This window comes from Sturnira hondurensis, unplaced genomic scaffold (genome assembly GCF_014824575.4).
Source record: "Sturnira hondurensis isolate 20B ecotype Veracruz unplaced genomic scaffold, ASM1482457v3 Scaffold0022908, whole genome shotgun sequence".
NCBI lineage: Eukaryota > Metazoa > Chordata > Mammalia > Chiroptera > Phyllostomidae > Sturnira > Sturnira hondurensis.
Genome location: NW_028095539.1, coordinates 8,308,470 through 8,374,052, shown reverse-complemented (window position 1 = coordinate 8,374,052; position 65,583 = coordinate 8,308,470). Strand labels below are relative to the sequence as shown.

General features: G+C 64.3%; 5 protein-coding genes and 2 non-coding genes across 16 annotated transcripts in view; 4 read left to right on the top strand and 3 right to left on the bottom strand.

The window, feature by feature from the left end:
* The window catches only part of PIERCE1 (piercer of microtubule wall 1), a 3,575-nt gene extending 3,494 nt beyond the window's left edge, over positions 1 to 81 (bottom strand). The window contains exon 1 of the mRNA XM_037036673.1: positions 1 to 81. This exon is cut by the window's left edge and continues 736 nt beyond it. The gene's annotated coding sequence lies outside the window, so the exon portion shown is untranslated.
* Positions 82 to 418: 337 nt separating this feature from the next.
* On the top strand, positions 419 to 3,061 carry MRPS2 (mitochondrial ribosomal protein S2). Of its 2 annotated transcripts, none has more exons than XM_037036672.1 (4): positions 419 to 520; positions 739 to 864; positions 1,175 to 1,304; positions 2,407 to 3,061. In XM_037036672.1, exons 1-4 carry the CDS (start codon positions 481 to 483, stop codon positions 2,984 to 2,986), a joined length of 876 nt encoding a protein of 291 aa, XP_036892567.1. In that variant the 5' UTR covers positions 419 to 480; the 3' UTR covers positions 2,987 to 3,061. The 2 variants fall into 2 exon arrangements, with proteins under 2 accessions (XP_036892567.1, XP_036892566.1); XM_037036671.1 differs by having other exon boundaries at positions 739 to 873.
* Positions 3,062 to 13,794: 10,733 nt separating this feature from the next.
* LOC118980410 (small nucleolar RNA SNORA17) lies at positions 13,795 to 13,923 on the top strand. The gene has a single exon (XR_005065099.1). It is a non-coding gene; the product is annotated as a small nucleolar RNA SNORA17 (small nucleolar RNA).
* Positions 13,924 to 14,432: 509 nt separating this feature from the next.
* LOC118980407 (small nucleolar RNA SNORA43) lies at positions 14,433 to 14,576 on the top strand. Its single transcript, XR_005065097.1, has one exon. It is a non-coding gene; the product is annotated as a small nucleolar RNA SNORA43 (small nucleolar RNA).
* A 5,557-nt stretch (positions 14,577 to 20,133) lies between these two features.
* Positions 20,134 to 27,873, bottom strand: DIPK1B (divergent protein kinase domain 1B). The gene is made up of 5 exons (XM_037036666.1): positions 27,698 to 27,873; positions 24,263 to 24,397; positions 21,984 to 22,091; positions 21,693 to 21,869; positions 20,134 to 21,291 (listed from the first exon to the last, which is right to left on the bottom strand). The coding sequence occupies exons 1-5, from the start codon at positions 27,758 to 27,760 to the stop codon at positions 20,479 to 20,481; spliced, it is 1,296 nt and encodes a 431-aa protein (XP_036892561.1). The 5' UTR covers positions 27,761 to 27,873; the 3' UTR covers positions 20,134 to 20,478.
* An 11,249-nt stretch (positions 27,874 to 39,122) lies between these two features.
* Positions 39,123 to 51,472, top strand: AGPAT2 (1-acylglycerol-3-phosphate O-acyltransferase 2). Its single transcript, XM_037036650.1, has 6 exons — positions 39,123 to 39,518; positions 47,602 to 47,735; positions 48,021 to 48,196; positions 48,469 to 48,564; positions 50,137 to 50,209; positions 50,917 to 51,472. Exons 1-6 carry the CDS (start codon positions 39,337 to 39,339, stop codon positions 51,090 to 51,092), a joined length of 837 nt encoding a protein of 278 aa, XP_036892545.1. The 5' UTR covers positions 39,123 to 39,336; the 3' UTR covers positions 51,093 to 51,472.
* A 494-nt stretch (positions 51,473 to 51,966) lies between these two features.
* Positions 51,967 to 63,669, bottom strand: EGFL7 (EGF like domain multiple 7). Of its 9 annotated transcripts, XM_037036636.1 has the most exons (10): positions 63,486 to 63,669; positions 59,380 to 59,470; positions 55,773 to 55,891; positions 55,442 to 55,581; positions 54,265 to 54,380; positions 53,986 to 54,098; positions 53,734 to 53,898; positions 53,122 to 53,186; positions 52,421 to 52,583; positions 51,967 to 52,219 (listed from the first exon to the last, which is right to left on the bottom strand). In XM_037036636.1, the coding sequence occupies exons 1-10, from the start codon at positions 63,619 to 63,621 to the stop codon at positions 52,197 to 52,199; spliced, it is 1,131 nt and encodes a 376-aa protein (XP_036892531.1). In that variant the 5' UTR covers positions 63,622 to 63,669; the 3' UTR covers positions 51,967 to 52,196. The 9 variants fall into 9 exon arrangements, with proteins under 9 accessions (XP_036892531.1, XP_036892532.1, XP_036892538.1 ...); XM_037036637.1 differs by lacking the exon at positions 55,773 to 55,891 and having other exon boundaries at positions 53,986 to 54,081; positions 55,465 to 55,581; positions 63,486 to 63,665; XM_037036643.1 differs by lacking the exon at positions 55,773 to 55,891 and having other exon boundaries at positions 63,486 to 63,574.
* Positions 63,670 to 65,583: the final 1,914 nt, after the last annotated feature.

Below are 65,583 nucleotides of genomic sequence, written 5' to 3'. Positions count from 1 at the left end.
CCAAGCATTGTTTAAAAATTAAAAACAATTTTGGAGTGCAAGAGGTTGGGTTAGACTGGCCGGAGGTGAGGAGGGTGCCCAGGCCCGGGGAGTTCCCACGGGGACGGCTCGTAGGGCAGTCGGCCGCGAGCATTGCAGGAAGTGGGCAAGCGAGAGGGCGAGGGGCGGTCCCCAACGCCGCTCCGGAGTGCTGTCGGGGTCTAGGGGAAAGGGGGCAGGACGAGGGGACGCACCCCCCGACCCCGCACTCTCCCGGACCCCGGTGCGGCCCTCCGGCCTACCACGTCTGCAGGCGGCGAGCTCGAGTCCGACTCAGCCCGTCGCGGCCGGCACTGCCCGCGAGGCCCCTGGCTAGCGGGGCGGCAGGGCGGCGCGGACCCCGCAGTGACACCTCCAGGCCTGCAGGGGGCGGTGCTGCGGCGGCGCGGGCCGCGGCGGAAGAAGAAGCCACTCTGGCACCGCGCCCGCCTCCCCCTCACCATGGCGCCCGCGCGCGCCCTACCCCGGCTGCTGAGCGCTGGTGAGAGCGCCCCTGGACCTCAGGGGCCTGTAGGGGCCTGTAGGGTCGTATCCCCAGGATCCCCGCCCCGGGCTTGCAGGGTCGCTTCACCGGGATCCTCATCCCGGGGCTGCAGGGTCGCGCCCCGGGGCTGCAACGTCACCACCGCACGGGACCCCAGAGGCGGGAGGGAAACCAGAGGACGCGCGCCGTGACTCCGCTGTCCGCTCTCTCCACAGGTGTCTGGCCCAGGTCGCTGCGTCTACGTGTCCTCAAGGCGGCGCCCCCCAGCGCTGCCCGACCGAGCAGCAGGACGCTGGGAAGCGCCGCGGCCCCCGCCCCGAGCGAGCCCGAGGGCAGCGGCGGTAAAGCAGGTCCCTGGGCAGAGGGGCGGGTGGGGAGCAGGGGGTAGCCGCCAGGCCTCACTGTTTCGGATTGAAGTGGTCTGTCGCCAGGAGTCCTGAGTGCCCCTTGGTTTAATTGTGAAACCCTGGAAGGGTCCGCGTCAAGTGGGGAGAAGGGGCGGCCTGTACCCCAGCAGCCCCACGGACTAGGTGCTGCGCACTGAAAACGGGCTTTAGAGTGACCCCCACCCACCCCTAAACGGGGCTAGGGGCCAGCGCCTCCCTCCCTGTGCATCTCTGGGGCTCAGACCCAGCCTCCTGTCCTGGCCAGATCTCCAGGTCAGGGTCCTCAGCGAGCCGCTCAAGCACTCCGACTTCTTCAACGTCAAGGAGCTGTTCTCCGTGAGGAGCCTCTTCGACGCCCGGGTGCACCTGGGACACAAAGCCGGCTGTCGGCACAGGCAGGTGTGGGGCCCTGGGGGGCGGGGCCCCTCTGTACTGGCACGGGTCGGTTTGTCGGAGCACAGCCCCCTTCTCCAGATAGACTCACAGCCCTTGGGGGACGGAAGGTCTGGGGAGGGTGGGAGGGGCAGGCCCCAAGGCCCTACAGAGGAGTGGTGACTGGCCGGTCCTCTCAGGTGGTCAGCATGCTGGCTGCTTGGAGAACGGACCAGACCAGGGCTGGAGGGGCAGGTAGGAGGCCAGGGAGGACAGTGGCCTGACCCTGGGGGCAGAAGAGCTGGAACAGCAGGTAGATGGGAGATGGTGGGGGGCAGAGCTGGGGTCTGGGGTTCGGGGTTGGAGGTGGAGGGTGGCAGGCAGGTGACAGGAATGAGGGGAGACCTGAGGGACATCAGGAGCTGGGGTCCTGTGAGGGGTGACACCTTGGCCACCCCAGCATGGTGTCACATGGGTGCTGAGAGGGAGCAGCTTGGGCCACATCAGTGAGGCATCTGGAGAGGAGGGGCTGTCCTGGCCGGAGCAGAGGCAGCAGGAGGCGGGGTTTCATTGTGGGGAGGGCAAGCTGGGGGCTGGGATGCTCCAGCATTTTGCTGGAGGAGGGGATGAGAGCTGGGTGGGAGTGCCCTGAAGGGGAGATGAGGGCAAGGGATGCTCCAGAGCAGACCTCTGTGTCCTCGGGGTTCCCCCTGGCCCCCGGGCCTGGCTGCCCCCTGACCTGACCTCTCACACTTGCAGTCTGGGGCTCCCCCTGCTCCACTGCTCCCTCAACCCAGCCCCCAGGTGGCCTCAATAAAGCCTCCAAAACGACAGTGTGACAAAAGAGGCCGTGATGTTATGTTGAAATACCCAGACACCCCTGTGAGGTGGACTGTGTTAGGGTCCCCGCATGACGAGACGCAGGTTCCGAGGCTGAGCCATATGTCTGAGACCTGGAGGCGGCCTGTAAGCCAGACCAGCCCCTCTCACTCCCTGCCACCCCCCAGCTGCCCCAGCCGTCACTCACAGGACAAGGTCCTCCCTCCTGTCATCCTGGGGAAGGGGTGCCCCCCACGGAGGACGAGGAGGGGCCCTGTTCACACTCCTGGGCGGGGTCTCGAGCAGGTTCATGGAGCCTTACATCTTTGGGTGCCGCCTGGACCAAGACATCATCGACCTGGAACAGACTGCTGCGCACTTGCAGCTGGCCTTGAACTTCACGGCCCACGTGGCCTATCGAAAGGGCATCATCTTGTTCGTGAGCCGCAATCGGCAGTTCTCGCACCTGATTGAGAACACGGCCCGGGACTGTGGCGAATACGCCCACACCCGCTACTTCAAGGGCGGCCTGCTGACCAACGCGCCGCTCCTGCTGGGCCACGGGGTGCGCCTGCCAGACCTCATCATCTTCCTGAACACACTCAACAACGTCTTCGAGCCCCACGTGGCCGTGAGGGACGCAGCCAAGATGAACATCCCCACGGTGGGCATCGTGGACACCAACTGCAACCCCTGCCTCATCACCTACCCTGTTCCTGGCAATGATGACTCGCCCCCGTCCATTCAGCTCTTCTGCCGGCTCTTCCGGACCACCATCACCCGGGCCAAGGCGAAGCGCCAGCAGGTCGAGGCCTTGTACCGGCTGCAGAGCCAGGGGGGCACTGAGGGCCGGGGCCCCGCAGACCCTTTGACCCCAGGGACGTAGGCCGTTCCCCTGACCTGTCTGCCCTCCCAAATAAAAGCAGCACCCAAGCCCGTCCCCGGCTGCGGCCTTTAGTGCATGTGGGTCTCCCTGGCCTCTCGTCCGCTGCTGGCCAATGTCCTGGGCAGCTGCCCGCAGAGCGCAAGCAGCCTGTCCAGGAAGGACCTGCTGGGAAACACACTTGTCCCCGAATCTCACAGCAGCGTCTGGGGCAGGGTGGACCTCGTGTGGCTGGACACGTGCCGGCCCGGGTCCTGCACACACATTGGGGGCGGGAAGACGGGTCCCAAGTGTCCCGTCAAACACCTGTTGGGTGTTGAGAGGGCAGCTCTGAAACGCTGAGGTGCCTTCATGGCAATGTGCAAACCTGTGAAAATGACAGTGTCCAGCAGGGGGCCCTCCCTGCTTCTGAGCTGAGTTGTGATGGAGGGAGCGCCAGAGGCCGTGGTGGGACCAGGACGCTGAGGCCAGATAAGACTCGCTGGACAGAGTCCTGGCCTCCGAGGCCTGAGGGTGGCAGAGGGCCCAGGCTGCCCTCAGGGGCTGGCCCTTAGGGAGGGCATCACAGGCGGGGCAGGCCGGGGAGTGACATGCAGAGGCCCAAAGGCCCTGGTGGTCTGCGGTTGGCCCTGACCTGTCATCCAGAGGCAGAGGACCCTGATACCCAGACCCTGCTCCTCAGGGACCACACACTGGCCTCCTGCCATCCTGTCCCTTGAAGACCAGCAGGGAGGGGCCCAGCAGTTTACTTCTCTGCTCCAGTGCCTGGGGTGCTGGGGACAGGTGGGCGGGCCCGCAAGGTGGGGGGCTGGGTGAGGGCAATAGGACCTGGAGGGGAGACTTGGAGTGGGCCTGGGCCTCTCAGAATGGGCCCAGTGATGAGAGGCCAGCTGGGGAGGCTTCCAGAGGGTCTCAGGTGAAGGGGGACCCTGACCCTGGAAAAAGGGGCCTTCGAGCTTGCCACCCTGGAGGTGAACCCCAGCAAATTCCCAAAAGAGTGAGCAGGCCCGGGAGGGGCTGGCCCCCAGAGTCCCCCCTTCTGTGACCAGCGTGTCTGACCCGCCCTGTTAGGCCTGGCCTCCTCTGAACCCTGACCCGTGGGCGTCCTGGCACGGAGGCACTGCGGTCGGTTGAGCCACCAGAGCGGAGGCCAGGGCCGGAGGGACCCACCCCATGAGGGCAAGGGAGCTGTCAGGGTGCAGCCGCCGGGGTCTCAGAACCAGTCCCAGAGACGGCCGTGGGGAGGTTTCTTGCCCAGCCAGCACCAGGGCCCGACCTGGGGCTTTGCCTCCTGAGTGGCCACAGCCCCAACCCATGGAGTTGGGTCCCCCTCCTCCCTTGCCACCAAGCCGCAGCTTCATCAGGTCCCAAGTTGATTATTTGTGAGGTTATCCAAATCCATTTCTTCTGTTGCCCTTCAGGCCCCGGGCGTAAGTGCTTTTGTCCCTCCTTCAAAAAGTAGTCCCAGTGTGAGCATGGGTTGGCCCTGATCCTGGCCGAGCCCCACAGCGTGGGCCCAGGGAGAAGCTGCCGAGGCCCTGGGGTCCGCCTGTGAGGGCAGCGGCCCTCTGACAACACCATCTCCCTGCGCACCTACTGGACCTTCGCCACCACCTAGCAGGTCCCGGACCTGCTGTTCAACCCCACCAGCTTGCTGTCCCTGTCCTCGAGCCTCTTGACACTTCCTGTCAACAGGGCCTTGCGGCAGGTGCCCCTGTGTCTGCTGCACGTGTGTGCTTCGTGTGTTCCTGTGACGTAGCACTTGTCATTTGAAAGGAAAACCCAAAGTGGCCTGATGATTCACCAGCCCTGCTAGTGAGCCTGTGCACAGCCGAGGGGTGGGGCGGCCGTGCCCCCTGCGACCCCAGAGCCAGGCCAGCCCCGGGGAAACCACTGGGGCTCACAGAGGGCTCACCGCAGTGGCAGAGCGCAGGATCGGCACGGGAGGGTCGACTGCGTGGCATTGTCCATCAGCACAGCTGTCGCAGGAAACGAGAGGAGCCTCAAAAAAATAAAAATGGAACCACGATGTGATCAAGCGACTCAGCTTCTGGGTGGTTATCTGAAGGAAACAGACGCTAACTCGGAGAGGTGTCTGCACCCCCACATTCCCTGCAGCTTTACTCGCAACGGCCAGGAAATGGGAACAACCCGAGTGTGACCAAGGCCATGGGTGCGCACCAGACCTGTGCTGGTCATTCGGCAAAACGCGCCCGTATGGAACCATTACGTTATTCACCAGAAACTCTCATGTGTTCATTTTTTAGAAATCAGTGGTGGCCCTGGCTGGTGCGGCTCAGTGGATTGGGCTCTAGCTTGTGAACCAAGAGGTCGCTGGTTCAATTCCCAGTCAGGGCACATGCCTGGGGTGCAGGCCAGGTTCCCAGGTGGGGTGCACGAGAGGCAACCGATTGATGTCTCTCCTGCACATCAATGTTTCTCTCCCTCCCTTCCTCTCTTTCTATAAATAAATAAATAAAATCTTTAAAAAAATAAAAAGTGAAAATCAGTGGTATTTCTGTAAACTAGCAATGAAAAATCTGACAGCGAGTCAACAGGTTAATTTACAACAGCATCCAAAACAAAAAAGTCCTTACAAACAAATTCAGCATCACAAGTACAATGAAGGCTACAAAACATTAATGAAAGCAATGAAGGAAAACCAAAATAGTTGAAAATAGCCCCACACTCATGGGTCATTAGGCTTTGTTCTGTGGAGCTGGTAATGCCCCGCAAAATGGAATTCCGCAGTCAGCTTGAATCCCAGCAAATTCCCAGCCGCCTTTCCTTTCTTTTCCTTTTCCACAACCACTGACCGCCGGCTGCTAAAACTCCCATGGAGAGGCAGGGGGCCCAAACTGAAGGGCAAGGATGGAGGAGTCGCACTCTCCGGTCTCAAAACAGACTAGGAGCCGCAGCGGCGAGGCGGGACCCTCAGAGCGACGGCCTGGCATGGCGAGTCCGAAACGAACCTCCAGGCCGGCCGTCGGACGGGCCGAGGGGCGGGGGGGCGGGGCGAGAGGAGCTTCTCGCCGCGGCTCCGCTGAGAAGGCTGGGCGTCTGCGCGGACAGAGAGCCGCCCACCCCTTCCTCCCCGCTCCCACGCCGGTGAGCGCGACCCAGACCCCTCGGCGCCGCGTAAGACACGCAGCTCTGAGCAGAACACGTAAGGGAGTAAGACTTTCTGACCTCGAGTTAGCCAGCGGTTTTTAATGGGACACCAAAACACGAATACAAACAGTAAATAAATTGGACTTCATGAAAATTTTTAAATGTGTATCAGAAGACAATGTCAAGGAAGTGAGAAGGCAGCCTACTGAATGGGACAAAATATCAGCTCATTGTGTGTGTAAGAAGAGACTTGGTGCCCCGGCTGCTGCGGCTCAGTGGACTGGGCACAGGCCTAGGAGCCGAAAGGTCGCCGGTTCAATTCCCAGTCAGGGCACAACACGCCGGCGTTGCAGGCCAGCCCCCAGTTGGGAGCACGCAAGAGGCAACCACACACTGATGTTTCTCTCCTCCTCCTCCTCCCTCCCTCCCGTCTATCTAAAAATAACTAAAATCTTTAAATAATAAATGAATATGGAGTTTCCGTGGGACTCAGCCATTCCACTCCCAGGCATGTTCCTCCCCCTCCCAGGCATGTTCCTGAGAGAAAGGACGGCAGGTGAGCCACTGGTGCAGGTTGTCCTCGGCGGCGTTCGTCCTAACAGCCGAAAGGGGGCGCGAACCCCACGCCCACCAACAGGATGGATGTTGGATAGACGAAACACGAGCGACCTGCTCTCGGTGAGACTCACACAGCATAATAAAACAGAGTGAATTGGGGGTATGGGCTATGAACACGGGGGGACCTCATGAGCACTGGGCTCATTAAGTCCACAAAGTCCACACGCTGTGTCATCCTGCGTGCCTATGACAGGCCCAAGGGGACCCGGAGAGGGATGAGAGGGCCACGGGATGTGGGACGGGGCCGCTCCGCAGTGCTGCACGGCCCCCCATGTGCCGTGCCCCGGGGCACCTTGCGTGCAGGGCAGGTGGGGGAGGGCAGCGTGCCACGCGGGGTGGAGCTCAATAAGCCTCTTTCGTTTATTTTTTACAGGTTTTATTTATTTATTTAGGGAGGGGAAGGGAGGGAGAAAGGGAGAGAAACATTGATGTATGAGAAATACATCCACCTGTCACCTCTCACACACCCCCAGCTGGGGACTCCACCTGCAGCCCAGGCCTGTGCTCTGACTGAGAATCGAACCAGCAGCCTTTCAGTTCGCAGGCCGGTGCTTGGTCCCCTGAGCCACAACACCCAGGGCTCCCCTCTGGCTCCTCCAGTCCCTGCATCACCTGTCACGGTGTGAAGGACGTTTGGTAACTGAAGGTCCTCCGCTGTCAGAGCCACAAGGACTTTCGGGAGTAAACCAGGTAATCCTGTCACCCTAGAGATGACAGGATCTCATCAGTTTCCTCACTTTACAGGTGAGGAAACTGAGGCCCAGGGGGGTGGGCCCAAGGGTGCACTGGGCGACAGTCAGACCCAGGGCCTTCTCCCAGGGAACAAAAGCTTCACGTCTCTCCTCAGGGGACGCTGGGCTTTAGCGACGTTTTCGAAGGAGGCTGCCTTTGGAACCATGAAGTGGTCCTCAGGCAAAATGTGAAGGATGAAACGACTTTTCTTATTGTTTCAAAGAAAAGCCAAGGCTTGGTGTTTTATTTTCACCAAAGGGGAAAATACAGGGTCATTTAGGACTTGCCTGACCCCAAAACCGGCTGCTGGAGGGAACTCTGGGCCCCCCCGCCACTTTCCCTCCACCCCCAAACCGGACCCTCCCGAACCGGCTGAGCGCTGCCGCTGCCACCCTCACAGCCACCCGGCAAAGGCGGCATCTCCTAGCCCCCAGGGCACAAGTGAGCCCAGCACGCGCAGCTCCCAGCCATGCAGCATCGCTGCCAGCTGCCCGTGTGCTCCCGCCACGGGTCGTCCCAGGGGCCGGGGCCGCAGGTGTGCGCGTACCGCAGCGCCATCAGGGGAATCGGCCATGGCTGTGCCTCCACGGGCCGCCGTGGGGGACGGGCCGCAGCTGGGCACCTGCCCACAGGTGTCCGGACAGGGGCAGGGCAGTGACCGAAATGTGGCGCCCCCTTTGGAGACAGGGATCAGCTCTCTCCCCTACAGGGTAACTGGGGTGAGGGTCCTCGTCCCTTTGCAGAGGGGACACATACCTCCTCCATCTGGAAACGAGCATGCAGGCCTCTGACAAAGGCCCAGACACAGGCAGAGGCCCCACGGACCTGGAGCCCAGCTCAGAGGCTGGGTAGAAGGTGGGTCGCCCTTGGGCCTGCAGGTCAGCCTCTGCCGGTTCTCCACACTGGCGGTGCTGAGACGGGAGGGCCGCCCTCGGGACAGCGGTCACCCCACAGCCCACGTGCCAAGGCCCCCGTGGATCCAGGAATTCTTCAAACGCCCCAGCAGACAAGGGGGTCACAGTGCAGTTGGCCTGGGCGGGGACACTTGGGACCAGCCTGTTGGATGCTGCCATTGAGGGAGCCCATGCAGTCGGTGAAGCGGGGTCATGCGTGTTCCTGACCATGGACACAAGGCTTCACTTTCCTTCAAGGGTCCACCTGTGTCCACGAGGGAGACCGGTGCCACCCACCTCGGGGAAAAGCCCTGGCGTGCTCACACTGAGCCGAGCCTGTTCCCTAGGCAACCCTCATGGGACCATTGAGAAACTGAGGCAGAGCCTGCCCCTCCCCCGGGTCTCACCCCTCCCATGTGGTTGGCTTTGGGAATGAGAGTCCCTGGGGTCCCCTCCAGCCCTCCCGTTCTCTGGAGTGACACAGAGACCCAAGCTCAGCAGCGGGCAGAACTCGCCTTGCAGAGCAGGGCCTGGCCCCTGCCAACGACGCGGCCTCCTCACCTCTAGCTCGCGGGACCCCGGCTGGAGTTGTGTGACCACGCAAAGGACGCTTTTCCCACGTCGATTTGGGGGCGTCGCACGTGAGAGCTCCTGCTGACCTGGACCCCCAAGTTCTAGCGTCCACGGTGTGTACTGCCGAGTGGACTGAAGACCAGGTGACCTAGGGAGGTGGCTGAGGGGACTGTTGTTCTCCCTCAGTGCCAGCTGGCACTGCTGGGGTGCCAGCTCAGACCAGCCAGCGCTTTCTTCCAAAAGCTATCAGGAATCCTGACTTCTGTGTGAAATCGCCCCATTTTAAAGTCGCTACGTGGCACAAAAGAAAAGTTGTTGTAAAGACTGGGCCTCCCTGTTTCCAAGCCTAATGTCAGAGGTCCGGTGTGTGGGGTCCCCAAGTCGCGTGGTGTCATCTCGTCTGAGACGTGTTCGCCGCTCGTGGCCGTCTGAGCAGGAGAGTCTGGGGCCACCTCCGTGAGGACTTGGGGAGCTGCTCGCTGGCGGGCAGGCAGGTGTTGTCTCCCTACTCCTGCGAGAAGGGGACAGACTCGAGGGGCTGGTCCCCACCCTCCAGCCTGCGCTGCTGGGGACAACATGGCCAGCCAGCACCCGGGGCCAGAACCCCAGGTCGATCCAGGCTGGTTTCAGAAACTTAAAACAGCCAGGCAGGAAACCTTTTGGTTTTTATTCTCATTTCTTTGACCTGGGTGTTACTAATAAGGTGAAACATTGTAACAAAACCCTGTATTGCCCTGGCTGGTGTGGCTCAGCCGTTGGGCGTGGTACAGCAAAGGTTCCGTTCCTGGCCAGGGCGCACCTCTGGGTTGGGGACGTGTGAGAGGCAGCCCACCAATGTTTCTCTCCTCTCCCTCCCTCCCTCCCTTCCCGTGTTTCTAAAGAACAAACAAGTGAAATCTTAAAAAAAGGAAAGGAAGGAAAACCACTGTGTCCATTTCAGCTGGAAAAAAAAGAACTGGAGACACCCCCGGCTGGTGTAGCTCAGTGGGTGGAACGCTGGCCTGTGAAACAAATGGCCACGGGTTCGATTCCCAGTCAGGACACAGGCCTGGGTTGTGGGCCAGGTCCCCAGTAGGGGGCGTGTGAGAGGCAACCACACATTGATGTTTCTCTCTTTCTCCCTCCCTTTGCCTCTGTTAAATCCTAATTGGGGAAATTCGAGAAACAGAGCGGAGCGGTGTCTGTTGTGGACGTCCCAGCAGAGCCGGGACAGAAACAGCGCCTTCCTGACCGTGCTGTTTTCCCTTCCGGTTCCGCTTCCTGGCACAGGTCTAACTTGAATGACCAGGTTCTCTGCCTGTTTTAGGAAATGTGCAGACACGTCACAACGAGACTGTGCATGGAGCTCAGTCTGAGTCAGGGGCACATTCACTGCAAGGTATTCGGAAATTTTCAAACTGCCATGAAACACAGAAATGACCCGTCAGCCCAGCACCGATGTCCCCCCGCCCCATGCCCAGGTGTGGTACTTTGTGTCGGAGTTGGGATCAAACTGGAAAAGTGTGTTCGGCTTTTGATGACCTCACCCTCTGGCCCTCAGACGTGGCCGTAGCTACAACAGCCAACTGGCTAGAGATGACAGGTTCGCTCACCGGGGTTTACAGATGGGCAGGTTTGAGACGGGGGTGGGGGGAGGGCCCAGGCATTGGACGCCCCCCTGCTCTGGCCATCAGCTGGGCTCTGGCCCTTCTCCCCAACCTGGAGAGCTGCTAGCCTGCTCCTCCTGCCGGCAGAGGGAAGGACCACGACCCCCAGAGGTCCGGCCTTGGGCTAGTGAGGAGCCAGTCTGCCCACTAACTACCCATTTCACAGATGAGGAGACTGACGCCCAGGGGGTTGGTCACATGGCCCAGGGTCCTTGAGAAGGGACGAGGTCAGAGGCAGGACACGAAGCCCAGAGTCTGTCACCAGCCACTGCTATCTAGCCTCTGACTAACCGGAAGAAAAGATTATCATCGTCTGGCTCCACCTGCAAGTTGCACAACACAACATATTTACAAGGCACCTGAACTGTCTGGGGGAGTCGGCGGCCACCAGCACCCACAGGACACAGCACGGGGTCCCCCTTGGGGCACCCCTGGTGCACACATGTCAGTCACTGACCTCTGGCCCCCACGGGGAACCCACATTCTTGCTTCTGAGTTAGTTTTCCTCATTTCTGAGCTGTATCTAAATGAAGTCACACGGTGTATTTTTTGGTATCTGGCTTCTTTCAATCTGCTTGTAAGAACCGCACACAGTCACCATAGCTGTTTCATTTCTGTATAATATTGTTATAAAAATACACACCCTGTACAAAAATTAACTCAAAATGAATTAAAGAGTAAATGTGAGACCAAACACTACGAAACTCCTAGAGAAAGCATGGGGAGCGCGGGGAGGTCTCCGGCCTTGAGTGGAGCAAGGATTTCCTGGGAAGGGCGCCCAAAGCTCCGGCGACACGGAGGGAAAATATGCCAACCGGAGCTGGTGGACATCTGGGCTCCTGAGCCGCAGGATGCAATGGGGGGCAGAAGTGGAGGGAGAACATATCTAGAGGTCACCCGTCCGAAGGGAGTGAACATCCGAATGTGCCAGCGACTCCAGCGACGCAGCAGCAGCTGCAAACCAGCCCGACCCAAAACGGGGCACAGGCCTGCACCGCACGGTCTCCGAAGACGGACGGGACCAGCCAGCAAGCCCCGAAGGCGGGCCCCGCAGCGCTGATCGCTGGGAAAACGCACATCGAAGGCGCGATGCAAGACCGAGCTACACACATAAGAATGACAAGCGTCGAAAACCAAAAACCAAAACAACCTGTGCGGGCGAGGACGGGGAGTGTGCCGTCGGTGGGGGGTGGGGTGACGCCGCGGGTGGACGCAGTTCTCGGTTCCCTCAGCTCCGCCCCACGGAAAATGTCTGGAGGCTGGGAGTGTCCACTTGGACCCTAAGACGCGACAATCTTGATGAGATGCACGCTAAAAAGAAACTAAAGCCCTGGCTGGTGTAGCTCAGTGGATTGAGCAGGGGCCTGCGAACCACACGATCGCGGTTCGATTCCCATTCAGGGCACATGCCTGGGCTGCAGGCCAGTTCCCAGCAGGGGATTCATGAGAGGCAAACATACGTTGATATTTCTCTCCTTCTCTCCTTCCCTTCCCCTCTAAAGATAAATAAATAAAATCTTTAAAAAATATAAAAAAATAAACTAAAAAATACAGGGCCTGGCAGAAGTAAGAGCACTGCTTGAGTGTGGTTAGCAGGGTAATAACGCGGCTGTAATTTACAGTTTTAATTCGATATTCCACCTGAAGTGTCACATGGCATGCTTGGGTGTGAGGTTATGTTACAGAATGACATGCTTATGATTTTGTAATTAAAAAGGGGCGTTACTTGTGTGGAACCCTGCACATAACGCAGCTGACTTCTCCATCCACCACCCACGGGTGTCAGACAGGCGGACTCACTGTGCCAAGGCCGGGGAGCTCGCCGTGCGGGGTGCACGTCCCCAGGGGGAGGGGGTCCTGGAGGTGCGTGTCTGCCTCCCAGAGACGCGACCACGGCTTTCAAAGGCGACCCCACAGCCCTGCGTGAGAGTCTCGTGGCTCCTCCTCCTCACAGCGCGTGGTGCTGTCAGGGGTTCTATTTGGCCCATTGTCGTGTGTGTACAGGTGTCTCATTCTGGGTATTTTTGTTTCTTTGTTTTTATTTAGAGAGAGAGGAAGCGAGAGGGCCTGGGCCGGGGAGAAGGAGAGAGCACCACGGACCCGTTATTCTCCTCACTGCCGCATTCGGTGGTCGATCCTGGCCCACGCCCTGACCGGGATGGAAGCTGGGGCAGCGCGCGGAGAAAGGGCCCCAGCTCAGGGCGCACCGCGGGGCGCGGGGCGGTGACCCGTCAGACACCGCGGAGAGCTAGCACCGCTCCAAGTGCTTTGCACAGGCCGGCGGGCCCGCGCCGTCCCGCTACCCACGGCAGGCAGGCCCCACCCTGCGGGAGGAGGGCCAGGGGTGCGCCGGACTCGCTGGCCGCATGCGCCTGCGGGAGTGGCGGAGGCCCGGCCGGCGGGACGGGATGGGGCGGGCCCGCTAGAGGGCGCTGCGGCGAGGCCTCGGGCGGGCGGAGACTGGCCCTCGCGGGCCGCCGTCCGCCATATAAAGAGCGCGGCTTGGGGCCGTGCGCTCTTTCCGGCGGCGGAGCTAGGGGTATCCATGGCGTCGCTGGGTGGCCTCTATGGTCGTGGCCCGGGGGCGCCCACCCTCCACACCGCCACGCCGTGCCCGGGCCTTGCTGGGCGGACGGGCGGAGGCGCCTGTGGACTCGGAGCCTCCGGGGGGGCGCGCCCGGTGGAGAAGAGGCGGGAACGGCAAGGGAGCCGTCGTCCCCGTCCATCCACGTCCATCCACGCGGCGCAAGGTGGGCTGACTCCCTGCGTGCTAGGCGACTTCCGAATGGCCGTCGGTGTGACTGCTGCAGGCCGGCGCGGTGCCTGGTGCCCGGGTCACCGGGTGTCCGCGGTGGATCGCAAGCCGGGCGTCGCCTTGTCTTCCGTGCGATCCCGCTGCGTCGTAACCTTTATCTCCACGCTGGGGCTAAGCGGGGAGCCTCGGGGGGGTAGCGGTCTGCTGTGCTCTAGAGGCCCGGTGGCAGACGCAGCAAAGCCCTGGCTGGGCGACGTGCTTTCCTGGGTTTATAAGAATCTCCCAGGCTGGGTGTTTCCTTTCCCTGGGGAGTTTGCCTGCTGGAAGCTAAGCTCCCGGGAGGGCACCCTGGAGCCGGGGTGAGTTGACAGGTTGGTGCTGGAGCAGGTGGGCCCCTGAAGTGTAGCGTGCAAATAGAGGCCTTTCTGGGTGCCGTCCTTAGTGACTGTGGGGACCGAGACCGGGAGTTGGTCGTCCCTGCACACTGCCCCTAGAGGCGTTGCAGATGTGGCTGCTGTGTCACATTTGTGTCATTAGGTGGCAGAGAGCAGAGAGGCCTGTCTACGCCCAGCGTTCTGACGTGAGCGCCTGGATGATTGATGGTCTTACACTTGGTGCAGAGCGCGCCCGGCCCCTGGTGGTGCCGGCGCCCCGAACCTGTCCAGTGAAGCTCTTGATTCTTTCCCAGCTCATCTGACAGCAGGAGGCAGGAGCCAGCTGCCAGCGAGGGGATGAGCGGGACAGGTGAGTGGGCTTGGGGTGGACTTGGCGAGGACCTGAGCGATCCTTACTGTCAGAAAGCATTCTCAGGTAGCTGTTCAGACTGCAGCGCGGACCACCAGAGAGCCTGGCGGAGAGTGTAAGATAGGCGCCGGTGGCATGGGAGGTTTGAGGGAGTGGCAAGCGCAGCTTGGTTCCTGTGTTGCCACCTTCCCCCCTGGTCTTGGGCACTTCCACGTGACCATCCTCACCACCAGGAGGAAGGTGTGGAAATCTCTGGGCAGGGCCCTCCTGGCTGCACCATGGTGCTCATGGCAGCTGTGGCCGTTTTAGGCACTGAGTGGAGACAGTGGGTACAGGCCTGGGGCCCTGGCCCTGGGCGGTTGGGAGGGGGACAGACAGCTGCCCTGCAGGTGCGGGACCGCCAGCACCACAGACGCGGCTGCTGTGCTGCACCTGTGACGCCAGGGCAGAGAGGAAGTGGCTATTTCTACGCTCAGTGCTCAGAACCGTGGGCACTAAGAATGGTTTGTAGCCTGACAGCCCTGAGGGCGCCTGGCCAGCGGGCAGTGCAACGTCAGGGGCGCTCGCAGGTGGGCCTGTGTTCCAGCTGCAGCTGGGACCCCCAGGCAAGACCCACAGCACTCAGGTCTCCGTCCTCTTCCCGAGTCAGATGAGGCTGTTCTGAAGACTGAGGAGAGTGTGCTCGAGGGGACGCACACGGCAAACTCGGGGGCCCTTTGGTGGTTGTCTCGGGCAGGTGTGCCACATGTCCTGGGCTGAGAACCTGTATACTAGTGTGTGTTCCTCTTGGGCTGCGGGGCCCTGGGTGGGCTGGCAGGAGCACCTCGCACACAAATGCCCCTGCTGTGGGGACTGTTGAGACCAGCAGAGCCCAAAGAAGCAGGAGAGGTTGGGGCTGAGGGGGGCAGGCCAGCGGTTCGCTCCCAGCACCTGCCTGTTAAGGAGTCGAAAGTCAGGGCCCACAGGGAACCCCTCAGTAGGCGGACTGACTGCACGTGCACGGTGGTCCCAACCAGGGTACTTGGTGGGGGTCACTCTCGGTAACCCTGCTGGGATGGTGGCTGTCACCGGGCTGTCCTTGTCCCCTGCAGGTGGAGAGCACAGTGCTGCTGCAGCTGCACGAGACCTTGGGCCACGTGCTCAAGGTAAGAGACCCCGTGCTGTTTTTCATTTTGACGTCAGAGAGAGACATCAATTTTTTGTTCCACTTCAGGATGCATTCACTGGTTGCTTCATGTATGAGCCCGGACCGGGGAGTGAGCCCACAACCTTGGCATGTTGGGGTGATGCTCCAGCCAACAGGGCTTCCTTCTCTTTAAGTTTAAAATCGGAGGGAATCTTGCGCCTGTTTCCTGAAATGAGTAGGTGTGAGAGTTGAACAAACTCTGTTCATCGGTGGCTCTCCACCAGAGGCGACTTGGGGACCCTCCCAGGACTTAGCACCGTCTGAGGCTCCCTCCTGGGCAGGGTCCGGGAGCTGCAGGGGTGGGGTGCAAATGTCCGCAGCACTGAGGCCGGCTTGCCGGCTGCAGAACCACATCGGAAACCAGTGTGTGTGGTCTGGGTCTGAGGGTCGGTTCCCTGGGGCTCGTTCGGGTGTTGGGCCAGCGCAGGTGCCAGGCCAGTCTCGCGTCCTCATCCCTTTCTCAGATCCAGGGGCCTGCCCTGGGGCCCGCCAAGCAGTGGGGTGCATGCGGGCGTGGGCTCTGTCACCCCAGGGCTCCTTTAGGGCAGGTGGTTGGGTGGGGGCTGGGGTCAGACGTCTCACACTCTCACAGGGGAGGCTGGGGTGCCAGAATCTGGGGGTGGGTGGCAAGTGTAGAATTGCCTTTTTTTTTTTAAAGATTTTATTTTTGACAAAGAGGGGAAGGGAGGGAGGCAGAGGAAGAATAGCATTGATCAGCTAGTTGCCTCTGGCACGACCCCACCAGGGATCCAGCCCACAGCCCAGGCCTGTGCCCTGAACTTGAACCAGACCGCCAGCTTTTCGATTCGTGGGATGACTCCCAGCCCGCCCAGCCACACCTGCCAGGGTGGGGTTGTCCTGGTTTGGGGGAGGGGTTGTGGTCACCAGGAAGCAGCGCCGGGCGGCCTCTGGCTGGGAGAGGGGCCGCCCCCAGAGGAGCACTCTCGCTGGGGCGCACTCTGCTGCACCGGCAGCGTCTCTCCCAGAACCCAGGCCTGGCAGGGCGGGGCTCTTAAAAGCTCAATGTAAACAGTCGGCGCTTCTGGGTGCCCAGCCGGTGCTGTGTGTCGGGAACTCACAGGTGGCCCTGTGACGAAAGCCCGCCGACATGCTAGGCCTGGGAGGAGGGGCCGGGTGAGAGCCCACCCCCTCGGCAGCGGAGTTGGGTGTGGAGGCACGGTGACTGTTGGCTGACCTCTGTCACCTCACCGGTCCGGGGTGTGTTAGTTACCGATCACTGTGTGATAAGCGGCCCAGGAACTCCGTGCTTGGGGACAGCAGAGGCTTGTCACCTAGCCGTTCTGGGGGGTTCAGAGCGGCCTGGCTGGGTTTGTCATGGGGCCAGGGTAGCTGCTTCCGAGATGGCACACCAGAGGTCCTCCCAACACGGCTGCTGGCCGGCCCTGCTCTGCCCTGTGGGAGGGCCATGCCCACTGCTGCGTCCCAGGGACGAGTGTCCTTCGGGTTTGGGGAGGGAACAGCTGTGTTAGGAGAAGGGACGCCTGGAACTTGGGGCCATTCTTGATGCTACTGGGCAGCTGCCGGGTTTTGCCCACCTTCCCTCCAGTTAGGCGCTGGGTTTTCCGTGGCTTATCTCCAGGGTGACGTGGAGTGACAGGACTTCGGGGGCCTGCTGACCAGAGAGGGGTCGAGGGGGCTGCTCATATGCGCCCGTGAGCCCAGGGGCCAGCTCGGGGCTGGAACCGTGGGGTGCAGAATGCAGAAGGGGCCCGTCCCTGTGGGTGACGGATTAGAACCCCCGGACGGAAGCTGTGAGGCGTGGTGTTTTCTTAGAGCCAGAGCTGCTCTCTGGTTTTGAACTTTCACGAGGCTAAGTGCGTTGCTTTTGCCGTGAATCTCACCAGAAATTGGGCGGCAAGGGGAGGGTTCAGAGGAGGGAGCTGGGCTCGGGGGGAGGCTGGGGAGTGGGGCAGCTTCAGCAGCCCTGGCTTTGCATTCCAGGAACCGCATTCCAGGAAGCGGTCTGCTCCCGTGGGAGCTGAGAGGGTCTGGCGCCGGGGCGGCCCGGGAAGCGGCTGGCGTTCTGTCTACTGATGGGGCTCCACTGCACCCGCCGGGCACGCTCCCTGGTGGAGGGGAGCACGGAGAGCTGGGAAGACGCTGCCTGGCGCACATCACGACAGCCGACGTGACGCAGTGCGGCCGGTCCAGACGTGTTGGAGAGCAGGGGTGGCAGCGACCTCGAAACGCGGCCTTTGGTGCAGGTCGCTGGGAGTGGCCTGTGCCCAGCTGGGCCCCTGCAGTCCTGTGTGTGGGATCCATACAATAAAGTGGCACCTCTTGTTGACAGCATACAAACGACAAGCCTCTGGTGAATGGACGTCACAGAACTCTGCACACCGTGTCAGCCATCTGTAATGCAAGTTTGGAAAAATTGTTACTGTGTGTGTGTGTGAGTGAGAGTGAGAAACTTACCTGTGATGATAGGCTGTCCCCGGGTCACGAGGGGGCTGCTCCTGAGTGGTGACGTGGCTCGTTTTAATTTCACGTACTTAACGCTTGTGGAAGGACAGGCTGCCCATGCCCGTCCTGCACATGGCGCCTCCCTGGGCGGGGGGGGTGGTGGTGTCGTGCGGTTCTCACCATACATGCAGACAACACACACACACACACACACACACACATACCCCCAAGCCAGCAGGCTCACCGCATGGACCCTCGCTGAGGCGGGTGCTGGGGGTGGGGGACGGGCAGGGGACATGACACCGAAGCTCGGTTGATCCTGACTCACATCTGTTTTTCTGACAATGTTTCTGGAAAGTTCCTTGCGTCTGACAACAGTGTGTGTTTCTCCCAGATTCCACGCCGTCTGGTCCAGATTCCTTTCCTCGGAGACCTCACAGGTCCTTGTGACCCCCAGTCCAGAGGCTTAGTGACACATTTCGGGCAGGTCAGCCTCTGGTGCCTGCACCGTGGCGCCCAGGGTTCCGGGTGGCTAGGGCACTGTCCCATGCTGGACTTTGGAAGGCAGCCTTGTGCCATCCAGACCCCTTGTCCCACCTGAGACTGGTGGCCGGCATCAGTCTTCCTGGGTGAGCTTTGTGAGAAGGCAGCCCTGCTTGGAAACCCAGCAGCACCCGCCCCAAATGCCTGTCCCTTCCTGCCTTCTGTCCCCAGTTCTGCCACCAAGTTACGTTACCAGTAAATGTCCTTTGCGTCACTGGCGGGGTGGCTTGATCACATCAAAAGCCTGTGCACGCACACACCCTTTCTCGGGTTTTCCCAGTGGTGTCTGGGAACGTGCTCTCTTGGCATCTCTCTCAACCTCTTTCCAAATTTCCAGGCCACCCTTTGCTGGCGTTCGGTTCTTCGGCTTCGGACCCTGCTGCTCTGAGTTGTCACGTGACAACCTGGCTGTTCCTCCGAGCGTGGGTCCATGGGTGCCCCTCTTGGCAGTGCCATTCCCCCTAGGGAGCCGTGCTTTCAATTCGGGGTAAAGGGCTCCCCCAAAGGTGCAAGGTTTCCATGCCGCTGGTGCGGCTGCAGCGGCCGGGGTTTCTCGAAATTCCCTGTGGCCAGTCCACTGGGTTGACCGACCGTGGAGAGGTGGGTGAGTGTCAGGCAGTCCCGGTCGTCCAAGCGTCCTGGCTCCTCGACTGCGCAGCAGCCCCCGTGGCACCACTAGTGACGCTGTGTGCGGGTCCAGCGTTGCCCGAATGCGCAGGGTCACCCTAACCGCCGTGTGGCGGCTGCACACCTGCCACCGGAGAGCCCTTCCAAGTAGAAAGACATGCTCACATTTTGTGCATCTGTGACGTGTCTTTCTCTTAATTTTTTTGACGTTACTAGGATATATGGTTTGTGAGTTTCTTTGAATTGTTGCAGATCAAAAACATCCCAATGTTATTTACCGAAAAGCCACATCTAAGTGGACCCGCACAGTTCAAGTTCGTGTCCAGCAAGTCAGCCCTGACCTTGGCGGGTGGAGGTGGCTGCCTGCCCATAGCCTGCCATCCAAAACTATTTGAATTCTCTCCCTCCCAGGGTGGGGAATCTGGATGGAAGAGATAGGTATTTTGATCTATAATGGGTACGTAATTGAAATTTTGGAACATGTTTTATTCAAAATGTGTTAAAATGAAGAATTGTGATGCCTTCTTCAGGGAAAATGTTTCTGTGTTGGCAAAACTTGAGACTAAATTGGTCTTGAAACAACTATTTTCTTCCTTCAGATTTTATTTCTCTGGAGAAGGGGAGGGAGGGAAACATCAATCAGTTGCCTCTCACTGGCCCCCCAACTGGGGACCTGGCCCCGCAGCCCAGGTAGTGATTCACCCCAGCCACAACACGCACACCCCCACCGATCTGGGCATCGAACCTGTGCTGTGCATTTCCCCTGCCTGACAGGCTGAGTCTGGAGCTTGAGAAAGCTGTGTTCTGGCTTGTGGGGCCCCCTGTGGGGAAGGGGTGTCAGAGGCTCTGGGGTGCACGGCCTCCTGCTGGAGTTCACACCTGGCGGTTCACCGAAACCAGTTAAAGGGCCCCTGGAGGGCCTGCGTTCTGAGCAGCAAGCTTGACAGGAGGAGCCGGACCCACAGTTCACCACCAGCTGCTAGAACACCCTTCCTGTGGGTCCAGGCCTGCCCGCTGCCCCCACCGCTGGTCCCTGGGACTTCAGGAACCAGAAAAGAGGGTCAGCTTCCAGCATCCTGTCACCCACCAGCCCCTCGTCCCTGTTCATCACCCCAGGCGGCCCCGGGAGTCTGAGCATCACGCAGGGCTCTAGGTTGGCCCCCTGCAGCCCCCCGCAGCCGTGCCCCAGAGCCCACACTACTGTGCGCGGGAGGCGAGGGCAGCCCCCACCCCGCACCCAAGCTGCTGCAGGTGTGGGGCTCGGGGGCCGGGGAACGGGGTGAACGGAACTCCAGAGGACTCACAGAAGAGCTGTTTATTCACATCAAATGTTCTTGAAAGTAACAAAACTGAACTTGGCCTGGGTCAGTCCCCTTGGCCAGCCCTTGGTCAAGCTCCTGGTCCTCAGTCCTGCCTTCCCCCTTCCAGCCTCTTGTGCAGCTACCCGGACTGTCCACCCGACTGCTGGACCCTGGGGGAAGGGAGAGGTGCCGTAGGGCAGCCTCCGATCACTGGTCCCACTCCTGCAGCCCCATCCCTTGTCCGGTGGTGACAGGATGAACAGGCCAAGGGCCACTGCAGGGCCCCAGTTCGAGTGGCCCTGGCCCAGGCCCAGGCCGGGGACGTGAGTCCTGGCCGATCCGTCAGGAGTACTTGCTGTCGGAGATCTTCTTCCACAGCAGCGTCTTGAGGTGGCTCAGCACCAGCGAGTGGTGCGCCTCCACCTGGCTGGCCAGGCCGCTCAGCGTGGTGCAGGCGCGCAGCTGCTTGCCCAGCTCCTCGCGCAGGTCGGGGGGCGCGCCGGGCAGCAGGTAGTCCCGCAACAACTCGCACACCTTGGCCAGGTTGGGCTGGAGGAGGTCACCTTTGCACTGGCGCATGAGCTTGTCGCAGGGCGCCCGGCAGTCGCGCCCATATGTGCAGTCGGAGCTGTGATCGCAGCGGCGGCCACGCAGGAAGCGGCGCACAGCGGCCTCGGGCGCCACCTGCTGGAGGTCGGCCATCCGGAAGTCGTGCTGGGCCGTGTAGCCCACGTTGGCCAGCGTGGTGTCGCACATGTAGAAGTTCCCGTGGGCGCCGTGGAAGAGCTCCTCCACGAACTCCAGCAGGCCGATGGCGATCTTCGCCCGCCAGGGCCACGCGGGCCCCAGCCACTGCTGCAAGGCCCGGTGCACGGCGGCTGGCAGCAGCGGGCGCAGCAGGGGCGGGAGTGCGGCACTGCGCCGGGCGCCGTGTGGCACACCCTCGGTGACATAGAGGTCCCCGCAGTAGCCCAGCAGCCGGGCGGCGTGCCCCTGCCCCCCGAGGGACAGCAGCAGCAGGAACTCGTTCTGCTGCAGCAGGGCCCACACAGACTTGGCCTCAGCCAGCGACACCCTGCCGTCCTTGTTGAAGTCTGCCATGAGCAGGACCTGGCTGGCCAATGCGGGCAGGGAGGGCAGGTCTCCCAGGTTCGCCTGACATGTGGGACCAAAAGAAAGGGAGACAGTGGCCTTAGAGCTGGCCCTGGTGTGGCCCTGCTGAACCCTTGGGTGCCGGCTGGGAGGGCTGCCCATGGGACCACCAGACAGTTCAGGGAAGCCTGGGATCCAACCCCACCTCCTGGAAGCCCACCCTGATGGCCCACCCAGCCGAATCTCTCCTGGAGCTGCTCTGAGGGACTGTCCCTGTGGGCCTAGGGTGGGGGGACACATCAGCACAGAGGTGAGAGCCTGCTGGGTGGGGCCAGTCACTGCTCCCCTGCTCTCACCCACTCCTGCGGCACCCCCTGTCCACGCACACGGGGCCCCCACCTGGCCCACCACTGCCCTGTGCACTGGGTGTGAACTGGGCACAGCTCCAGGCAGAGCCGGCTGACCTTGAGGAAGCTGAGGGTCATCTCCCGGAACTCCTTGATTGAGGTGCCCCGAGTGGGCTTGTCGAACAGCACCAGCTCCCGCCGGGGCGCCACCTCTGGACTGGCCTTGGGGTCCAGGCCGTCCTCGATGCCACACTTGATGGTCACCTCCTTGCCCTGCCACAGACCGCTGTACACCTGGATGGGCCACAGAGGCCGTCTGTGTAGGGGACCCTCCCACTACGCAGGGCCCCTGAGCCCCTGGACACCCCTGGGTGGGGGCAGCCCGCCCCACCGAGCCTGCTGACTCACCTGCCGGCCTGGGGCAGCAGAGAGGCAGGTCCTCCACTCCAGTGTGCGCAGGCTGCACAGGTCCCGGCAGAGGGGGCCAGAGATGATGCCCTTCTGGTACTGGTCACACTGGGGAGAGGGGCACTCCAGGAAGGGGCCTGGGGTCGTGGGCCACTCGAGCCCTCCCCCCACCCTGTACATGCTGCACCCCCAGGCTGGCAGGCAGAGGCCCTCATCCCATCTGCAGGTGGCTCCCTGGCTCTTGGGCCACAGCACCTGTGAGAGGGGCCCCAGGACCCTGCAGCCAGTGACCAGGCGGCCCCTGCCACACAGCCCAGGGTGTGAAAGCCGCCAGCCTCTCAGAAAGAGTGTCCACCCCCACCCTCCCTGGTGTGGCCCGTCCCTGGTGGCTGCCACAGGAGCAGCAGAGCCTGTGGTCTGCGATGCAATCGTGGTGCGGGCGAAACGTCTGTCCCCTGTGGCTTGCCCCCCGCCCCCGCCCCGGAAGGAGCTCTCAGCGGTACTCCTGTCCGCCCCTTCCGGCAGGCAGGAAGGCAACGGGGCCAGCCTTCCCCTCCGGAGGGAAGCCCCTCTGAAAGAACCCCAGAGGAGCTCAATGTTGCCATGGAGGCCAGGCCCCGGTGAGCCAGGCCCGCAGGCAGGAGAGGGGAGGAAGTTAGAGAACACAGCGCCACCGGAGAGGAGAGCGGAGGAGGGAGGGCAGGGCTCAGAAACAAGACCAAGCCTTGGACTCAGAGGTGGGAACTGGGAGAAGGCGTCTGTGCTGTGGTGGCCGGTCCTCAGGACAGAAAGGCAAACAGAAAACCACTCACTTCCTCCGTCCCACCCCCTGCAGGGAGCTTCTCCCCTCAGGGGAGCCGTTCTGACCCCCAGGCCCTGGGTGGCCTCTTCGGCTTACCATGCTCAGAGCAAGTCACATCCCCTCCTAGCCTGTCCGATGTCTGCAGACTGAGCTGTGGTGGGGACCCAGTGATCGGCACCCGCCCAGCACCCAGAGGCCTGTGAGCACCTCATCCCTGACCCCAGGCCCCACCCTCAACACCTGGCCTGGAACAAGCTGTGGAACCCTTGTGAGGCAGCTGGTAGCCCCCGCACAGGGCAGGCTGGTCTCCTCTGGAAAAGGAGGTGTCCCCAGAGACCCAGGGTCAGGCCCCAGGAGGGCCCGCTGACCTGGCCAGGGTACTTGAGAAAATGGGGGCTGCTGTTTCCCTCTGGCAAGAGAGCACGCCCCCCCACTGCCCAGCGTCCCCCTTGGCACTCTGCATGACTCGGGGGTAGGAAGGTGGTACAGGGGAGGGGTGGTCTGCTGGCACCCCGGAAGTGCTCGGAAACATCCGTAACACTGACCATGTGCTCGCTGCACCCTGATGGCCAGACCCCAGGCCTCACCCCACCCAGGTGTGCCCCCCTCACTCCAGATGGTGCACCTGCTCCCCACAGACCTCGGGCTGGCCGCCGGTGTTGCCCGAGGCCCCATCTCCGTCTCCAGCCCCCTAGACAGTGAGGGCAGAGCCACGTGTCTGTGCCCAGCTCTGGCCTGGCCCCTGAGGGCCACCAGGGAGCTCACCTAGAGTGAAAGCACACGTCCAAGAACAGAGGGCCACCCGAAGGCCCTGCCCCAATCCCAGAACCAGGGCAGCATGCTCAGTGCCTGGTGCTCGCTGGGCCCCTGGGAGGTGCTCAGCTAGCAATCTAAGAACCCAGTGTTGCCGCAAGTCCCGTTGGGAGGGCTCGCCCCGTGTGGACCCCCAGGCCCCTCCCACCACCATCTCTAGACTTTCCCGAATTCAGCCCCAAAGGACTCTGGCCAGAGCAGGCCAGCCCGAGGCTTTCTGGGCTGGCTTCGGTCATCACCCAGAACCCAGGACAGGGCCCCCCACTCCTTCCAGCACCGCAGGGACCCTGGGCCGCCCAGCCCGTGTGGGGCAGGTGCAAAGCCCAGGTCTCCCCTTGGCCACGGACCAGGGCTTCACCCTGCTGCCTCCTCTGAGGGCTCCCTGTCTCCAGGGGGGCCCAGCATCTGCCCACTGCTGTCTCCCACTTGAATATCTGGAGTCTGCCCCTCTGTCCATCCCTGGGGGCCGGCCAGCTGGCCGGGCTCTCCTGGGTGCCCACGGCGGCCGCCCCACAGTCCCCCCGCCTCCCACTGAGGCGGCCCCAGTCCCCACCCGCCAGGGGGCTGCCTGAAAGCCCATCTGCGGGGCCTCTGAGGAAGGACCGAGCCTGCCTGGGGGCCGGCAATGGGGGGCTCCCCACACCTGGCCCCGGGGGACACTTACGATGACTCCCTGGCAGACGTGCCCACGGCAGAGCTCTGCGTAGGACGAGTAGTTCACGTACACCAGCCAGCTGCCTGCACAGATGCCCAGCCAGACCAGGAAGACGTACTTGACCCTGAGGCCCGGGAGTCGGCCCTGCCGGGGCAGGCAGCACATGAGGGTAGCGCCACATTCCGGGTGCACTGGCCCCCAGGCTTTGCATCGGCCCTGCCCTGTCCCAGAGCCCAGGGCCGCCCACCCCCCAGGAACACTGTGGGGTCTCTTCCGGTCTCCCTCCCCGCTCAGTGCACCCATTCTGGTGGAGGTGGGGCACAGGTGCCCAGACTTTTAAATACACAGGTGGGCAAAGTCAATTTCAAAATAGGGTTCCAGGGTAGTCACCTCTATATGACGCTGAACAAAGACACTTTCTACAAATCACTCTCCTGTCTTGCCCTCATTTCAGGACAGGTAACATCCGCAGAGGGCAGCCCTGGCCCCGGGCCAGGCCAGCAGGGAGGACGGACCCGGGAGCCCACCGGGGCAGAGGGCAGGGTCCACCAGCCATGGAGATCTGTGGCCCCAAGAGCCAAAGATGGGACACAACCCAGTGCCACGGACACAGGCCTGGACAAACACCATGGCCCCTCCGGGCAGTGGGACATCACCCTGCCCTGACCAGGCAGGGACCCCTGACCCCTGCTACAAGGGAGAGGGGCCTGGGGTCCGGGTGCCTTGTGGAATAGGCCAGTCACAGAGGGACAGACCCAGTGGGGTCCCACTCACACGAGGTCCCTGGAGACAGTCAGAGATAGACAGTGGGGCCGGGGCTGGGGGAGGGGTGGGCCTGAGTGTCCGTGTGGGAAGACAGGCCGTCCTGGAGAGGACGGTGGTGGCGGCAGCTGCACAGCAGCGGGACTGTCCCTGAGGCCACTGAGCTGTGCCCTGAGCCGTGAGCAAGGCCAGAGGATCGACTTTGTGTTGTGTGTAATCTGCCACAACAAAAAGTTAGTAAGACACACAGCCCTGGCCTCGCCGCCACAGGCTTGGTCCCAGGGTCTGGGTAGCCAGGAACTGCGTCCATGCAGGGCTCGGCCCCACTGGCAGCTTCCCCGGGTGACAAGTGGAAGCACAGGCCCCCAGAGCCACAGCTGGTGGGCAGGGGACGTGTCTCCCACACAGCCCCCTACGATTCAGGGGATTCAGGGGCACCACCTCCCGTCCCCACCCTGTCCTGGCAACTCGCAGGCCTCGCAGGCTGCTGCCTGGGAACAGTGGCTGAGCCCCAGGGCCCGGGAGAGCAGGGGCCTGAGGCTCCAGGACAGCCAGTCCCCACAGGAGACACCACTGCCACGCCACGCCACACCCTCCATGGGCCGGGCAGCAGCCCTTCCTGCGTTCTGGTTAGCAAGGATGGAGGGCTGGGGGCGGCCACCACTCCCCACCAGGGACAGCGGCAGCTGTGTTTATGGTGCATCCAGGAGAGGCAGGGCTCACCTCCCGTCACCCACTCACACGGCGGGCCACCCCGGGAGGGGCTGCAGGGGAAGGACCTGAGGACCCGGGGGGCTGGCTCAGCACCTCAGCGACCACAGGAGCCGTGGGGACCGGAGGGGCCCTGGAGCAGAGCGAGGGGGCAGAGCCTCAGGCCCATCTGTCCCTGCCACCACGCCTGCTTCCGGCAGATCCGACAAAAGGAAAAACAGGAAAGCAGGGAAACANCCACTCACACGGCGGGCCACCCCGGGAGGGGCTGCAGGGGAAGGACCTGAGGACCCGGGGGGCTGGCTCAGCACCTCAGCGACCACAGGAGCCGTGGGGACCGGAGGGGCCCTGGAGCAGAGCGAGGGGGCAGGGCCTCAGGCCCATCTGTCCCTGCCACCACGCCTGCTTCCGGCAGATCCGACAAAAGGAAAAACAGGAAAGCAGGGAAACAGTGTGTGTGGGGGGGCGTGCAGGGGAGCTGGGGAGGGCTGTGGCAGGACAGGGTCCAGGACATCTGGCTGGTGGTGACCACACCCCAAGGTGGTGGTGGTGGTGGTGGGCGAGGTCTGAGTGAGCTTTCAGCACCACGGGGCATGCGGAGGGCAGTCTGGACTGGGGGGGGGTGGGGCAGGGGCAGTGTGTGTGTGTGTGTGTGTGTACCAGGCTGTGCAGGGCAATGGCAGAAGCAAGAGCCTGCCTGCAGGGGGCCCCAGACACAGAAGGTTCCCCAACCCCCACTAGCTCCAGGCCTCTGCCTGCTGGCCCTTCAGGTACACCGAGGCCACCTGGCTAAGAATGGCTGACCCCCAGGTCCTCATCTTGGTGGGCACGTCCTCCAGGAGCAGCCCCTGAAGGCCACTGGCATAGGGCAGGCCCTCTTCTTGGGGAAAGGCTGCTAGTGGGAGTAGGGAGGGCGGCTCGGGGGGCAGTACCAGCACAAGGACCTGTGGCCTGCAGGCTGGCTCCCACATGCACAGGAGGGGAAACTGAGGCTCATAGTGAGTCCCGCCACTCTGTGGGGGCAGGGCTCAGACCACGGGAACCCCCTGGAGCCCCTCTCCAGCCCCAAAGCCGTTCCCAGCTGCCCTGCAAGCCTCAAGGCCTTCCAGCAGTGCTGGGGGCCAGGGCACATCCACCTCCCCGGTGGAGGGGGCACCTCAGGCCCTTCGGCTCCCCACCTGCCCAAGGCTGGGCGAGCACCACCCACCCTGAGGCCGGGAGCGGCCAGTGAGGGCGTCCGGCACAGACGTGGAGCCCGCAGAGTCCCCAGCTGCCTCCCTACAGGAACCCAATGGCCCCCACCTCCCGCCCCAGAAAAGCTCTGGTCAGGGCCCTGCTGTGGGCATCACAGTCACCAAGTGCGGGGGTGACAGGGTTGGGGTGCTTTCAGACTCTGATAGGGTCTGGTTTGTCACCCAAGCCAGAGGTGACAGGTGCCCCCCCCTCCCCCTGCAGCTGGCACCCAAGGCAGCCTGGGCCTCCCCTGCAGAGGACCCTGGCAAAAACCCGACTTATGCAAGGTCAAAGTGGGGTCAGGGGACACAGGCTGTGGGGGGGGTGACCCAGAGGGAGGTTATGTGTAATGTCCTTGGGGCATTTCTGTGCCCCAAGTTTTCCACAACAGAAAAGCCAACCTTATCTTTAAGTAGAGGAAAGAGGGGCTTTTTGGTGGGTTTCTAGGTCCCAGGGAGCAAGGTCCAGTCCAAGAGGGGGTGGGGCCTTCTTCAGCGCTGGGCGCTGGGGCGCAGCACGAGCCCCTCCGCGCCCGTCCGCTTGCCCCAGCAACACCGCTCACACCGGCCTCCCAGCTGCCCCGGCGGCCACGCACCCTGCGTCCCGAATCCGCCCCGACCCTCCGGCCTCCCAACCCCTCAGCCCTCCAGCCCCCTCCCAGGGCTGGACGCCACCCGCCCGGCCGCCGCCCCAGCACAGAGGACGCGCGGGGTGGGCACGGGGCCGCGGCGCACCTACCTGCAGGCCCTTGGAGAAGGGGCAGAAGAGCACCAGGTGCGCCAGGCGCCGCAGCCGCCGCATGGTGGGCGCCGGGCCGGTGCGCGGGCCCGGCTCCGCTCGCCCTCAGCCCCGCGGGCCGGCCCGCAACGGCCGCGCTCCCGCCACCCGCCGCGTCCCCGCGAGGGCGCGCGCCTCCGCCGGCGGCCGGAGGGAGGGGCCACTGCGGGGGCGCGCGAGGGAGAGGGCGGGGAGGGGACGCGCGGGAGAGGGGAAGGGGAAAGGAGGATGGAGGTGGGAGCGCGCAGGGAGAGGGTGCGGGAGTGAAGGGGCGGGAATTACGGCGGGGGCGCAGAGGGGCGCTGCAGTACAGGCGGCGTGGGGATGGAGGCGCCCGCGGCCCCGCCCCACCCCACCCCTCCTCGTCCGCCCCAGCGCGCCCCCAGCCCCAGTGAGAACAGGGAGGGCCGCGCTCCCTGGAGCGGCGGCGGCGGGGCTATCACACGTGAGGCCGTCACGGCGCCGGTCAGAGAAGGGGCAGAAGAACGAGTCTGGAGGCCTGCAGAGGACCCCTGGGCTGGGGTCCGCGGCCACTGAGGCCGGGGGACGGGGGCGTGTCGGGGAGAGGTCTGGACACGTGGCGGACGCCCAGGACCCAGCCTGGAGGGGCGACGGAAAGCGTGGCAGCGTTTACGCGATTCTCCCAGTTTTTAAAGGACTCCAGTGGGATGCACCTTTTCTGCGGTGCCGCTCGACACTGTTTACTAGCCCAGCCGGGCCCGCGTGGGCACTTCCGGATGCGGATCCGTCCCTTCCCCCACCCACTCCGCTCTTTCTTCCCTCGGACACGCAACCCGAGCGCTCTGCGGTCGCCTCCCGGGCGCTTAAGTGGAGCGAGGCGGGGGCGGCTTTGGCTGTGGACCCTCGCCCCAGGGCCGGGCGCCCTGGAAAGTCCGCCCCTCTCCCCCGCCTCGGGCACGGACGCTGGTTCCTTCGGCCCCTCACCGCCCGAGACAGTGGAGTTGATTCTGGATGGGGAACAGAGCTGCGTGAACGTTGGCGCTCTGGCGCCAGAGCAGAGCTGCGGGGATTTCGGGATTTCGTCCCCGCCGGAGGCTGTGGAAGGGCGGCCGCCCCGCGTCCTGACAGCTCTGTCCACTGTCATTCCCGAGTTCTAGCCGGTCCCTAGGGTGTGCGCGGTCTCTTCGTGGCCTATCACGTGCGTTTTCCTATTGACCCACGATGCTGAACAATTTTTCATGTACTCAGTTGCAACCCGCATATCTTCTCTAGCAAAGTGTCCATTCAATTTCCTGGGCGTGTTTTGTGTTGCTCCCTTGTTAAGGGGTTGTGAGAGTTTTTGGTGTCTTCGGAATAGCAGGACACGGCCCGGCAGGTGGTCTGCAGCGATCACTCTCCCCCACTTCTCCGCTCTGTGGGTGGTCTTCTCGGTTTTCCTAAAAGTGTTTCGGTCCAGTTTACTCATTTTTCTCCTCTTACAGTTGGTGCGTTTCATGTGTCATATCTAAGAATGGCTGCCTAACCCCGGGGCCGGAAAGATTTTCTTATCAGGCCCAGCCACCCACAGGTTGAGTCGCTTAGTGCCCTCGGGCACTCAGTGTCCTCAGCGTAGTGGTCCTTATCCTCAGATCCAGGGCCTCCAGGGCCATGTTGGTCCCCAAGTGGTGTCCCAGAATTCAGTTTGTGTCCCCCAGGCCCCCGCAGGGGAGAACAGAGGCATCTTCTCAGGAGGGTCAGGGCAGAATCTTGAATGGACAAAAAGACCTGAATTCTGGGCCACCCCCACCCCCCCGCCCCCGCCTCTCTGGGGCAGACACTCAGGGCCGGGGCTGCCTGGCTGCAGTGAGTGGGTCCGGAGTGGGGGCCAGGGTGGTGGGGCACCTCCTCTGGGGACTGGGAGAAGGCCATGCCAGTGCCTCGGGGGTCAGTGGGCAGGCGGCGAGGGAGGGAGGGCCTCTGCCCCCTGCCGGCCAGCCCGCTGTCAGCTGCTCTCCCAGTAGAAGAGGCACGGTTGTCAGACTGTCGACAAAGCCAAATCTAGAACACTGTTGAGCTTCAGGGGCCACGAGTGTTTGGCCGGAGTCGGCCGGCTGGCTTGGAACGCTGGCACCACAGCGAGGGGGCAAGATGGGGTCCACAGCCCTGAGAGGAGGGCAGCATCTGGTGGAGTCCGTTTGCCTGGAGCTGGGGGCCAGCACCTCCCCCTGCCCCATGCACTGTCTTCTTACCCACAATCTGAGGGTCCGGGTGGACTTGAAGCGAAGTGGACACCGTCCAACCCACTGCTTAGACCAGACAGCTGCGTTGTTGGAAATGGCCCAGGCGCCAGAAATATAACAGGTTATAACAAGGGACCCAGACCTAAAAGGGGTTTAACCAGGAGAGAAGGGTGTTTATCTTCCGTGTAGCACTCTGTGGGTGTGAGCCTCTGAGGGCTGGTGCTGAAACCCCACGTTGTCAGGGACTACAACTCCTGCTTTGTTGTACTAGTGTCCTCAAAATAGCTGATTGCAGCCCAAAGCTGCTGCTGTGCTCCAGCCATCACCTCCACCCTCCCCAGCAAGGAGGAAGAACAAAGGGGAAATGAAGAGCCCTGACTTTCTCTTTAAAGACAGGACCTGGAAATACACAGCTCTCCTGCTCACATCCCATTGGTCAGTGCTCAGTCACATGACCCTATTTGCTGCAAAGAAGGCTGGGAGATGTAGTCTTCTGAGCAGCCACATCTTTTCCCTTTTTCACAGGGAAAAAAAAAGAGAAATGAAAACTCTATCCCCTGGGCATATTGCCCATCCAGACATAGCGTATCTCACTACCTCAGAACACCGATGACCTTCAGGCTGAGGTCATAGGTCACACAGTTCCCTTCAGACAGGTATGCAGGGAGGCATGGAGAATGGGGAACCCGTGTGTTGTGGGGATGCCCGCAGGCCCAGGCCAGGCCTGGGGACAGTGATGTTGGGGGGCAGGGGCAGGGTGGGGTGGAATGCAGTTCCAGGCTGGGGGTCGCTACAGAGGCAACAGGTGAGGGGTCAAGCAGCTGGAGCCTGCACTCTGCACCCCCTGCACCCCAAATGCTGGTACCTGCAGGTGATCAGCACACGGGCTGCAAGAGGCAGGAGAGCGACAGCCGGTGTCCTGCCGTGCACCTGCAGCCTCCCTGGCTTCCCCCACAGCCCTACCCCCCCTTGCAGAGTCTGCTGCTTCCAGGGGGAGAAGCCCTGGGCAGGGTGGGGAGGAGGGGCTGAGTGCAGGGAAATGGCTGGGACAGGTGGGCCTGGGGCCTCAGGATCTCCCGTCTCCCAGACAGAGGTCTCTCCTGGTCATCGCAGAAACCCAGGTAAAGAGCCCCCCCAAGATGAATGGTCGAGGGAGTGGACGTGTCTTTGCATGAACGGAGTGACGCTACGGGGTGGTCTGTCCCTACAGTGGAATGTCACTCCACTGTAAAAAGGAGCGGCCATCTGACGCTGGACACGGCTGAATCCTCGCCAGTGTTTTCAGTGACGGGTGCCACGCGCTGCAGGTACCACGTGTGTGAGATGTCAGAGTGGGCAACTCTATACAGACAGAACTCAGACCAGAGGTTGCCAGGGGCTGGGGGTGATTGCAGGGTTTGGGGTGACAAAAGTGGTCTGGACTAGACAGAGGGGCTGGTTGCACAACCCTGTGTGTGAGCTCAAGGCCACCGACCTGGACCATTTAAAACGGTTAGTTTCATGTTCTGTGAACTTCACCTCAGTCAGAAAAGATACAGGTGAGCAAAAATAAATTGACGCCTCCCGCCACCTCTGCACCCAACCAAGGCTGCCTCTGTAGCATCGGCATGGAGTGCTCTCTGGATTTTAGTGTTTTTACGATTCACAAACACGCGGTCCCACACAGCTCAGTGCACATGCGTGATCGTGTGTTGTCTGTGTAAATGGGCTCACTCTTCTGGGATCTGTTCTTCTCAGTGGAACTGGAATCCTCAGCCCGGCTCCTCGGCACCCACAAGCTCCAAGTGAAGCTGTGCGTTCACCTTGACGACCTGTAGGAGAGATCATTGCACCGTCGCAATGACAACGAGCTTTGCTCTGGCCTCAGAACGACTCGCTTTCTCCCGACACCTCGGACTCCCTGGGCGGGCGTCCTGGCAGGGCGGTGGCAGCATCGATGTGGGTCTCAGGCAGACCCCAGCCCTGGAGAGCACACTGCCCCGCCCCCTTAGAAGGGTCGCAGCCTGGAGCCCCAGAGCAAGCGCCCACGACACGGTGTGGCCTGGATGGACCCTAGTTTATGTAACCAGTCGCCTCTCAGAGCCACTGAGGATGTTGCAAGCCTTCCAATCCTGAAACAAGGCTGGGAGTGGCCTTCTGGCTCTGTCTGTGTCCCATTCCTTAATTATTAACTTACGACAGTTTCCCGCAGGTGACGGTTCCTCAGTCAAAGGCTTTCAAGGGGCTGCTGTCCGTGGTGACACACACCACAGAGCCCAGCCCTGGGAGTAGCTGAGGAAGAGACATGGCCACCCCTGGGGCTGGGGGCTTCGGGGACACTGATGGGGCCCCTGCAGCCGCACCCCCCATGAGGGGCAGATGGCAGCTGGGGGCAATTAGCCCCCCTGCCTGCTTCCCTCCACTCTGGTGACATGGCCTTGGGGACATGTCCTTGATGACACCCAGCCCATTCTTTCAGTCCCCCAACGCACCTGTTCTTTTCTGCTTCAGTGCCTTGGGAATGCCCCCGCCCCACCTCCGTCCACAGCGCCTCCTCTGGGTGGGCCCCCACTCAAATGCCCCTGTCACAGAGGCCCCCCTGACCCGCCAGCCCCTTAATGCTGATTATCCCCACTGGACCAGGGCCCCCCATCCCCCAGCAGTGTAGGGCTTTGAGCTCTCTGCAGCCCCTGAGCAGGCTGGGGGACGAACACACACACACATACACACACACACACACACACGTGTGCACGTGCGGCCAGTTCACACACTCACATACAAGCACACTGCAGGGCCCAGGCCTGCCCTGCTGACGAACGTGTTGCCCTGTGCTCATCCCGAATGGCCCAGGCACAGGGACAGCTAGAGGGAGAGGACCCTATGGCTCTCCATGTTGCTGAGTCCCTGGTCCCCTCCGCCTCCCGGGGGCTTGCTTTGGGACTGTGACCTGGTCGTCCCTGGCTCCTGCAGAGCCAGCCAGGGGTTGAGGATGGGGATGGAACGAGAGTGGGGGAGGGGTGAGGGCAGAGGTGAGAGGATGCAAAGGGCAGAGCGAAGGGAAGGGGCACCGACAGGGAAGGGTGTGGTGTCCGTCACAGTTCCAGGCAGAGCCCTGCAGTCAGAGGGCCAGGTCTGACCCCAGCCCGTCACCGTGGCGTGGGACTGAGGCCTGTGGAGCTTGGAGGCCAGTCTTGTACTTTGGGGCCCCTGTGACACCGTTAGGAAAAGCATCCCAACATTCCATGTCACACGAGACTGCTGGAACGGGCTCTACCTCAGCGCCTCCTGCTGTGGTTTATGTCCCCGAAGCCCCCCAGGGGGTGGGTGGTGACCAGGCCCCCGGGGGGGGCTGAGCACATGTGTGGGCACACACAAAGTGTGGGTGCAGGTGAGGGGCAGGAGATGCCACCCGGCTCCTGCTGAGGACGGCCAGCTCCCTAGCTCCAGTGTCCCTGCCACAGAGAGATGGGCGAACTCCCAACATGGGCATCTCGGCCTCACTGTGGATGTCCCTCCAAGGTCCACCGGGAAGGGAAGCTGGCCCAGCTGTTGGCAGTGCCCCTGGGGTGGGCTGGGGGGCCGGGGAGGGAGAGTCTGCCCAGAGGCCCGGGCAGTGCATCCTCTGGGAGACACACGCAAACGTCCAGAGCCGAGAACCCTCCCCCAGAGGCTGCTGCAGCCCCCCGCTCTTCGAAGGCAGCGTCTCCCCAGAGGGGTGCGGCCTGCAGGCGTGTGACCCCTTGGGGGCCCCTGCGGCTTGTGGTCTCACTGGGCCAGTCCCTGGGCCAGGCCCGGCTCCCGCCCTCGCGGTGCCCTGGGAAGAGACTCAGGCTCCAGGAGTTAACGGCACGGCAGCCTCCGGGCCCAGCCCTGCACAGCGGTTCCCTGTGACCCTGCTCCGCCTGGGTGGAGGGCATGGCGCAGGACACTGCTGGGACCCCAGCTTGCTGGGCGACTGACTGCCCTGTGCCGGTGAGCTCCAAGGAAGGAAATGAAGCTCAAATGGGGGCAGAGGGTGAGAAGGAGGAAAACGCCTCTTGAAGCCCCCTGCCCACCCCTGCCCCACAGCTTCCAACACTGGGGTCAGCTTTGCACCCTGGTCCAGGCCGACCCCCGGTGGCCCCCAGCACCTGGCCACTTCTTTGGCCCTGGGCAGGGGACCCTTGAGCTCACTGGTGGGCAGCTGGCCCTGGGTGGACAAGAGGCTCTGGGGATGGTCATGTGGTTGCTCCCCTTCCTCCCCTGGGTGTGCAGAGGCGGCGTCAGGCAGCCTGGGGCCCTCCCCTGCGTTTCTGCCGCGGCCAGGCTACTTCCACCTTTCTGGGGCCTGTCCACTAGAGGGCAGTGCCACCCCGCGAGCGCCTGCCCAGCTGGTGGCAGGCCTGCCAGGCGGCGCAGCAGGGCGGAAAGGCGGAAAGGCGGAGTCCCAGGCCTCTTGGGCTCTGGCCTTACTCTGGGAGAGGCTGGCCCGAAAAACAAGATACCTGTTAGAGTTAAATGTCCGATAAACAACAAGTAACACGTTTCAGAACAAGTATGTCCCAAATGTTACGGGGGACATACTCACGTGAAAAGAGTGTCCTTGTTTATGGCACATTCAGATCTTACCCCGGGTCCTGGATTCACATTGGCCCGACCCGAAGCCCGGGTGTCCCCTCCTAGGGGACCGCGCAGGCGGAGTCTGGGTGGGGCGGCAGTGTGGGTTCCAGGCTCTTGAGTGCGGGGACTAATTAGTCTGGACGGCTCCCGGGGCTGCCACACCTGCCCTGCGCTCTGACTCAGGGGAACACTGACAGCATCCAGACGCGGGCAGGGCCTTCGACCTCTGCCCACACCCAGGACTTCCAGCTCTTTCGGGCGGAGCGCTGGCGGTGATGGGCGTGGCGAGGGTCGGAGGCCGGAGGGCCAGGTGCGCCCGGGCTCTCCCTCCCACCCACCCCTGGGCTGCCGCTCCCACCACGCGTGGCCCCTGAGCCCCTGCAGGACTTCCCTTGGTCCCAGGCGGGTTGTGGACAGAGGCTCTGAGGAAAATCACCACGTGGGACGATGGGATCATAAATTCCTCACCCGGCAGGTCACGGTGGCGGCCACTCCCCAGCCTGTAACTCGCCTGGTGCGGCCGGGCCTGGCCATTGCGCCTGCGCATCAAGGTTAATGCGCCTCTGAGGGGCCCGAGTCCCCGGCCCCTCATAACCCCTTATTATAACCGTGTTAACTCTCCAGCCACCTGGTCCCGCCTCCAGGGCTCTGCCTCCCCTCCCCTCAGTAAATAAAAGCTGCCGAACATCTATTCTCTGCTGCACCTGAGGTCCTGCCTCCCAGGATGTGTCCTCGGTGGTTTGACAAATAAACCCATAGAAATTCTCTCCAGGTTTTGACGCTTCTTCCATTGCCACCTGTCCTGGAGGAGGAAGGCCCGCCCCCCCCAGGAAGCCCTGTGTGGCCACCCTGGGTTGCCCCAGGAGTGTGGCTCTGGGGCTGCAGAGGCGGCGAAAGTCCCGCGTCCCCACGGGAGGGGCCTGTCCCTTCCTTCCACTTGGCCAGCAGCGACACTACCCCCCCGCCCACCCCGACGACTCTGGGGCAGCTGACTGGGTCTGGCCGCCAACTGGACCATGGGTGAGGTGGCCAGAGGGCAGGCAGAGCTGCTGAGGGCTGCCATCTCACGCACAGCCTGTCCCGTTTAATCTCCCTGGGCCCCTGAGAGCCTGTCACTGTCCCTCGGCACAGAAAAGGAAACTGAGGCCCAGAGAGGAAGAGCCAGTCGGAGATCACCAGAAGGGCCGGGGCAGGGCCACCGGGGTCTGGCTCTGGACTCTAAGGCCCTCACCTGATCTTGCCTCCCCTTCGCCTTGCCCTGGGGATTTCTCCTCACAGTCTCCTCGGCCCTCTGTACCTGTCTAGTAGTGGGGTGCTGGGCAAGGGCCCCCCTAAGGACCCACAGAGAACAGGGGATTGGCCACTGCAGGGATGGGATGGTGAGCAGGGCCTCCCCGGGCCTCTGCCCTGTGCGCCCTGCCTTGGAGTCCCTCTTCCCAGCCTGTGGCCCGGCCGGCTGGACCCCACATCCAGGGGATGGTCTCCCATTGGCCCCAGGGCCCGCCCCGTGGCCCTCACTGTCCTCCCGGCCTCCCTGGGGAGTCTGCGGCCCCAGCCCTGAGCCAGGCCCCAGGAATCAGGCCCAGAGGCCTCACCTCATCTATTTTTAAGCACAAGCCCATGAAAGATTCACAGGCCGCCTTCTTTACAGGTGGCGCCCCCGCCCAGAGGTCTGCGCACCCCAGGGCCCGGCTCTCCCAGCTAACCCCCGCCCCAGCCTCCAGGCCTGGCTCCCATCAGCCTCCTCCCCAGGAGGCCGGCGCCGGGCCAGCAGCTTCACCGTCCTCTCCTGGCCCCCACCTGATTTCGTGGGGTTGCAAGACCCTCTCCCATCCCTGGCTCCCAGGCAGGTCTGAAGGGGTCGCAGCCACGTGCTGGTATGTGAGAGGCCCAGTTGGAGGGGGCCCGGAGCAGGCCTGGGGACAGGCGCCCCTCCCATCTGGGAAGCTCAGGTGCTGCTGGGTAACCTGGGGACCAGAGCAGACACGGGCTTCAGAGGCTGGGCACCCCTCCCCCACCGGCAGTGCCACGTGTCAGGTGGATGGGGGTCACACATGCAGCTTCCAGAGCTGGAGAGCCTCAGGCCTTCCCTCCGGACCGGGACCACCCAAGAGAACCCGGGACCAAACCTAGGGCCCCAGCCTGGCCCCCAGGGCCCACCACATGAGTCAGGCCTGTGGCCTGGTCAGCCTCAGGCTGATCTGCCTGCCGGAGCCAGAGCACCCCTGTGCCTGGCATGTCCCCTCCACTTGGCTGTGTGCTTTCCAGGGCCTCAGGAGATGGTGCCAGCTCGGCCTTGAATGTGTCACCCGATGCCACGTGCTCCCTGGCAGGGTCCCAGCAAATACCCTGGAGGGCTCTCAGCTGCTGCCCGGCAGGGGGTGGGGCTGACTGGGGGTAATCGGGACCTCCCCGGGGGCCACTGGGGAGACTCAGGGTGCCCCCGGAGGGCCAACTGGACGGCGTGCGCCCCACCCACTGCGACAGTGTTGCCCTTCTTCTGACTGGGTCTTGCAAGGAGATGGAGTCTGGCTGTGCTTTCCCAATAGGACGTCCAAATGCTGAAATGCTGAATGTTCGTTTCCGATCCTCCACCTGGATTTCCCCTCTGCTGGCCCCTCTCGGGTCCAGCCCTCCTCCACCTCCCCCGTCTTGTGAGAGGGAAAGCGGGTGATTTCTTTCAACATCTCCCCAAGGGGAGAACGGAACTGGGGAAGGAGGTGGCGTTGGGTAACAGCCTCTCATCCATCTGAGGGCGCAACAGCAAGGGCAGGATGGGGCATCTTGCCCAGCACCGGGCAGGCTTCCCAGGGCAGCGGCCCCGGGCCAAGGTGACTGGGCCAACTTCCTCCTGCCACTGTCTGGGTGATTATCCCTGGGAGCCCCAGTTTCCCATCTGTAAAATGGGGGTGCATTTGCACCGGAGGAGTATTTGTTGAGCACCTACTATGTGCTGGGCATCAACTGTCCTCAGTGCTGGTGGTACTCCAGTGAACAGAAGGGGCAAGTGCCAGCGGAGTGGCCATTCCAGTGGGGGAGGGGCACCGCAAACCCACAAACGCACAGCTGTGGGCGGAGGGCCTGGACGGGCTGGGAGGATGTGAGGCTGGCCAAGGAAGGGACTGGAGGGATGGGTGGGAAGAGTGGGGGCAGGGAGCTAAGGGCCCAGCAGGAGGCCCTCTGCCAACACAGCCCCTTCCGCCCTGGGGTTGGTAAGGACTGGATTCCATCCACCTGGACGGACCCTCAGGACCTGCAGCCCAAGATGCTCCTGCTACGGCTCCTTCCAGAAGCCCGCCCTGATCCAGCCGGCACTCCTGCCCCTGCCTGGCTCCCTGCAGAACCACTGGCTGGGGGGCACCCACCCACGTCCCTCCAAAGTCTCACTGTCGTCACCTGGGGGGCCGTGAACCCTCCCGGGGGCTCTCAGGCCCCCTCTGAGGGGGCAGCAGCAGCCTGCCCCAGGAGTGGGGAGGGGGACCAGCACTTTCTCTGAACTGACGCAGAGTCACAGTCTGGTGGGTGGCAGAGGCTGGATCAGGGCATGCTGGGAGAGGCTCTCCCGCCAAGTGCCCGCAGGTGTGGGGCAAAGTCTCGAGGCCCCACTGTACGGACCGGCGGGGACCTCCCACCCGCACCGGGTCGAACCCCTCTGAGCACGGGAGGTCCTCACTCATCTGAAGAGTGCGGTTTTCCTATTTGTCAGAGGAAGCCGAGCAGTGGGGGGAGGGGTCGTCAGGAACTCAGTGCAGCAACAGGTCACCTCAGCATCTGAGAATAGCGAGAGGCCAGTGCTGTCCCCGCTGACGCCCTCAGGCCCCGAGGGGCAGGGCAGCACTTCCGAACTGTGGCCAACACAGCCCCCACCCTCAGGTGGAGAGCACGTGGGTGGGGAGGAAGCTCCGAGTCACAGACTCAGAGCTGTCCCTGAGGCCTGTCCCCACGAAGATCTGGAACACCCTGACAGGGCTGCTTCCTCCCCACCCCAAGCCAGAACTAGCTGCCTGCAGTCCTGTTGGGCTGGCCCGGTGCCGGGCTGATGTGAACACAGGTGCCCGATATCTGCCGCTGGCCCCGCACCAGGAGCAGCTGGGTGACACCGCTCCTGACACCCAGTGTCGGCAACAAAAGCCCCGCCCAGAAAAACACCCTATTCCTACTGCCCCCCCCTTGGGTGCTGCCCACCAAGCCCCCCAGGGCGAGTCCCCTGGGGAAACCCCAGGGATCAGGCTGCCTGTCCAGGCGGCCGTTGGTCACTCGAGTGTGTTTCAAGGGCCCATTTGTTTGGCGACGGGAGTGGCGTGGGCGGCTGCGCCCTTGGGCTGCCTTTGGAGCTGTGGTCTGGGCTCCGGCGCAACAGTGGCGGCGGGCGGCCGGGCGGCGGGGAACACGGGGCATGCGAGGAGGACTGGACTGCGGGGGGCGGTGCCGGAGGCCCAGCGCCCCCGCGGCCGGGATGCAGGGCTTCGAGGGGGGTGCAGCAGGGGAGGCTCGGTGACCCGGCGGCGGCGTAAAGGGGACGAGTCGCGGGGCGGGGCTGTGCGGATGACACCCAGTAAGGCGGGCTGGGCCTTGGGGTGGGGGCGGCGCCGGAGCGAGGTGACCCGGTGGCCCAGGGAGTCGCACGGGGTGCGCCGCACCTAGCCGCTTCCCTGCTGCGCGCGCTCTCTCCACCCCGCGCCGCCCCGCCCCTTGGTCCTCGCAATAAGGGGCGCGGGCGGGGCGGGGACGAAGGGGAGCGGCCGCCCGTCCGCAGGTCTGCGTCTCGGCTGGAGCTCAGGCTGGGAGCCCGAGGCCAGTGCCGTCTGGGCCCCGAGGTCGCCGCCCCGCGCGGATCCGGCCATGGAGCTCTGGCCGTGGCTCACGGCGGCGCTGCTGCTGCTGCTGCTACTCGTGCAGCTGAACCGCACCGCCAAGTTCTACGCCAAGATCTCCTTGTACTGCGTGCTGTGCTTCTTGGTCTCCATCGTGGCCGCTGCTGTCTGCCTGCTACGCCACGGCGGCCGGACAGTGGAGAACATGAGGCAAGGGGGCCGGCGGGGCTGGGAGCGCCGGGCCGGGCTGGGCTGGGGAGCGCCGGGCGCCGCCTGCTTCCGCTTCCCCAACTTTCTTCTCTCCTTTCCCTCCTTCCTGCCCCGCCCGCGCCTCTCTCCGGCCCGGGACGGACGCGCGAGGGGAGCGCGTGGCTGGGGAGGCGGGCGAGGAGGGGCTGGGGTCCCAGGGAACCGGCGTCACAATGTCCCGGGCCTCCGGCCGGGGCGGGGGGCAGGGGAAGGACGGATTTAAACAGGTCGCGGCCTCCGGCGCCACCGCGTCCCTGAGTCCAGCCGAGGGCGCGCTCGGTGCGGGGTCCGGGGCTGAAGGTGGCTCCGGCCAATTTTTGAGAGAAAGGGGCCTGGGCCGCGCCGGGACAGGCTCGGTCCTGCTTCCCCGCGGGGCAGCGAGGCAGAGCGGCTCAGCACCGCTCCCGCCTGGACCGGGAGCTCTGGGGCGCCGGCGGGCCCTCTCTTCTCCACCCCTCCTCCCACCTGCTAGGCAGGTGATGAACACTCCTGGTCCCAGGCTCCCTGGCAGGTTCCTGCTTCCATTTTCTTCCTCTGCTCGGGAAGGTGGGCGGCTCCGCGATGGAGTCCAGCTTCAGCCCAGGTGAAGGGAGCGGGTGCTGGCTGGAATTTTCCTCTGGGCTCTTCGCAGACCCAGCAACCAGGCGGTGGGGAGGGGGGAGGGGTCGGGTGCCCGTGGGGACTCCGTCCGGCCGACTAGAGGACCGGGTGACCTCTCCGGGTCAGAGGCTGGAGGGGCTGCCAGACAGGGGCTTCTTGCCCTTTCTTCCTGAGTCTGGCCGGGACATAGCTGTTGCTAACATGTCTCTGTGGGTTTTGCAATAGTTTTGTGGCTGTGACCTGGTGAGGGGACACTGGTCTGAGCCCCCTCCCCCACTTCCGCGCTCACAGGGCAGTGGGTGGGAGCTCCTGGCCTTCTCCGCCTCTGTTCTCGCCAGGGTGGGCTGGTGTACTGGGCCGGCCCACACGGCCTGGGTCCCCAGGCCCTGTCTTCAGGCGGTGGTGGCTTCCCATGGCACTGAGGTGGCTCAGGCTGGCCTCCCCTCCTACACACACTGAAATGGCTGGAGTGTCCCTGGGAGCCAGGGCCCAGGTGAGGGCCTTTCAGGGGAGTCCCCCACGATGCCCCGTGTCCTCTGGGGAGGGGAGGGAAGGGACTGCTTCCGAAATAGTATCGCCTCCTCCCTGGGCTGGCCACCCCGGGCAGGGGTGCCCCAGGCCGCCGGAGGCCTGGCTGAGGCGAAGGGCCTGGGGCCCTGCAGGAGTCCCGACCCTGCAGTGACCCCGCCCTGCGGACCCTTTCTGTCAGCGCTTCCTCGCCTTTTAACCGCCCCGCTGGCTCTCCCAGGCAGAGCTACTTCCCCGGGGTTAAGTCAGGAGTTGCCGACCTGGTGGCTGGGCCTGGCCTCCCCCTGTGGGCTTGGGGTGTCTCCCCAGCCCAGGGCCTGATTTGCAGCCCCAGCTTCACCCAATTCCGGTCAAGTAGTGTGTCCTCCTCAGGCCCCTGATGCCCTGAGAGTGCTTGGTGGGAGCTTCCTGCCCCCCCCCCGCCCCGGGGCAGCCCCCACACCCAGGCTCTGCGCGGGGCCCTCAGGGCTCTGTTTCCTCTAGAGCAAAGGTGAGCCCGGGGGCGCCCAGACACCCTTAGGGGGACCGCCAGCCCCCACAGGGCGGCCCACAGTGACGGCTCCCCAAGCTGGTCAGGGTGGGGTGACTGTGACCGTGGGTTTCCAGGGGTGCGGCGGTGGGGGCTGAGAGACACAGAGAACAAGGAGGTTCTGTGTTGCTCTAGGCCGCTGGTCTGGGCCGGACCGGGAGGACACAGGCGGAGGGGTGGGAGGGGCGGAGCGACAGGGCGTGCGCCTCATTTCGGGCCGTCCCCAAGTCTGCTCAGTGTGCCCCGGAGCCCCACGCACCCTGGGGGCCCGGTGGCCTCCTGTCCCATCCTTCCTTCTGAAGGGCTCTCCGGCTGGGCGCGACCCCGGAGCCCCACTGTGGGCCGCAGAAGCCCGGACCTCTGCAATGGATTGTGCGTGTTCCCTTCTTCACGCAGATGAAGAGTCAGAGGGTCAGAGAAGCAACTGGAAACCAAGGCCTTGGGGAGGGAGAGGGAGTGGTCGCCGGGTCCTGGAGCTGGGAGGGCCTGTGGCAGAACCAGGGAGTGGACCTGCCGACAGCAGCTCCCGTATGCAGGCTTTCCCTTCGTCCTCCGTGCCTCCTGTCGCCAGGGGCCAGGGCAGCGCTACAGGGCTGGGGACCAGGCTTGGGGGAAGCGCTGAGCTCCTGGGGGGGTCTCTGCCTCCCCCCCGCTTTCTGTACCCCCCCAGCAAGGGCCCCTCCCTGTGCCACTCTGGGTGGGCACCCAAGGAGGTGTTTGCTGTTTAGACTGGAGTTGGGAGTGGGCCTGGAAGGGCGAGGGCGGCAAAGGGCAGTGGCTGGCTCTGTTCTGACTGGGCTGGGGGCCGAGACCGGGGACCCTCTCGGCGGGCGGCACCCTACTGGCCGCACTCGGGAGGAGCAGCAAGTTGCCTTCCGGGAGACAGACGCCCTCGTCCTGCCCATTTGCCGGGGATTCCGGTGGAGTCCGGGGAAGCTGTGTGTGTGAGGGCTGGCCTCTGCTGCACGGTCAGGAAACCTGATAACAGTGGCTTACCAGGGCTTACTCTGTCGTGCGTCAAAGTAGACCACAGCTGCGTGGCCTGGGGCGCCCAAAGCTGCGGCTCCTCTGCCCTGTAGGCCCTCTATTCCCAGTGTCCAGCAGGCCACCACTGTGGCAGGACCTCTGGGGACTGGCCCATGTGTTTCCACCTTCATCCTGTGGCCAGGGCCGTGTGGCTTTTAGCTGCAAGGGAGGCAGGGCAGTGAGGCACTCGGTCAGTGTGTGCTGTGCCCACACCAAACATCGAGGAGGGAGAACGGGCCACACAGGCCCGGGGACTTGTCGGTGCTGGTCTGGGTTTAAATCTGGAATGGCCGCTCTTCGCCAGTGCTGCCAGAAACTCGCAGTTCGGAGGGGGGTGCCTGGGTGGGGACGCAGTACATGGGGAGCCCCACAGCACCTGGGGGCCGTCCTGGGGCCCCAGCACTGAAGGGAGGTCCCCTCTTGTCCTGCTGGGACAAACTGTCCCCTGGGACCAGAAACGAGACCTTCCACCAGTGCTTGGCCCCGGAGACTGGCTCTTAATGAGGCTGAGAGGGTCTCCCCGGCTTCACCTTGCTCCTGTGCACCCCCCTCCCCTAGCACCCCTGGGTGTCTGTGCAGGCGGGAAGACCCTGTCCTTCTCCCTGGCTCTTGTCCCCTTCTCGTGCTCTAGTTCCTGTGACACTCGATGGGGAACGCCCCTCCTCAGCCAAGTGGCTTTACTGGGGCGTCCCGATGACCCTCCGCACTGCCTTCCTGGCAGGGCTGCCCCCGAGGTGGCCCCACCTCGTCCCTTGCTCTGCGGGGTCTGGCTGAGGACTGGCACACCTCAGCCCAGACAGCCGCTCGGGTCTCCCAGGGCCACCTAGCCCCCGTCCAGGGGCTGAGGGCAAAGGTCAGCAGGCATCCTGGCCTAGCCTTGAACTGTCTGCCGGCTCCCTGGAGCGAGGGCCAGCCGGGCAGGCCTGGGCTGGCCAAGGCAGGGGGTCTGCTTTCATTCACTTTGGGTTCTTTTGTGTCATCGCCATTGAAGCCACTAACTATGAGGACTCCCAGGTCCCTGCAGTTTTCACAGGCATCCCAGCCTCGTCACGCTCAATCCCACTACGCCCTCCCCATTTCACAGGCAGAGATGGAAGCTTGGGGAGGTAAAGTGAATTGCCCAGGGTCGCAGCCCGTGAGAAAGGAGTCAGGACCACTTACAGTCTGTCTGACTGAGAGCTTGAGAGGGGCTCCAGTGTCCTGGGGCTGAGTGTAGGGGGCCCGAGGGGGCTGGCCGCCAGGAGCCCGATCTGGGCTCCCATGGGTCCAGAAGACTGGTGTTCGTCGCATTGGTCTGCGGTTGCGTGAAGGGCTCCCGAGAGGGCGCCAGGCGCGCCAGGCCACCCCCTCTGCTTGAGGAGCCAGCCACTCCCACACGTGGTTGGAAAGGGCCTGCTCCGGGGGGCACCTGACTTGCCGCGGGGAGCTCACGCCAGTCACCTGGGCTTCAGGCGACCTGGGCTTCACCCCCGGTGGCCTCCCCTGCAAGGTCATGGAGTTGGGGGAACAGCAACCAGAGCTGTGCGGCCATGTCCCCTGCCCCACGGAGCCTCTGGGCCACGATGGAGGGCTGACCCTCGGGATGGGGTGCCTGGGGGTGACAGTGCTTTTAGGTTCTGGGGAGGCGAGGGGACAGAGCCACTTCTGGCCCTGCTGGCGGGGTGGGTGGGCCCCAGGGGTGGGGGAGGGTGGGTGGGCTCCGAGTGCCTCCCGGGTTTTGCAGTTCTGAGCCTGGGCACCCAGCACCCTTTTCAGGGTAGGATGTGGTTCCAGCCCCTGCTGTGTGGCCTTGGGGAAGTCACTGAACGCCTCCGAACCTCACCTTCCCCGCCTGCAGGATGGGCACACTGAGTGTGCGGACACCGTGGGGTTGTCGTCTTGAGTTCAGGTGGAGCCCTTGGTGTGGTGCTTGGCACACAGGAGGTGCTCAACAGGGGGCGACCGTGGGGGCTGTCCCTGCCACCTGGCTGTCTCTGCTCTGTGCCCGGTGCCTGCTGGCACACAGGCGGACACCTAGCAACACCTGGGGAGGTGCGCTTGCCTCCTGGTCTTTGAGGAAACACTGGTAAACCATGGTGGCGGTGTACACTTCCCCACCACGGCCACAGAAAACCCCCGATGCCGGGAGACGGAACACTGGGGGAGTGGCTTGTCCCTGAGGGCACCCCGGGCCTTCCTCACTCCTAGGACATGCCTTTTGCTGGAAGTTCACTGCGGTCGCGCTGGCTGGGGTGTGTTTTAGTTTTGCGTGAGTGTAGTCATTTGCAAAAGCGTCAAGAGTGTGTTCTGGGGAGAGCCCCCATCTCCTGTGGCCCCGCTGGGCTGCCCGGCCCTGGCGGGGACCTGGGGACCGGGGTGGCGGAGATGGCGGTGCTGAGCTCTGCTGGTGGAGTGCTGCGCTACACAGCATCTTTCCTGGTTCGAAACAGTGACAACCCACAGGCAGCTCCTACCCCAGACACGAGGAGAAAGTCCTGGAGAGGGCGGTGGGGGGGCCTGACGCTGCTGAAAACGGTGACTGTGATGTGTATTATGTTGTGGGTTTCACCATGATAAAACTTTCTTTTAACTTGCTGATTTGAGAGAGATGAGAGACGGAAAGAAACACCGATTTGTTGTTCCACTTGTCCATACACTCATTGGTTGATGCTGTGTGTGCCCTGACCAGGACCAAACGCACAACCTTGGTGTATCGAAACGGCACTCTAACCACTGGGATACCCTGCCAGGGCTTTACCACAGTACAAAATCAGGAAGGAGAACACCAACGACAAATCCTACTGCCTGGGGGGCACCACTGTCATTCCCTGTGTGACCTGAGTGTCCCTATGCCACTGGGTGGGGAAAGTGGGCCTGCGGACCCACCGGAGGTCACAGGGTCAGAAGTCAGGAGCCCGCCTGTCTCTCTCTGGCTGCTGCTGTAACACGGACCCCGGTTCACTTCCCTGTCCCTTCTGGGGTGCGNCTGACCAGGACCAAACGCACAACCTTGGTGTATCGAAACGGCACTCTAACCACTGGGATACCCTGCCAGGGCTTTACCACAGTACAAAATCAGGAAGGAGAACACCAACGACAAATCCTACTGCCTGGGGGGCACCACTGTCATTCCCTGTGTGACCTGAGTGTCCCTATGCCACTGGGTGGGGAAAGCGGGCCCGCGGACCCACCGGAGGTCACAGGGTCAGAAGTCAGGAGCCCGCCTGTCTCTCTCTGGCTGCTGCTGTAACACGGACCCCGGTCCACTTCCCTGTCCCTTCTGGGGTGCGGGTGCTTTCGGATTTTCCCACACCTGAGTCCAGCTGCTCACCCACGCGCCCCGGACGGCCTCCCTCCCGGTGACCCTGAAAGGCCATTCCAGGTCACAGGGACTCAGGCTCCAGCCGGAGCTGCCAGCCCCTCCGGTGGCCCCGCCCCAGACCGTCGGAAGGATGAGGAAAAGGTGTTCCTGTTTTGTTTTGTTTTTAAATCTTCACCTGAAGATATGTTTTTATTGATTTTAGAGAGGGAGGAAGGGAGAGAGAGAGAGCAACGCTGATCGGCTGCCTTCTGCACGCGCCCTGCCCAGGGATCGAACCCAAAGCCCTCTGGTGGACGGGACGGCGCTCCAACCCAATGGGCCACCTGGCCAGGGCAAGGCGTTCTTGTTTGGATGGGCATTTCTTTAATTTCTAGGGAGATGGGACTTTTTCTCTGTGTATTTGGACTTCAGGTTTTTCTTTTTGTGAACTGCCTGCTTGTGTTCTCCCCTGGTCCCCTTGTCCTCACGGGGACTGGGCAGCTGCCTTTTGCACGTGAGAAAACAGGCCCCGGGGTGAAGGAGCTGGGCAGCTCTCACAGCGGCTGTGTGGGGTGGCCGCCGGGGCGGCACCTGGTGACTCTGGGCAGGAAGCCCCGCTGGTCTGGCCTGGACAGCAGCCCGGCTAACTGCGGCGCCTTCCAGAGCCTCGGCTTCCCCAAGCCTGCAGCGCAGGGCGATGGGGACTGTCTGCCCTCCCCACTGGAGTTGAGCTCCGAGAGATGTGGCCGGGTGAGAGCCTGCCTTTCAGACACAGGACAGTCCTGTGAGGCCCGGCTCACACACAGTCCCTGCAGGTGGGAGGCAGCTCCGCAGACACAGGGCGTCCACGGTGGGGGTCTCACGGGGACCGAGTGTCCGTGAGGGAAGACGGGCCGTCCGGGAGAGGGCGGTGGTGGTGGCTGCACAGCAGAGTGACTGTCCCCTGTGCCCCTGAGCCGGGTCCGGGACTCCTTCCCGCAGGGCTGTAGATATGGGGGCTGGGGAGCGCCTTCGCCGGAATCTTCTGCGAGACGTGTCCTAGAACCCCTGGGTCAGTGGGTGGCGGGCCCCCAGTCCCCCACTGTTCACAGAAAGACCCTGGGCCCTGCAGGGAGTCGCAGAGCAGTGAGCTGGAGCCTCAGCTCTGCCACCCGAGGCCGACCCCCGAAGGGCATCTGTCCTGTCCCAGGTGTTGGTAAAGTGTCCTGTGGAACGGGCCGAGGCTGCTCTTCCTCCTTGCATTTTCTGCACCCAGCCAGCCACCAGCCGACGCAGCCCTGTGGGCAGGCAAAGGACAGAAGTGCCCCACACGTGCCATTGGGCCCCTCGTGCCCTGGGTACTGGGGCAGCCTCCTGTGGCGCAGCCAGGGGTCTGCGGGTATCCCAACCCCACAGTGATGTCTCCAGTGACCTGCCTGGGCCCAGGGCTTCCTCTGTGAGAAGGGGCACTGGTCCCACTCTGCAGGCGGGGGCGGGGGCGGGGGATGGGGAGGGTGAGGGATGTGGCCTGGGTGGCCGGCTCAGTGCTGGGTCCCTGTCATTCCACGCCTCGCAGAGGTCTGCACCTGGTACCTGCGCTTATTTCCTGGTGGGGCACTGCCTGGGGGGCAGTTGCTTCCCCGTCTGGGTCTCCTGCCCTGGAGTGTGTGGGTGGGGCCTGGCCCTCGCTGTCAGGCCCAGGACGTCTTTCCCATGTGGTCCTTCTGTCGCTGATACGGCAGAGAACCGGACCCAGCCTGTCCCGGGAGTTCTCACCCTCCAGCCCTCTTCCAGCTGGGTCCCCACTTGGCTGCACACACAGGGGTGTGGGCCGAGGGCCGGGGGGTGGCAAAGGCAGGCTCCTGGAATGTGGAGGGGGAAGCAGGTGCCCTCCCCTGTGCTGGGTGGGCGTCCACCCCCTGAGGCTTGGCTCCCAGAGGCTTCAGTGGCTGGAGGCAGGGCGTCCCTCCGCGACCCCAGGAGGGGCAGGACCCTGAAGGGCCAGCCCAGGGGAGAGCAAATGGGGGGGGTCTCTGCCGTGTCACTGTGCCCCTCCCCAGGGTCCCAAGGGCCTCTGCTCAACAGCACCATCTCCCCTGCAGCATCATCAGCTGGTTTGTCCGGTCCTTCAAGTACCTGTACGGCCTCCGCTTTGACATCAAGGGCCGCTGGAAGCTGACGGTGGACCGCCCCTGTGTCATCATCTCCAACCACCAGAGCATCCTGGACATGATGGGTAGGCCAAGGACCTGAGGGTCCCGCCCGGTCTGGGCCGGCAGGCGGGGGGGGCACCCAGGTGGGCTGCCCGAGGCCAGGGACGCTGGGCCACGGCTGCGTGTGTCATCGGGTTCTGTGCTCCCCGACATCGGGAGCTCTGTTCAGCTCCTTCGTGGGTGGGAGAGAGCACGGGGGCTGCCGGCTCGCCCAGGCAGCCAGTGGGGAGGTGCCGCTCTGCCCCGGGCCTGGGGGCGGAGGGGGCACGAGGAGGTGGCCCCCGGCTCTGAGCCCCCCCCCCCCACAGGCCTCATGGAGATCCTCCCGGAGCGGTGCGTGCAGATTGCCAAGAGGGAGCTGCTCTTCATGGGGCCCGTGGGCCTGATCATGTACCTGGGGGGCGTCTTCTTCATCAACCGGCAGCGCTCCAGCACGGCCATGACCGTGATGGCAGAAGTGGGCGAGCGCATGACCCAGGAGAACGTGAGTGGGGGTGGGGCAGGGGCAGGACCTGCTGGGCCTGCAGGCACTCACACCCCTCTTGGCCGGAAGTGGCAGGCAGCCCCGCAGCCCCGCAGCCAGGCCTCCTTGGGGTATAAAGAACACGTCACCTGTGCCTGCCTGCAAATGGCACAGAAAAGCGGGCGCAGGGCCCTCCTGTGGTGAGGGGTGGTGTCTCGGCCGAGAAGGGGGCTCCTTAGGAGGACGGGTGCAGGCGCCCCCAGCCCCACACCCTCCTCTTCTCTCCCCTGCAGCTGAAAGTGTGGATCTACCCCGAGGGCACACGGAACAACAGTGGGGACCTGCTACCTTTCAAGAAAGGTGCCTTCTACCTGGCGGTCCAGGCCCAGGTGTGCAGGGGCCTCGCCCTCCTGGGGCTGCTTCGGGGTCAGGGAAGCTGGTTCGGTTGGCTGAAGGCTGCCGGTGACTGCCAGGTGGGGCTGGGGCGGGGACTGCCAGGGGCCGGCCTCTCCCGGACGGGCAGGGCCTCGGGCCCCTCACACCTGCACCTGCTGCGTGTTAAGGCGGGGCCCGCTCAGGAGCAGGGCCCGGGTGGAATGACATGTGTACCCAGGTCCCTAGCTGGCCAGGAGGGCCCCCGAGCAAGCAGGGGTTGTCGGGCGAGGAGGCAGCGGCAGGCCTGCTTGCTGAGTGCTCATTTGCCCCCACGCTCGAGGGTTCGGAGTGGGCGGTGGGTGTGGGGCGGGTGTGGGCCAGAGCCAGACATGAGCCTGGGTGTGAGCCCTGCTGTGCATGGGTGGGACCTCACACAGTTCTGCTCCTGGACTTCCGGGATGCAGCTCGTCCCGGAGGTGTCTTGGGGCCTGCCGTGATGAGGGCACCTCCTGGTGGGCAGCCTGTCCCACCCCTGGCCCTGTGTGGTGGGGGTTCTTATAGGGAAACCATAGGGTCTGGGGAGTCAGGTGGGTGTGGCAGCCAGTCTGGCAGTTTCCAGCTGTGACAAGCGGCCTCTAGCGCCCCCTAGCCATGGCTCTGAGCAAGGCCCGGGGAGCCTTCCTGCCAGAGGCCCCAGCAATGTCACGGGTGCAGAAGCTGGCAGGAGGGAGGCGGAGACAGCAGCCTGGGCTCTCTGGGCCCGTGGGCCCTCTAGTCAGGAGGTGGAGGGCACTCTGCCAGGTGCCCCAGCCTGATGTCACCTGCTCTGCTGGTGGTGTGTGTGTGTGTGTGGGGGGGCCACCCCATGGGAAAAGAGGTCGCAGAGGTGGGACAGGAGCAGCAGCAGCCTCAGCCAGGAGACTGGACGTCATTCACTGTCGTAGCCCATGCCCCACCCTCCATCTCCCCATGGGGCCTGCTGGATGGCACCCTCTCTGGGCTCTCAGGCCGCCCCCACCCTCTGCAGGTGCCCAGGAGAGGCTCCCCAGCTGCGGGGTTAATGATTATCCCAGCAGCGCTTCCAACCTTGCAGTCACCATTGGACTTGACCGTGGTGTTTTTCAGGAATGCCAGCAGGCCCTGCCCCTTCCCCTGGCTGATTCTGTCCCCAGGCTTCCGGAGGTGGAGGAGAGCTTCCTCTGGCTATACTGGACAGGGTCCTGCCCGCCCCCCCCCGCCCCAGGAAATCTTAGGACCCAGTGGGGCACCAATGTAAATCTGATGGATATATGCTAACCCAGGAAGGCTTCCTGGAGGAGGTGATGCTTGAATGAAGGTATGCAGGATGAGTTTATGGCCCTCTGGGCCACCCAACCCATAGAGGGTGCCCCAGGCCTGGAGGGTCAGCATGTGGAAGGGCCCGGAGGTCAGACACGGTGGCTGTCTGGCAGCCACAGGTGCTGTGGGCAACCCCAAGGTGAGGCAGGTGGTGGTAAGGCAGGGCTCCCCCACGAGCTCGCCCTTGGGCAGGGTGGTCTGGCAGTGGCTCCCGGTCATCCTCAGGCTTCCCTCGTCTCCGTGCACAGGTGCCCATCATCCCTGTGGTGTACTCCAGCTTCTCTTCCTTCTACAACCCCAGGGCGAAGCGCTTCACCTCAGGTAGTGTCATGCATACACGGCCCAGGCCCCTAATGGAGTGTAGTTCCCATTTCTGGGAGTTACTAAAGGTCAGGCCCCACAGTGACCACTCAGGGGATCAGGGGAGGGAGGGACCCAGAGCCTCGACCAGGGGCCGTTTCCTGAGTAAGGAAACTGAGGCCTTCAGAGGGTGGGCTGGGTCCCTGAGTCCACACACACAGGTCCGGGCTGCCCACGGCACGGAGGCACAAGGCGTCCAGGCCTGGCTCACGGGAGCAGAAGCCTCCCAGGCACCCTCACTCCCGTGGGCCCCAGAGCTTGAGACCCCTGCCCTTCCCTCCAGGTGCTGCCCCAGCGCCTGGGTGCAAAGGTGGGGTCCAAGGTTGAAGGGCAGTGGGGAGGGGCCAGGAGGACACTTCCTGGGGCGGCGGCTGTTCTGGGCTCTTGGTGGTGCTTAGCCGGGGGTCGCAGTCATCCCGACCCCGAGTGTGTACTTAGGAGCCGAGCGTGAGTGCACCTGAAAACCAGCCACCCCAGCAGGCCCTGGTGTCCCAGCAGGAAACCAGCCCAGCTGGCCCTCAGCGGGGCTCCACGGGAAAGGCTGGTCGGGGGCCGAAGGGGAGGGGCTTCTGCTGGCAGTGGAGTAAGGAGGGTACAGCGTGGGAGCCAGGGCGTCAGGCACGGGTGGGGTGCCCGGGCCACTGACACCCTCCCCACCCGCACCACAGGAACCATCAAGGTGGAAGTCCTGGACGCCATCCCCACCAGCGGCCTCACCGTCAGCGACATCCCCCAGCTCATGGACACCTGCCACAAAGCCATGCGGAACACCTTCTTCCACTTATCCAAGACGCCCCAGGAGAATGGGGCCACTGCGGGGCCTGGCACCCCGCCGGCCCAGTAGCCGAGGCCTGTGGCAGGCAGGACCTGGAGGGGCGGGGCGCAGGGTGTGGCTAGAGGATGGACAGAAGGACCCTGGACCCTTGGTCTCGGCTGCCGAATGTCACTGTGGCCCACTCCCGCGGCCAGGCGGCTCTCCCTGAGCCCCAGAAGCAGGGAGCCTGGTCCTGTCACCGGCCTCGGATCCAGGCCACTGAGGTCACTGCAGAGTCAGCCGGAACCTCCTCAGGCCGAGGGCAGCGCCTCGTCCGCCCCGAGCCTCAGAACCGGCCCCTGAGCAGGCCTGCATCAGGCTGCCAGGGAGGGGCAGGCTCTGGGAGCCTGTCCGCCTGCCTCTCCGACTCCCCTGGGGTTGTTTTTATAAACGAACTCTGCTAAGTGCTCTGGGAGCTGTGATCACTCAGAGGGTGGGCACACCTGGGGGTCTTTTAGGCTGCCCACGCCTCCTCCCAAGGACATAGTATGGGAGCCCCTGACTCCCCCAACCCCCAGTGTCCCCTTCCTGGGGCGCTCGGCCCACAGTGCTACTTCTTTCAACAGGTAAGGCTGAAGGGGCAGCAGGCGTGCCCAGGGTCTGGCAGGCACTAGGGAAGCAGTCTGAAGATTTGTTCTTTGGCCACAGGCCTGGGGCAGGGCCACTGTGTCACCAGAAGGAAGCTGTCTCTGGCCAGTGTCACTTTCCCGGAAGCCACCTGCTGCAGCCTTTTTTTGGAGGGGGACCGAGACCCTCCCTAGGAGCACCCAGGGGGCTGGAGGCCTCTCCCTGTGCTGTGGCTGCTCCCTTTTCTCCACTGGTCAGCATGTGGTGGGGGCCTGGGGGAGGCCCCTGCCAGCCCACGAGTGCCCCGCACAACCCACCCATGGACACAGACAGCAGCTCTCCAAGTCTCCTTTTATTCTGACAAAGATCAGGGATGGGGCTGCCCCCCACCATCAACACACAGCCCAGGCGGGGCCCCCAGCCCCGGGCAGGAGCCTGCTGTACCACTCCTCGCCGAAGCCTGCCAGGCCCAGGGAGCTGGCTGAGGTGCGGGGCCGGACTCAACGAGACAGCCCCTCGGCCCACCCCGCCCTGTTCATTCCGTGAGGTTGGGGGGAACACAGGCCATCATAGCTCCTTCTTGCAGGAACCTGTGGGGGGATGGGAGCTGAGGTCAGAGGTCATGGCTCCCACCACCTTCCAGTCCAGCCAGAGGTGCCCTTGAGCCTGTGGTGCCCGCCCACCCCCTGGCCTCTCTGGGTGAGGACTGGCCCAGCCGGTGGTGGCGGCACAGGCTCCCATGGGGGGGGGGGTGCGTTGGTGGGGTGGTGGGCAGGGGGCCGGGCACTCACAAGACCCCAGCTGCTCCTCCAGGAAGGAGATCTGCTCGCTCAGAGAGTCGATGCGGTCCAGCTGACGCAGGGAGTGGGCCAGGAGGCTGCCAGGGTCGGGGAGCCCCTGCGCCAGGGCCCGGGAGGCCAGGCTGTGCAGGGGGGCCAGCACCAGCTGCAGCTTCTGTGGGGTGGCAGGGGCAGCGTGGGCTCAGGCCGGGGGCCTTGGGCCAGCCCTCACCCCCACGGACCCACAAGCCTTTAAGGGAACTGCAGTGGCCAACGAGGGACCCCCAAACCCCAGACCCAGCTCTAGCTGCAGGACCCTGGATGGCCGCCAGAGGGAGCTTCTGTGCCAGGAGAGCCAGAGGTGGGGGTGGGGACACACAGACCTGGCCCATGGGACCCCAGGACTGGAGCGTCTCAAGGGTCCTCAGGCCAATGGCTCTGTGCAAAGGCCCATAGCGGCATTGTGTCCCCTCAGGGACAAAGGCAGGGTGGGCTGGACCTGGCTCAGGTTCTCTCTGTGGCTGAAGGGGACAGGGCTGAGCTTGGACCCACTCTTCATGGGGTCCCAGTCATCCCGTGCTGCCCCTGCCGGGCATGGGACCTAGGCCAAGGGCAGCCTGGGCTGTCAGTATAAAGGAAGACCCCCCTGAACCCCACAGCCCCCAGGAGACAATGGGGGGCACCAGGCCCTCAGTCCCCAGCCCAGGCCTCACCTGCTCCAGGATGTCCACCCGTGACCGGAGCCTCTGCACTTCCTCCTCCACCACACTGTCCACACCTGGGGAGACCGGGTGCTAAGTCGGGAGGCCGGATGGCACCCCTACCCCAGGCTGGCCTCTGCCCGGGTGCAGTGAGCCCCTCATCCTGGGACCCGCCATCCAGCAGGGGCGGCCTGGAGGTCTGGGGGTGGCCCTGCCAGCTCAGTGCACCCTGGGCAGACGCAGCCCCACCCCGCCAGCCCCGCGGCACAGAGTCCCCGCTGCACTGAGGGGAGGTCCTCGCTGCGCCCTGGTGTCCCCGCCGAGGTCCGCGCTGTGCTCTTGGTCGCCGGGCTGCCGACGGCGCATTATTACTCACGGTACGAGTTTGAAGTGTCACAGCGCGTACCAAAAGTAATAATGTCCCGTCGCCAGCGGAGGTGCGGTATCTGTAGGCTGCGGGGCAGGGACACAGCTCCCCACCCCCCACCCCCCCGCTCCGGCTGAACGTGCCCTCCAGCCCCAGGCCCACAACCTCCCTCTGAGGAAGGGCCCCCTGCTGCCCCACACACCCGGCACCCAGGCCCCCCGCCCAAGCTCCAGGTGCAGCAGCCAGTGGGAGATTACCTTTGTCGGGGCTCGGGGCCACCCCGGGGGTCCCTCTCCTGGGCGGGCTTAGCTTCCCGCTGTCTGACGGGCCGTGCGCCTCAGGACACTGGCACCAGCCACCACCCGGGGTACTGGCACAGTGGTGGGAACAGCCGCCCCCTCCGGCGCTGTGTCCATCCACATCTGTGGGGGGACGGGTGTCAGGCAGGGCCCTCACTGAACCCCCTCAAGATGGACCTGGCACAGGGCCAGGGCGGTGCCCAGCCTCACCTGTCTGGCAGGTGTCACCCCGCCATCCTGCAGGGCAGTGGCAGCGGCCCGGCTGGACACAGCTCCCTCCATTTTGACATGGTGGCTGGCATATCGCTGTGGGAGTTGGAGACCTGTCACCAATTCGTGAAGGTCCCCAGGAAGGGGTGGCAAAGAGGCGCTGGGCTCAGGTTTCCAGAGGCAGCCAGCGCTTTGCCTGTGTCTGGTCGTGGGCCGATCGCCCGCGGAACGCAGGCGGGGCCACCTTCTGACTCGCGCCGGCTGCCGTGGGGCCCTCACCTGCTCCGCAGGCCGCAGGGAGCCTGCCGGTCCGCTTCCAGCCGGGGCAGCAGGCGTAGCGAGGCCTGGCGGGCGTTGGTCCAGGGCTTCGGCGGTAGGCGGTCCTGTAGATGGTCCTGCAGTGGGGGTGGGGCAGTTCAGAGAGGCCCGGTCCTCACACCGTGGCCTCCCTGGGTGCCACCAGGCCTCCTGGACCCAGGCCAGGCTTTCGGCAGACGTGCCATGCCGGCTGACACCCTGACCTCCCCATTCCCCCGCCTTCCTTGCCCCAAGGCCTCCAGAAGCCACACAAACGGTCTCCCCAGAGTAGACAAGTCACCCAAAAGTGTCCCCAGAGATCCTCCTCCCCCAGGGACAGCACCTTAGGTCACTGCCCAGCCCATCTGCCTGCTCTGTGCTGTGGTGCTGAGTGGGAGCCTGAGGCTTGGCAGGAGCCCCGGCTCTGCCTGCCGCAGAGCAGGGCTCTGGGATCCAGGCCTGCCAGCCGGTAGGGACAGGGCACCCAGGTCTCCCCAGTTTACGAGGGTGCTCTGCTAGACCACGGCTGCCCACCCTACTGCTCAGGAGCCCCCGAGAGCTGGACCCCGGGCCACCCTCAGCAGGCGGGGCTCCTGAATGGGGTTATAATTACAGCCCCTCCCCTCCTTGGCTAACAAGCTCGGGAAGGAGGCCGAGTGGCTTCCTGCAGGGACAAGGACCCTGGCCCACGATGGCCTGTCCCAAGATCCCCAACCTAACCCCACCCACACTGGCCCCTCCCCGGCCAGGAGGTCTTGGAGACCCTTGCAGAAAATAAAATGCTTTTAAGGCCCCTGTCCTCGGCCGAAAACCAGAAATGCATGTCCCCGCCACAGACAGGCTGCGGGTCATCCTGGGAGGGACGGGGGTAGGGCCTCTTTCTGCAACCAGCAGGGCCACCGAGGGGACCCAGACGATGGAGACGGGCATCACCCTGGGGGACAGAACTTGTAGCCAGTGATGCCCAAAATGGAGGGGGCAGACCAGGTGGAGGACCCCTCTGAAAACGAGGGTGGGGAGCAGGTGAGTGAGGAGGGAGGCTGGGCGTCACCATGGTGCCATCACCACCATGCTCACACGGGCAGTGGTCACCGGCTCGGATGTGGCCTCAGTTTCCCGTTTCGTGGTGAACTGCCCCCCTCCAGGCCCTGGAGCTCACGCGTAGTGGCGGCGGCCTCTCACCGGTACGTGCTGCACACTCGGGGCCCGTCACAGGTGGTGAGGAAGGGCTGGTACACGCGCTGCGCGAAGGACTCGGACACAGGGCCCCGGGGAGCCCCAAGGGCACACACTCTACGCCTAGAGGAGGGGAGTGAGTCAGCTGGGAGACCCCCAGAGCCGGGCCCTCCCAGCCCTGGAACCCAAGGAAGCAGAGAAACTGGGGAAGGGGCTTCTCAAAGTCACTGTGGGAAGGACTCTCAGCAGCAGCCACAAGAAAGAGCCACAGCCCCTGGAAGTTTGGGGGACGATGCCCCGGAGGGGGCGCTCACCCGGGCCTGAAGATGTGTTCTGTGCCACCTGCCGCCAGCACCAGCGGCCACAGCAGAAGCAGCTCCCTGCAGCCCCACATGGCCCGTGTCCCCGGTGGAGCGGCCTTCTCCTCGGTGGCCTGGAACCCAAGGCGTGGCCTGGAGGTCCCGCTGCGGATCCCCACCAAACCCATGCTCCTAGGGGAGACTGTCCCCTTGCCTCCACCTCCTGCCAGCGGGAGAGTGCCCAGCCGCTCGCCAGCCACGTGCAGCCCGTGGGGCACCACGGAAAGGCAACACCTGGGGCCCAGGAATGGACGCCCACACCTGGGTTGGGGCCAGGTCCCCAGACCCTACTGGGCTCCGCCGCCTGCACACAGGAAGTGTCCAAGGCTNCCCACCAAACCCATGCTCCTAGGGGAGACTGTCCCCTTGCCTCCACCTCCTGCCAGCGGGAGAGTGCCCAGCCGCTCGCCAGCCACGTGCAGCCCGTGGGGCACCACGGAAAGGCAACACCTGGGGCCCAGGAATGGAAGCCCACACCTGGGTTGGGGCCAGGTCCCCAGACCCTACTGGGCTCCGCCGCCTGCACACAGGAAGTGTCCAAGGCTGCGGGGCAGTCCCTGGGGCAGGGGCGGCTCAGGGCGCACTTGGGGACCGGTGTGCCCTCCCCAGCAGGGTCCATCGCCTCCGAATCAGCACAGGGCAGGGCAAGGGCAGGCTGGCACCCCGATCTCAGCCCACGAATGGGGGTTATGGGTGGAGCTGGAACCCAGCCCAGCTGGCCCTGCCCCTCTGGCCTCCAGTGTCTTCCAGTGGGGAGCCAGCCCTGGGCATTGTGGGAGTCCTTCTGGGCAGCTGTGGGCCCTCAGACGGGGGGCGCCTTTGCTGGGACTGAACCGGTCTGGAGTGTTGAGCAAACAGTCTCCAGGGCTCCCAGACTGTGGCCCACTGGGCACCCACCTGGGGTGGGGGACAGGAACAGTCTCCCCCACCCCCCACAAAAAGGGAGGGGCTCATGGCCATCCTTGTCTGGTTGGGGGCTGGAGTCAGGGGTCTGGAGAGGACTCCTGGGAATTCGAGCAACCCAGCCCTGAATTAATGGTCTGTAACCAGCCTAGGAGGTGGGAGGGGCGGTCCGCACAGGCAGGGAGTGAGGGGAGATGCTGCCCGTCTGTGCGGCCAGGGCCCCTGATCTGGGTGCCCCACCTGAGGCCCCCAAGGGGCCAGGGCCCTGCCAGCCCGTGAGCTGTCGTGGGCCCCGCAGGGCCCCCAGTGGGAAAAGGCACTGGAAGAAGCTGAAGTGTGTGTGTTGTCTCCTTGGGGACCTGGTTTCCGCAAAGACACCACCGGGGCTCAGAGAGCCCTCCTTCGGCTCTGGAGGTCAGTCCCACGAACACGGACTGCGGGGGCAGTGCCGGGGCCCTCCACGGCCGCCGGTGGTGCAGTCACTGCTCGGGGAGCCCACTCCACATCCATGCCCGCCCGGGCAGGGTCCTTCCTGCACCGCCTGTTCTCCGTGGGCCCCAGAGTGGGGGAGGGGCACTGGAGGTGTCAGCACTGAGCTTGGGGTCACGGGGTTTCTGGGCAGCAGCCAGAGCTCTGGGAAGATGAACTTTGGGGTGGATCTTGGGGTGAGCCTGCCGCTGCAACACCCCCCCTACTTATTCAAGCTGTTTAGCGGGGGTCAGGCTGCTCACTGAGGCTGGAGGAAGCTGATGGCGCTGGCTGCCCAGCCTGTGCTGGGCTGGCAGAATCTCATTTCCCTTTGGTGTCGCAGCCCTGCTGGGGCTGGCCCGCCAGGGCAGGGGTGGCCCCCAGCCATCAAGTCCGTAAGCAATAGTGCCCCCTCCCCTCCGAGTGTGCGTGTGAACCCTGCCCACCGCCTCCCCTCCCACCCATCTGGCCCAAATCCCTAAGCCCCTACCGGGGGAGGCTGGGTCCAGACTCTGCCACTGGCTGATGGTCCTGGGCGCCCCCTTCCACCAGAGGGGTGTTCTGCACCGTAGGACCCACGGAGAGTGGGGGACGAAGAGGCAGCGTGAGGCGACAAGACTGACTCACGGGACATGCCCTCTCTAGCTCCAGTACCCCGCCTCCCCTTCGCCCCGCACCACCGGCTTCGTGAGCGGTGGCGGTGAGTGTGGAGTGACACCCTCCGCCCCGCAGACGGCCCGCCTGGCCTGGGCTGTGGGGTGAGGGGCCTGCGAGGCCCTGAGTCAGGCCCCGGAGGACTCCCAGGGCCCAGATGCGGAATGAGGGGCTGCGGCGCCCCCAACCCGACCCACCGCGCGGCCCCGCGCGGCGCGGGGCGCCCGTCGCCGGCAGGGGGCGCACTTCCCCCAGGCCGCTGGGCCCATTCTGCAGAACCAGCCGCAGGACCCGAGGCCGCTCTGGGGGTCGGCTTTCCGAGCGGCTGCGCTCCGCACCCCCGCCTGCTCGCCGCTCAGTTCCCCGCCGTCGCTCCGCAGCCCGTCCCCAGCGTCGCGCGCGGCGATGTCCCCGACCCTCTCTGCCGCCGTTCCCAGCCCGAGAGGCGATCGGCCTCCGCCCACGGCATTCCCCGTGCCCCCAGCCGGGCGCCAAGCTCCCTCCGCACTCACCGCCCGATCCGGGCACGCACGCGCCGCCGCCGCCACCGCCACCGCGCCGTGGGGCCCCGGCCCCGCCCCGGCCCGGCCCGGCCCCGCCCCACCTGGCCCTCCCGGCCCCGCCCCCGCCCCGGGGTGGGCTCGGAGCCCCAGGCCCGCCCTCCCGCCCCATTGCGGGGATGGAGAAACTGAGGCCCCACAGTAGGTGGTGCGCCGAAGCTGGTCAGTGAGTCACCTAGAATCCGGGACCTCTGAGCGCCACCGCCCCTCCAGAACCCACTGAGTCCCTGCAGTGGGGCGCACTGCTGTGGGGGACACAGGACTGAGACACAGGTCAGGGGCTGCGTGGGCAGCTACACTGGACAGAGTTGGCTAGCTCTCGACGCTCCCCACCCCAGGCTGAGCACCAGCTGCAGGGGATAGGCAGCATAGCCCGGCCCCGTGGGCCAGGCTAAAGTCAAGGGTGTCCTACAGCTGCCCGTGGGCTGGGCGCCATAAAGCCCCCAGACCCCTTGTTCCCGGGAAATCACGCGGCTGGGTTCCTGTGTGACACCAGACCCGCAGCCTGTCCAGGGTGCCTGGTGGCTTCCTCTCTGTTCAGGGCACTGAAGACCACCTCCCAGCATGCCCAAGCCCCCAGGGGGCTCCCCAGCAACCCCACGGTCACCATGGGGGACTGCTGGGTGGTCTTTTGTCCTCAGCTCCATTCACCCATTTGTAACGTGGGTTAAAGCACCCTCACGTGGCAGAGCAGCCAGGAGCAGCAGTACTGGCTGAGAGACCGTGGTCCCCAGAGCTGGAGCCAGGCTGTCCCCCCCGCCCCCCGGGCCCTGGAATCACCTGGGTCACTTTTGTGCCCTGATTTTTACAGCCGTCACTGTGCGGGAGGCTCTGGGCACGCGCCCTGCCGCAGCGTCTGCCCTCAAACTCCAGCCCCCACCAGCTGACCGAGGGTGGGTGGGCATTGGAAGGCATTCCCGGGCTCATCCCCACCCCTGCTGCCGCCCAGGGCTTCTGGGGCTCGCTGTGGGACTCACCTGGAGAAGGGGGCTCCGTCATGCCCCAGACACTGGTGGCAGCTGCTCTTCTGGGCAGTGGGGGCCCCCAGAGCCCTCCCTGTGCTGGGCTCTGCAGGTCAGAGACAGGGCACAGGTCAGCACACAGCCTCCCTCGGTCAGCGCTGTGTCCAGGGCTGCGGAGGAGGGCAGGGCGGCGTGTATGCAGCTGTGGGACCTCGGCCACACTCGGTCTGCAGACCCCTACCCCCTGACGGCCCACGCTGAAGGGGTCTCCCAGATCTGCCCGAGGCTCACAGCCCCCACTCAGAGGCAGGCAAGCATTCCCATCTGTCAAGTGGGTTGTTGCCTCCTGCCATGGGGTCCCCAGGAGGGGGAGTTGGGTGAGGGCCCTGTGGGGTCCCGGGGAGGGAAGGGCTTCTCGTGCAGGCAGCAGCAGTGGGGCGCTGGCTCAGGCCCCCTTTGGTGCCTGGGAGTTGAGGGGACAGAGGGGACCCAGGGAGCTGGACGGGAGCCTCTAGAAAGAGGCTTCTCCTTCCTGCCCGTCAGTGGCTGCTGCCCTGGTCCGGGGGGCCCTGCACCAGGCCACAGGTCTCCTGGCCCCCAAACCCAAGCAGGGCAGCCCTGGTCCAGCCATGGTCTAGCCCCAGGCAGCAAAGGGTTAAGTGCTGGACGGAGAGGAACTCTTGGAGAGACTTTCCCAGCCCTGTCTCCTGCCCCCAGCCTGTCCCTGAAGCTGCCGGTCACTTGACCCTTTAACCTCCTGCCTGAGCAGAAAGGGCAGCTGGGCAGCTGGGCAGCTGGTCCTCACGCTGCCCGCCGCCTGCTTTCTCCTCTGAGACCCGGGCCGTCCTCAGGACCTCGGGTGGCCAGGGCAGCGGAGGTGCCCACTCCTGCTTGGGGGTTACTTGGGCACCCCTGGGTGGGGCGGAGAGAGGGAGAACTGGGCCTCCCCCCGGGTCCAAGGGGCCCACAAAGTGCCTGTGCCACACTCCACCACGCCGTCCCTCTGCCTGAGGACTCCCACTTCCAGGCCACTGGAGTGGGGTGTGGGGGCTCCTCCAAGTCCCACCTTCAGCGCCCTCAAAGTTCATAGCTCATCCTGGCAGCAGATATGGTTTTGGGGTCCCCATCCCCCCAGGGGGTGCTCGCACATCCTTGGGGGACACCCAGGTCTGAGGAGGGGCCAGCAGAGCCGGACCCTGCAGCCCGCGGAAGGGGGCCAGCTCCATGTGCCTGCTCCTCCCAGGGGTCACAGTGGCTGTCAGGCCACCTGGGGTAAGTGTAGGACCTGGTCAGGCCAAACTGCAGTCCAGGCTGGGCCACCCACCGCTGGGCACCTGAGCCAGGGGGCTTGGGCGTCCTCCGTGTAGTGGGGACGGTGCCAATAGGGGGACAATGAGATGGCACCAGAGGGCCCAGACAACAGGGTCCGTGGTCAGTGGGCGCCGAGGGCCCCTCACCAGCTCTGCCTGCTCCCTGCCCATCCTCCAAGGTGCTCCCGCCATACCTGGTGCTGCCCCGGCCCCTCGGCTTGGCCATGGCCACCGCCTCTGCCTCCTCGGCCCGGGCAGACCCTACCCCTTGCCAGCCGCCCCGAGGCTCCTCCTGAGGCCGCCCGAGGGCCCGTCCCCTGAAGCCTCCATCTCAGCCGTGCTCGCTAGACAGCGGCTCGGGGCAGGGAGCCTCCTCCCGGGCAAGGAAGGGCGGCTTTTTATGCTCTGTCCCGTGTAAATCGGGACTGGGATGGGCCCTTCCCGGCCGGACTTCCTGTGTGTGTTCCCCGCTGATAACGGGGTCTGTCAGAGCACAAACAGGAGGCCGAGGACCGGTGGGGGGCCTTCGGGGGGAGGGGCCTGGTGGGGCTGCGGGGGTGGGGTGGGGTGGGGGACCTGTCCCCCGCGCTTTGGAGCCTAACCCCAAACAGCCATAGACCAGGCCCCGGAGAGTCACAGCCCTGCTGTGACACAGGACCCGGCTGGCCCTGGGTGTGAGAGGACATGCTGGCGCCAGGGCCTTCCCAGGGCCGCAGGCCCACCAGGCTGGTGGGACTCCACAGGCAGGACCACTGGTTCTGTTACCCCCTCCCCCCAGGGTACGCAGCAGCACCCCGAAGTGTGTGCCAGGGGCCGGGGCCCAGCCAGGAGATGTCTGGGGCTGGGCACGGGGGCCAGGCCGAGAGCAGCCTGCACCAAGGCCCCCGGAGCCCAGAGTGGCCGGGCAGGGGACAGGGAGGGGCGGGCATCCGCTCAGGGCCTTGCCTGGGACTGGAGCTGCCTCCCCTGGAAAGGGCTGCCCATGGGGCAGCGGCCCTGCGCCCGGAGGAGGGCTGGCGGGCTGGAGCCCCCGTGGCCCTTCCCAGGGGTGCTCTCCTGGGCACAGCACGCCCCCTGGCCTCCTCTGCGCCCAGCCTCCAGCAGTCTGAGGGGTGCAGGGGTGGGAGTGGAGGAATACAGGAGACTAGGTGGCCAAAGAGAGTGTTTCCTCAGACGGGCGGGCAGTCTAGCCCCCGGTCTGGCCCTCAGGCCCCTCAGTTAGGAGGTGCTGTGTTGGGGCTCCAAGGCCGAGATTCATTGACTGTGAAAGTGGGTGACCAGTGTCCAGGGGCCTCTGGGCCCCTGCTGAGGACCTGCCCAAACCACACGGTCAGTGGAGAGCTAGGCCAAAGAGTGGCCATCCTTGGTCATAGGCCGTGTTCCAGGGTCAGCCCCACCCTCCCACGGCCTGGCCCTGAGCCCCTCCGCTGGCCCTCACCTCCCTCTGGCCCCACCCAGCTGATGTCCTGACCTGGAGGGGGGCGGGAGCGGTCTGGGAAACTCCCCACTGGAATGCTGAGGGTGGGAGGGGGTCTCAGCCATGCTTGGCAGATCTCAACCCTGGCCACCCGAGTGGCTGGAAAGGGTAAGTGTGGGTGCGGGCCTGCAGCCGGGTCCAGGGCCTTTCCCTCTTGGGATGAGAGGGGTGCCAGCCACTGGGGCTGTTGTGACGGCCCGGCTCCTGGGACTTAGGCGTCATTGGCCTGAGTGGCAAGGCGGCCTGAGGGCCTCTTTGTCCCGGTGCCCCTCCCACCCTCCAGCCCACAGTGGCGGTACTCTGGGCACCCCTCCACCTCGCTTGGATCCCCTTGTTCTCCCACCTGAGGGCCCATGTGCCCTCAGGGGCCGGGGTGTCCCACTAAGGGAACTCACTGGCACACAGGGCCTTCTGGGCTTTATCCCACCCTGCCCCCGCCAGGAGGTACCCACACGGCCCAGACCCCAGGCCTCTGATGGAAGAACAACAGACTTCAGGCCTGGCTGCATCCAGCCCCTGTGTTCTGATGGGGAAACTGAGACCCAGAAAGTGGAGTCAGGGCCTGGGGAGTGGGGGAGGGGGGTGTGGAACCAGGCATGGGTCGGCCCCGCCCACTCTCCCTGCCTGTTTTCCGTGAACCCCCAGTGCCTGCGGTGCCTCGCCCAGCTGTCAGACAGGTCCCCGCCAAGACATGCTGAGGCTGGGAGTAGCCAATTAGCCAGATAAGTGGGTGGGTTCATGCATCACCCCCACCCCCCACAGGGCACATTAGGAAACTTTCCGGAGAGGTGCCAGGTCCTTGACACGGACCCAGGCGTGGAGGACCCAGGACGGGGAGGAGAGGAGGCGGAGGGACAGCCTGCAGAGTTGTCTTCCAGCGCCGGCTCCCAGGTGCCAGCCTCCCCCACGGCCGCCTGCTTGTACTGGCCCCCCGGGGTACTGGGGTGGCGAGCTCACTCTGTGCTTCGAGCTGGAGGGGCTCCATCGGGGCACGCAGGACCCCCCACCCCCACAGCATCTGTTCAGGGTTATGGAGCACACAGCCTGCTCACTGGGAGTCCATCCCCAGGCCTGCGTCCCCAGACCCACCCCAGAGCTGGCCACTGGGTGGGACTGGTCAGCCACCCCCCGGAGGTCCAGGCTGTCTGCCCCGAGTGGTCCAGAGCCCTGGCGCTGAGCCCCGCAGGCTGCAGGTGTGACATCCGAGGCGGCGGCTTTGCTTCTGTTGCTGGAGGCTCTGCCCACCCCGGGCCTCAGTTTCAGCAGAGCCGGACTGTGGCAGCTCCCTCCCAGCTGCCAGGGAAGTCAAGTTGGAAAGGGTGCTGCTGCCTTACCTTCCCAGGGCGTGCTGATCAGGGGTCCGCAGGGCCTCCGGGGGTCTCCTACAACCCTCCTGGGACCCCTCACCACAGAGCTCTTGGCCTCTGCAGCCCCAGAAGAGGGTGGACCAAGCCCCTGCCAGAGGCTCATGTGGGCATCTCTGGCGGTGAGAGGCAGAGGGCCCCGGGCGCGTGCGAGCTGGGCCGCGGGGAGGAGAGCAGGGAGCGCAGCGCAGGGGAGAGATGAGCTTCCTGTTTATCACCCAGCACCGCTGGGCTCAGGGACAGGATGGCCCTGTCAGCCACGGTGGGGCCCAACTTCACACCAGATGTGGCTAAAGCCTCGTGAAGGGACGCCCTGGCCCGGTGACCCATCCCAGTGCGGGCTGAAGAGGTGGCGGGGCTCCAGCATCCCCGGGCCAAGTGAGCTGCCCACCCCTGAGCGGGGCCAGGTCCCAAAGGGAACAGGTTTGGTGCGGACACACTGTCCATCCGGGTGCCGGGCGTCTTCAGCTCGCTCCTCTCCCCTCCCCCATGTCTGCTGGGGGAGCCTGGAGCTGGTGCCCTGCAGGGCCCTCGGGCACCATGCTTGAGCTGGGAAGTGCCCACTTTTAGACGTTGCGACTGAGACTCACAGGACCAGGTGCTTGTCCACGGGTCGGTCAGCGGGGGCCTGGGCCGAGGGAGACCCTCAGGGGACCCCTGGCTCCTCCTTGCACCCCCACCCCGGCCCTGCTTCCCAGGGACCACCCATGGAGGCCCAGGATACAGCTGTTCCCTCAGCCCCTGCCCGGTCTTTGGTTCCCAGGAGGTCCTGTGGGCTCTGCGTCCAGGACACGTCCCCCCTGCCACTGCCCCTCCTAACTCAGGCCTCACACTTCCCTCCCGGATGACCTCCTCCCCAGCTTGCTGGGCACCTCTGCCACCAACCCCCTGGTCAGGGAGCTTCAAGAAGGGTGCCATTGGTCCTCTTCTGACATCCCAGCCTTAGCTTCCCCAGAGCTCCCCACGGCGCTCAGACCGAGCCTGGCTCCTCCCGCGGCATCCTGAGCACCAGCTCCACGGAATGGACAGGCCCATCTCTGGCTGGCTGCTAGCTGCCCCGCACCGGGACAAAGCCAACACCTTGCAGAGGGTGGACCCAGACAGACACCCACACCCAGAGGTGGCGTGCAAACCTGCACTGCCACGAGACTTCGCAGAGACACGCACAGCTGTAACCGTTCACATGTGGAGTCCGCACACATAACCGGCTCTCGGCCGAGACAGGGCCCTGCGCACACCCCAGGACCCCTTGCCCCACTCTTCGGGGTGCCTGGGTCAAGGCTTAAGTCCCTGGGGTCTCTGGGTGCCCGGTCTGCCCGATGGCACATCTGTGAGGCCTGTCTGTGCTGTTGTGACTTTCGGCTGCAGTTCCTTCCAGGGAAGCAGGGACCGCACTCATGCCCACACTACTGCTGGCTTTGAGTCTCACCGACAGGGCTGCTTTGACTGGGTTAGCGACAGCCTCCTGTCAGACACACGTGAGTGTGTTCCTCTTGGCCACCTGCACTGGGGACCGTCCAAGGCACCTCTGGGCCCCGGAGAGGCATGAAGCCCACACTGTCCGAAAGCTCCCCAGTTCACCCCCCTAGCAGTGTGGGCGCATTTGGCTGCCCCACACCCTCGTCAACACTTGCTATTGTCCGTTTCGTCATTTTAGCCATTCTGATAACTTTGCAGTGGGCGTTGCTATATTATTGTTTCTTTCCAGCAGGGAGAAGAAGAAAATTTTTGTTTTGAACCACAGACTCCCTCCTGGGGGAAGCATTCGCAGGAGACACCCGGTGGGGGTGAGAGCCGGCTGGGGCCTCTGGGAGCGGCCTGGGCCTCGGGCGCCGTGACCAGCCTGGGCCCAAGAGATCTGGGCGGTGCTGGTGGGGTCAGCCCCCCGTGTGATTTCTGCTGTGGGTGGGCAGTGCGTCCCTGGTCCCCAGCTCCCCCCCAGAAAAGTTTGTCTCCAGAGCTGTGGGCCACGTCCAGGTCAAAGTGTTGACTACGGCCGCAAGGCGGGCACTTCCAGGGTGGTCAGGCCCACAGCTGCCTTGCTGAGCGGGGGCAGCCACACCCGGCC

Coding starts and splice junctions, on each gene's coding strand:
- MRPS2 (XM_037036671.1), top strand. CDS start 481: ATGGCGCCCGCGCGCGCCCTACCCCGGCTGCTGAGCGCTG. Junction 521..738: donor ACCCCGGCTGCTGAGCGCTG/GTGAGAGCGCCC, acceptor CTCTCTCCACAG/GTGTCTGGCCCAGGTCGCTG. Junction 874..1,174: donor GGGCAGCGGCGGTAAAGCAG/GTCCCTGGGCAG, acceptor TGTCCTGGCCAG/ATCTCCAGGTCAGGGTCCTC.
- DIPK1B (XM_037036666.1), bottom strand. CDS start 27,760: ATGCGGCGGCTGCGGCGCCTGGCGCACCTGGTGCTCTTCTGCCCCTTC. Junction 24,398..27,697: donor CCTTCTCCAAGGGCCTGCAG/GTAGGTGCGCCG, acceptor CTGCCCCGGCAG/GGCCGACTCCCGGGCCTCAG. Junction 21,870..21,983: donor CTGCTGCCCCAGGCCGGCAG/GTGAGTCAGCAG, acceptor TGGCCCATCCAG/GTGTACAGCGGTCTGTGGCA.
- AGPAT2 (XM_037036650.1), top strand. CDS start 39,337: ATGGAGCTCTGGCCGTGGCTCACGGCGGCGCTGCTGCTGCTGCTGCTA. Junction 48,197..48,468: donor AGCGCATGACCCAGGAGAAC/GTGAGTGGGGGT, acceptor TCTCCCCTGCAG/CTGAAAGTGTGGATCTACCC. Junction 50,210..50,916: donor GGCGAAGCGCTTCACCTCAG/GTAGTGTCATGC, acceptor CCCGCACCACAG/GAACCATCAAGGTGGAAGTC.
- EGFL7 (XM_037036636.1), bottom strand. CDS start 63,621: ATGAGCCTCTGGCAGGGGCTTGGTCCACCCTCTTCTGGGGCTGCAGAG. Junction 59,471..63,485: donor GATCAGCACGCCCTGGGAAG/GTAAGGCAGCAG, acceptor TCTGACCTGCAG/AGCCCAGCACAGGGAGGGCT. Junction 55,892..59,379: donor GACGGAGCCCCCTTCTCCAG/GTGAGTCCCACA, acceptor CTTGGGTTCCAG/GCCACCGAGGAGAAGGCCGC.